Raw genomic sequence first — 62,181 nt, 5'->3', positions numbered from 1 at the left:
ACAAGTATGTGGAGCAACTACACTTGGAATACTTTGTACAGTTCAATTGCAGCATCACAAAAAGGCTGCTGGAAAACGTCCAAGTAACTTTCCATGAGAATGGAGCAACTCCCCTTACAAGGAAAGGGTTAAGGTCTTTGGGACCTTTTAGTTCAGAAAAAGGGCAAGTAATCAGCAACACAACAGAGATTTACACAATTATTTATGCTGTGAGGAAAGTTGATCATAGTAAAGTTCACTCTCCCTCCTTCCCACCATCTCACAATATTAGAACCCAGGGTCACGGAATGAAGCAGAAGGATTAGAGATCTGGGACATACAAAAGTACTATTTCACACAGCACATTTTTAACCTATGGAATTTGCTACCGCAAAATGTGGTCAAGGCCATCAACTTGGGTATCCTTAGAAGGAGATCAGACAAATTAAAGCAGCTATCAATGGTTACTACTTATGATGGCTATACATGACCTCCAGGACCAGAAGAAGTATGTTTCTGATGTATCAGTTGCTGAGGAACAGCAGCAGGAGAGGGCAATTGCCTTTATCTTCTACTTGTGGGCTTCCCAGAGGCACCTGTTTGGCCACTGTGTGAAACGCAATGCTGGACTCAATAGGCCAGGGGTGAGGAGCATTAACTTAAGACTATCAAGTGTTGCATTCCCTTAGGAAAAATCTGCCAGGGGCTGAATGCTGGTAGTGGCCAGTGCTGAAGCCTATGGTGGATGGAGCCAGAGTCAAAGGTAAATTAGATTAGACCATTCCTTCCTCCCACCTCTTACTGCAATTCTTTCTTTCTCTTTTCCCCCTCCCCCTTCTTTGCTGGACAGATTGCTTTTGCTAGAGCTCTCAACTGATCAGCTGTTGATGACTTTTGAATGTTAAGTTTGCTTCCATCTGAAATCAGGTTGACAGCAGCAGAGCACCCATCCCAGATATAGCCTCTGGTTGCCTACATCTGAGGTAGCTTTATATTCTTTATGTTCTTAAGGCTTCTACTCATTTATATTTAACAAGTCTTGCTTTAAATTCAGTAGCAGCTAGCAGAAAGGAGATTCATCACTTACCTGACCTCCTGTTCCCAGCAACATTGCACTTATCAGAGGTGGTGTGGCAGTCATCCCTGTGCAAATGCTTCAATGGAGCCAACCCAACACTCTTGTTGGTGCATTTGCACTGCACTGACTGGCCCACTGCCTTGCCCCTCTTCCTCTCCCTTCTGGTCAGTCCAGCAACACTGGTGATAGGAGGTTAGGTAAGAATCACCTCTGCCACCTCTGCTCAAATATATAATAGTGAGGAGACTCATTCGGTGTTCCTTGGTGTGGGAATACAGATGTTTTATAGGTTAACAAAAGTGCCTCTATTTGCATCTTTGAAATGTTGGAGGGGCTGAGGTCCAAGCTGGAAAGCTTATGCCAAAAGGCATTTCCCTGATAAGATTAGTTGAGATTCCCAATGGCAGTAGACTCAAATAAGTAAAGCCACTCTTCTTACTTAGTTGTATCCACCTCAAGAGTAGACCTCTTGAAACTGGTGTGCTGACTAACTTGAATGCACTGATTTCAGTGGACCTACACTAAAATATGGCTTAGTTGGATACAGACCCTCTGTCTTCTTCCAGGCTTGTTTCAATTAAAAGGCCATACCCTGATGCATATTATCATTCAAATTGTACCTGAGACTTAATTATACTCTCTTGTTTTTATTAATTCCATATCTGTGAGATGTACACCTACACAAATATTATGCTGTGCTATTAGTTGGTGAGCAAAACAACATAATTAAGATGTATAAAAACATCCTCCATTGCAAGTAAATATTTTCTTTTTAATTATATTATTACCTGGTTTTATGCGACTAATTACTGGAATTTGTTATATAATTGACTCAGTAAGGGGAAAAATTATCCAAGCAGCACCGCTTCAAAACAGCATGAACATGGTAATAGATTCCAGTAATTTTAATCTAACAACCTATGGGTCTGTGTAGAATTTAGTATGCTCACAAGTTTAGTTTATCATATTCAAATTAAATATTAATCGATGCCTAGTTCCTTTGGGAGACGGTTACTGCAAAAGATAAAGCAATTCTGTTGTAATGATAGACTCTACATTCATATAAGAAAGGTCGTAGCTCAGGGGTAGAGCACATGGTTTGCATGCAAAAGGTTCTAGGTTCAGTCCTGGGGTCTCTAGATAAGGCTGGACAAAATCCTTGGAATGTCGCTTCCAGTCAGTGTCAACTATACTGACTTGGTGTAAGTCAGATTCTGAGGTTTCTTCACTATGCTACGACTGCAACAACAGATGCATTGTTGTCAGACTGTTGTCAGACTTGGGCAGGTGTCTAGAGTCTGGGATCATCTAGACTTGCATTTTCCCTGTGCCTGAAAAGCATGGGTCCAATTGGTTTTTATGCTTGTCCTGTGCTTTCTAGACACGGGTCTCAGTAGTTTTGCCTTTGCCTTGTCACTTTCCCCAAGAAAAAAAAAACACTTTGGTGCTAATATTGGTGCAAATGTCAATCTGGGGGAAACCCAATTGATCTTTGTTCCTATTCAGTGGTAAAGATTGGGTTTTCCCAGAGGAAAGTGGTGAGGCAAGCACAAGTCTGGATGAGCCCCACTAGGTTTTTCCCTATCAGCAAGAAAAATCCAGATGCTAAGAAAATATAGTACTTTTACCCAAGAACTGGGAGGGCCAGATTTGGCCTCTGGGTTTCTGTTTCTCTTGGTCAGCATGAGATTGCGTTTGAGTGGGAATATACCAGAGGGCTATATTGGCCAAGAAGTGAAGCTATTACCATTACTTACATTGCTGCCTTATGATAAAGAAACCCAATGATTTGTCCCTGATCCAGACAGAAAGTTAGTAGGGTCCTGTTGCACAGAAGACAACAGTAGCTTCCACAGCTAGGGGCAAAAGACACAGAGTTCCTCCACATAACACAGCCAGAATAACTGCAGCAGTGGGAGTCATGTCCTACCCCTTCACTGGCCTACCTAGGAGAGAATGGCATGCACACAGGTGGAGTGTCCAGCTATGCACAAGAGGAAGTGGAATTATTTTCCATTTTTCCAAGTATTTACATTGCTGCCCTGAATGCCACAGATACCAGAACTCACATAACTTCTCCATCTAAAGACACCAGTGCCAAGGTCCCCATGAGCCCACAGAGGTGACTAAACCAACTTCAGTGTAACTTGCTTGTCTTCATAAACCTCTTAGGTGGTAAGCAGAACTTACTATGTATCTGGTGCAAAAATGATTGCCAGAATTTGTGGTCAAATACATTGCCCAGCTGAACTCTGTGGAAAAATTGCAAAGCTTGCAGAATCTTGCACACTGCCAATTGCTTATTTGGACTCCAAGCTCCCCTGTTCCCCACTCCAGTATATAAATCTAGAGTTTATACATAGTAGGGACACAAAAGAGCTCACATCATTTGTTCAGCCTATGTACTTCAAGAGTTTCCTGTGTTACTCAGGTTTTGATTTCAATTAAGCCAAGGAATCAACTACTCATTTGTATCCAAGAGAAAAGGAGATAGGGTTATGCTGAACACCGTAAGTTGTCTTGCCAACATATAGATTAGCCACTGCCATCACTTCATCAATGTTTTACACTAATGAAAATATAAGAATATCACCTTGCTGCAAGTAATAAGCTGACTATTAGGACCATGAACTATTGATTAATGAAAACCTAAGTTGATTCTGGGATCAAATGGTCCTCAGTTCTTTTATAGTTCAGAATTTGTGCAGGGTTTTGAAAAGAGGAAGACCACCACCCTTGACAGGGAGCCTGATAAGAGATAAAATGAAAATACAGATTGAAGACCAAGACAGGATACACTACATAGTGAAGAAGAAGAGTTTCCCATGTTTCTGCAGTTTGTTTCTCCCCAAAGCACTTTGTAACCATGGTGTGGGGCAGTGTGAGACAGAACCTTGCAACCTCCATGTAGCGAAGCATTTTAGCCACTTAGTCTCTCTACAATCTCCAGATTAAGACCTACCAGGATTTAAAAAAGGGAGAAGTTACATTTCAAGTTTCAATATGAAATTGGGGTCGGGGGGGGGCTTAGATATGACGTGGAAGCAGCATGGTCAATGTGTGAAACATAATTCATTTTTCAAGCTGTCATATTTCATATTATCCTTGCTTGATTACACTTAAGCTCCCTAGCTAATTCACTCTGGAGAGAAACGCTCTACAAGTGAAAGGCATATTGGTTTGATGGTAGTTAGCTAAGATGTATGCTCCTGCAGTGGAGTTCACAACTAGAAAACAAGGACCTGTCCATACACCAGTTTTGCTAGCACAGGCAGTCTTGACTCGCCAGGTATTTGCATGTTCACATGGACAAAATGGATGTGTGACGAGGGTAGTCACAAATATAGTCAGAGACAAGTCCCATGATCACAGGGCTCCTGTGATGTGGAAAATTGTTAGACTATATCCACAATTTCCTGTTTGGCACAATCTATCCCCTGCTGCCTACATACAGAACTTTATCTTTATGCAGCTCCGCATGCACAGAAGATATCAGCATTGGCGTTATACTGAGTTCCCCCCCTACTGACCTTCTGCCCCTGCACAGTGCCAGAAGCAGTCTAATGTGCCCAGCCATCAGCAGTAACATGACCGCCTCTAGCATGTCACATGCAGTCATCAAGCACAGTCTCTCCTCAGGCCTACAGTGTACTTGAGTTGGGAAAGAGTGACTACTGAATAACATGTGTACTTTATTGGAGGGTCTCAAGTTACTGGCAATATCTGGGTATGTTGTAGTGTACCTGATACATCCAGCTGATGGAATAGATCAGTATGGAGATCACTGGTAGGGAGGGGTGGCAAGGTGGACCTGGCCCAATGGCAGCACCAATGGCATGTACTGGGATGGTGAGGGAACAGGGCACCTACAAGTTCAGGGCACTTTGGGCATAGCAGTGGAGCCAATATGGCATTGCAACAGTGGAACCAAAGTGCTCCAACTTCACTGTCATCCTGCCCCACCGCTCACCATCCTCATACACAACAGTCCTGCTGCTGGGATAGCAGATCCATGGAGCCACCCTTTCCCTGCTGCACAAATTGAAGTATTTTCCATGCAGCCATTTTATGCCTGCAGAACTGTGCACACAGAGAATCTATCATGTGCAGAAAGGTATGGCTCTTGACAGTTATGTTCATCTATGTGAATGCATAAAAAATGTGCACACTAATAAGGGAATGATGCTCTCTTGTCAATTGCTTATAAAAGCACAAGCTGAAGACACACACACACACACACACACACACACACACAAGGCTGAGTTCATAACTAAGCATTTCTGTTCAGTTACTATGCAAAATGAAAGAACAGCAGATTTAGCAAAACCAGCTACTAAGCGACAATGTAACAGCAAATTCACTTAGATATATTCCAGTATATACTATTAACATCACCAAGAGTGATAATGCTCTTGAGCTCAAAGACAGAAATGAAAGCTGTTAAGAAGTCAGTGCCTCACCCGTAAAAGTTTAAGAACCTGAACACTTTAAAGCATCAAAAGCTTAATAAGTTGTATATTATACAGCATATGTATACTCTTGTATCCAAGAAACAGCTGGCCCAACAGCATAAACAAATGAAGTCATTCCTGAGGCCTGCCTAACTCAGAAACCACCCTGATCAAGTTTTCTTGGTTTATGATGCCAGGTGAGCTTTTCCAATGAAATTAAGTCTTGTTATTTGCACAGGAGCCATCTCTTGTCCTCCAAGTATAATGTAATGTTTTCAGAAATGTCTATTTATCAATGGCAGAGGTGTCTTTCACAGAAGTCATTCACATATGCACAGTTAATTGCAAACTATAAATATGAGAAATGACTTTTACCATATAACAACAATGCTGTCTATTGTGACTGATACATGCTTAGGATCATGTTATATTTTGAAATAATGTTTGCACTGTATTATAATTTTGGATGCTGCAAAACTCAGCTAAAGATATGCTTTGGTTCCATTACAAATCAACAGTCAAATCAACTCTTCTCTTCCCTTATAGAGATATAAGATAGTTTATTAGTGTCTTTGGAAATAAGCATATAATTCAGAGAATGGTGGCAGCATCACCCTGGGGTCAGTGTTAACTTTCATCACTGAAGAGACAGCTACCATGCAAAAGAATGAGTTGTGTTTAATATAGGAAAGTTGGAGTAAATGTGTAACTAAATGTGTGTGCCCTGAGTCAAACAAAGTAAGTTGACTGTCCTGAATCCCTGGCCTACCTGGCGGCAAGTCCTGCTGGTGCATACAGTACGTTAAGTCCAAAGTTCAACAGTCAGGAAACAGCCCAGAGTCAAACCCAAAGCATAGTCCCATAGAGGTCCTGGAGTCTGGACCATTCAAGATGAGGTCCATCAAGAGGGGCAGTCGAGTAGACATAGCAACTCAGCTCTGCTTCCCTTTCATACCTTGCATGTGGATTGCAGCATCTGGGCTTGACGAAGCATGTGACCCTCACCTGTTCTGAGCCTAATCCATCTGAGGAATCACACACCTTCCCCCCCCCAGCTAACAAACCACACCTGGGCTTTGGGCCCTTTCCTGCCTTAGCCTCCCTAGAGTGTACCTCCCACTGCTCCCTATGCCTCAGAGCCTGCCTTGTTTGTACAGGCAGGGGCTTCTCTGGCTCTGATGAGGGGTCCTGCTCTTCTGGTCCCAGAACACTGACCCCCCCCCACGCTCTCACTGTTCTCTGTCATCCCATGTATACTTGCTCCGGTTGGTCCCAGTCACAGCTGCATCCCTCGCCAGAATCCTCTTCCTCCTGCCCATTGTCCTGCCAGTTCATGCTATTGAGTTGTGTTGAGTTAATATTTATATCCTGCTTTTCTACCAACAATTGTTGAGCTCAAAGTGACTCACAATAATTACAGTAGCATTAAAACAAAAACATTGTCATTGCTATAATATCAAACACAATCTCATATAAAGCCACAGATGTGCGATGTGCCTGGTCACCCTGCCAGAAACAAAAACAGCTTGAGATCAGGTTACCTAAGGGACTACTTTCATTCTGATAATTCTGCCCAAGAACTGAGACCTTCCACAGATCTCATTTCAGCTAGTCATAGAGTGACAATGCACAAGGAGTGTTTACTGTGGTAGCCCTCCACTGGAGATCGTTATGACTCCTTCACATCTTATGTTAAGGAGGGCAGTTAAAACTTTTTATCTTTAATAAGTTTTTTTACTGTACACTGCTCCAATCTCCTTAGGGAGGAAGAGTGGGAGGTAATTAAATTTAATTGATATTTTTAATTGATAATTAAAAATAAATTTTAAATAAATAACTTGTGATTGCTTGATCATCACTCTCTCTTACACACACACACACACACACACACACACACACACACACACACACACCAGAATTACCATGAACACCAGCCCAAAGCTGACATAGTATTGAAAAAGTTAAGGCTACGTTGTTGCAGTATTTCCCCCCCCCCCCCACTTTTTCTAAAACGGTCAGACAGAAAGCAATCATAAACAAAAGAAGAGCAATGCTCACCTGAAAGTTTGTATTAAATATCAAATTGCAAACACAAAAGCTTTGCAATTCTCCTGTCATTTCTTTATAAGAAACTTACCGCTGTGCTGCCAGGGTAAAGTCACTGGATTTGCAAGAACACCGTGTGCCTTTCCTTTTAAATTCTGAATTATCTCCAAAAAGATATGAAGGAGGACATGCTTTGAAGAGCAAAGATTGCTGAGTTCCAGACTGCCAACCTTGTCACCCAAGGCCCCCCAGAATGTAGAATTCCCAAGAAGTATGCCCATTTTAATATACATTTTCTCATCTCAGACCAAAGTTAGACTGCTGGAAGCATCATTAAGCTTTAACTGTCAAACAATTAATTCATATGCAGACTTAAAAGGTAAAGGGACCCCTGACCATTAGGTCCAGTCGCAGATGAATTTGGGGTTGTGGCGCTCATCTCGCTTTACTGGCTGAGGGAGCTGGTGTGCAGCTTCTGGGTCATGTGGCCAGCATGACTAAGCAACTTCTGGCGAAACCAGAGCAGCTCACGGAAACACTGTTTACCTTCCTGCCAGAGTGGTACCTATTTATCTACTTGCACTTCGTGCTTTTGAACTGCTAGGCTAGCAGGAGCAGGGACCAAGCAACGGGTGCTCACCCCGTTGTGGGGATTCGAACCGCCGACCTTCTGATCAGAAAGCCCTAGGCTCTGTAGTTTAACCCACAGCACCACCCGACTTAGCCTCTTTCAAATACATATCCATCGAGGTAATTCTCAATGGAAGGCTGACACATTTGAGTCTATTCATGTGTTCATGTCAATGAGTGTGGGCTTTAAAGTGAGGAGGGGCTTGCAGTGTGCATACAAGACACATACCTCCTCTTGTGCCAGCTAATTTGAATGCGAAGATCTGAAGGGAGATTAAAAGCATGTTCAGCTGAATGTGCTTAGATGCCTTCTTGTTGTCAGAGCTCCTGATTGCAGGGAGGGTTCTACGAGACTTCAGTCAAATGTGTGTCAAATCTCCCCTCTTAGACCTTTGCTGTCAATGCACAAAGGCCAAAACTGTAGCCAGTACGTGGGGGCAGAGGGGAAAGGAGTTGTTTGTGCGCACTCTGTCCCCCACTCCCCAATGTTTCATTAGTTTCATTAGTGGTTGAACAATGGAGCTTGCTTTCCCTCTTCTCTCCAGAGCTCCCCCACACCTCCTAAATGTGTTCTAGGGGTCCCCTCAACACTCTGGAGAAGATTGTGAGAGGTACAAGGAGAGGACAGGGAGGGGAACATCTGCTGCACAAACAATCCTTGCACTAGTAGAACTACTTCATTGGATACTGCCACAAGTGTTGCTTTTAACTAAGAGCAGGAACACCATTCTCTATCACAGCCATTTTGGGAAACAACCAATATTTAAATCAGTCGTTCACCTTCAATTTAAAGTGCTGGTTGAGGGGTTGTTTTTTCCCCATTTTATTAAACTGTCTAATCACAGTACAAAGAAAGGCTTTTTTAAAAAAGTCATCACTACAGGTCACAAAAAAGGTTCTTTTAAAAAATCAGTGAATGTTTAAACTTCTGCTATTCTACAACAGTGATTATTTTAGCTCATAATCTATTTCTCAGCCACTTCTTCACAAACAAGATGGTACAATCAGATTTATAATAAGGCTTTTTAATGAATACAAGCCTCGGCAATAATGATACCAAATTAATTGGATATCACTGAAGATAAAAGGGCATTTCTGTGCTTTACCAGCTTTGATTCAAAACTATAGTAATGGAAAGATCTGTTATCTGTTTGTTCAATGTGGTTTAATATCTTGTATTTCAGACTTTAGCAGACCTGCAAACAAACCAACTGGTAGCTATGATAGATAGATAGATGATAGATAGATAGATGATAGATAGATAGATAGATAGATAGATAGATGATAGATAGATAGATAGATAGATAGATAGATAGATAGATAGATAGATAGATAGATGATAGATAGATAGATGATAGATAGATAGATATAGTTTTCTTTGGGAGGGTGGCAAGTCTTCTGAGATTTATTTACTTATTTACTTATTTAAAAGGAAACAAGTTGCATTGTTAAGCAGTACTAGTAAGTGCAGCTTGAAATCTGTAAGCATTAAACACAAGCAACTGCTGTCCTTTTTTTTTTTCCAGGCTGGTTCAAAGGGAACTGGAACTTTCATATCCCAGTTTTTATTCCATGTGTGAAAAACTTACCTAGCCCTGAGCTCTGTGACAGCTTTCACCAACCTGGTGCCCTCCAGGTGTTTTGTGCTATAACTCCCATCAGCACCAGCCAGCAAGCCCACAAAATCTTACAGCAATTTTGGCTGGGGCTGATGGAACCTGTAGTCCAAAGTTTCTGTAGGGCACCAGGCTGGCAAAGGCTGTGCTATGTTGTAGCATTCGTCTTTGTTGTGAGGTGATCCTCTGTAGGCACTGTGAAGCCGCACTGTAGATTGAGACAGACCCTGTCAGCGAGGAACTGTAATCTGTTGAGAAGCACACAGGCAAAGGCTTTCTGCACAGTAACAAGATTCCATGGCCGTTGTTACAATCATGGTAGTCACATTTGGTCTCCTAGAGAGCAGCAATGTTGTGGTTGTCTGTGCCTTGTGGCATGGATCCTTTTTCTCAACACTGCAAGAGGCCACAGAGGTGTGTCATGAAGGAGGAATTGTGACCAGCTTTCAGTACTTCTGTTGGGATTCCGTCTTCTCCCAGCAATAAAGGTAAAGGGACCCCTGACCATTAGTCCCAGTCGTGACCGACTCTGGGGTTGCGGCGCTCATCTCGCTTTATTGGCCGAGGGAGCCGGCGTACAGCTTCCGGGTCATGTGGCCAGCATGACTAAGCCGCTTCTGGCGAACCAGAGCAGCACACGGAAACGCCATTTACCTTCCCGCCGGAGCGGTACCTATTTATCTACTTGCACTTTGATGTGCTTTTGAACTGCTAGGTGGGCAGGAGCAGGGACTGAGCAACGGGAGCTCACCCCGTCGCGGGGATTCGAACCACCAACCTTCTGATCGGCAAGTCCTAGGCTTTGTGGTTTAACCCACAGCGCCACCCGCGTCCCTTTCTCCCAGCAATAACTAACTGGCCCTTAATGCTGGCCTCAAACCAGTCAGGGATCCATTGCTCTCTTTTGCCAAAGAAGGGCATAGCTGTGTTGTGTGTGAATAGGTATGTCAATTGAGAAAAAATAATGGTGATGATGATGGCAATGCTCTAAAATATTATTAATCTCTGCAGCCTTATGCACTATAGTAAGTGCTCGTCTAGTTTGTTAAGTGAGGGCTCATAAAAAGTTCCTAGTAGTTTTCATAAAAGTTCCTAGTAGTTCTCATAAATAAGTCTGTGATAGGAGTCATTCTTGCCATTGTTTTGTAACTCAGTATCACTTTCTGTTCCAGAGAGAGACTCAGCAGCAATTTACAAGACAAAGCAAAATCTGAATGCTAAATCAAGCAAAATGATCTGCCAAAGACCACACTAAAGAAAATAATGGGTTATATATGTTATAGTAAAATGCCCATAGAAAATTACCTCTGAGTATATGACAAAAGATATCAAGAGATTCAGCATTTAATGGAACCAAACTTAATTTTTCTGGGAATATGGGGCAATCATAAAAAGTCTATGTCACAACCTCAGTGCATTCTATACAATGTTAAATTTCAATTGTTGGGCAGTGCAGACTTATGACATAAGTACAAAATTACAACAATAAGAGTTGTAATAGGAAATGGTGATTATTTATCAAATGAGGAATTGTCAACTACAATGGAAGCTAACAAGCCCCATGGTATCAGTATTTTCAGCTAAGGAGCTTTCCAATGATAATTTTAGAAAAACTTAGAGAAAGGAGAATTGGTACAATTGACATCATTTGAAGAAATAATTACACAAGGGGGGGGGGACTTTTATCCAAAATATAATATTTTTATAATTCTTGAAGGTAATAAAGGAAATGAACATTGACAATAAAAAGATTAAAATAAATGTCTCAGATGAAATGTGGAAATAAATATTTTCTTCCCAGTTCTCCCTATCCTTGTTTTAATCATGCCTCTGACATTGTTTTAAACTATCACCTTTCTCCCTCTCAGGGTCTCTCCCTTCTCCCATGCCATGACCACTGCTGTTGTGCAGATTGCCTTCACTTTTGCTCCTACACCATCCATGAAAATCCACGACTGTGATGCAGTTGTCCAGAGAGGACTATGAAATGACATTCTTACATTTTTATTATAGAAAGAAATGCATTTTAGGAAATACTTACATTACTTTAAAGTTATGGTTTTAATGTAGGATTGATTTTCTATCCCACTCTTCCTCCCAAAGGAGCCGATGGCAGCATACAGAAGTAAGTTATAAATTTGGTGAATATTAGGTAATATGTAATATATCACATGTGCTCTTTGTTCACTTGTGTATTTAAAATTTTTAAAAAGAAAAAAACCAGGCAGGCTCACATTTGAAAGGTTTATTACCCATTAAAGCTTGGACGCGGGTGGCGCTGTGGGTAAAACCTCATTGCCTAGGACTTGCCGATCGTATCGTCGGCGGTTTGAATCCCCGCAGCAGGGTGAGCTCCCGTCGTTCGGTCCCAGCTCCTGCCCACCTAGCAGTTCGAAAGCACTCTTAAGTGCAAGTAGATAAATAGGGACCGCTTTATAGCGGGAAGGTAAATGGCGTTTCCGTGTGCTGCGCTGGTGCTGGCTGCAGCTTCGTCACGCTGGCCACGTGACCCGGAAGTGTCTTAGGACGGCGCTGGCTCACGGCCTCTAGAGCGAGATGAGCACGCAACCCTAGAGTCGGACACGACTGGCCCATAAGGGCAGGGGTACCTTTACCTTTACCTTTAAAGCTTGGAGACCCAGGACATAGTGATGTTAAAATCAGGGGCATCTTGCCCATAGAGGCAAGTGGCGCGGGGCGCCAAGTTCTGGAGGGTGCCAGGGAAGAGACGGAGGCTGGACTCGGCACCTCCCGGCATGAGCTCGCTGCCCTCGCCCACCTCCGCCATGCCACACCAAAGCAGCACCGCGCTCAGAGCCTCTGCCTGCCATGGCCACCACGGCATGGGTGCCAGGGAAGAGGCGGAGGCTGGGCGCAGCACCTCCCGGCATCAACTCACCGCCCTCACCCGCCTCACTGAAGCAGCGCCGCACCCGGAGCCTCCGCCTCTTCCCCGCCAGAGGAGCCACCCTCCAGCCGCTGCCCGCCTCCTCCAGTCCTGCAAAGTTGCCAGCAGCGCCGTAAAAAGGTTGGCAACTCTGGGAAATTATCAGCTGCTTTATTTCTCTGCAAGGATGTTTTCGCTTTGAACTTTATTGCATTATTTAAACTGGATGTTGTAAGCTGCCCTGAAAAAAATTATTTTCAGGATATAAAATAAAGACAATATGTACACAACAAATAACGTTGAAATAGTAGGCATAGCACTCTTGGAAAGTATCCTGCACAAGTTTCACTATATCATATGAGAGCCATAGCAAATGTGCAAGTGATTGTGCCATTTTCTTTTTAAAAAAGGAAAAAGGGTTACTCAATGATAAATGAGTGCTGAATTGAGATAGCAAGGATTGCTACCAAGACAGTGGATGTATAGTGTTAAAGGTACAAAAGTTAAGGTTCCCAGAGCAACACTAATTTTGCCGTATGGAGCAGCATGTCTAACAGATGTTTCACTTTGGATTACTCTCTCTGGTTGTGATAATAAACACGTTTATTAGCAGATCCCAGTAGTCTCAGTGGAATGTATTCATGAGTAATTGTGTTTAGGACAGCAGCTTCAGTTAGAACATACTCATGCTGGTTCAGAGAGGAGAGAGAGAGGGGTAGAGAGGATTTGCATGATACAATGTAGAAGAGTTTTTAGTTATCAAAGTACCAAAATACCAGCTCATCCCCTCTGCAAGGAAAACCAAGGGGAACCAGTGGCTCTCCAGATTTTGTTGGACTTTAGCATGGGCAATGTCCAGGGATGATGGGAATTGCAGTCTAACAACATCTGGAGGGCTACAGGGATTGGGACATCAGAGACAGATTTAGGGGAGCACAACTGGTTCGACCACACTGAGTGCTGCAGGAGGTGCCGCAACAATGACAAACAACAGAAGGCAAGAGGTGGGGAGATGTTGAATTTCGGCAGCACACAGGGTGCTGCTGAAATTTTAAAGCCCCAAGTACACCAATGGGGACACAAACAGATACTGTGCTAAAACTGTTTTTGCTAGTTTTCTATTTGAGACAGTTCTACTGATCCAGATACATGGACAGATATATCAACTTCCACACTCTTAGGGTTTTTCCAGACTCTCACTATTTTTGGATGGGCTTCAATCATATACTGGCACTAGGATAGTTGACTGGGAAATATTGTGCCACAAATTCTATTTCCCCCAAAGGCTGGAATTTTTGTGATGGGAAAAGTGGTGAGCTGAAGTGTGGAATAACACTTGCTTTGATACAAAATAAACAAGCAAATCAGGATGAATGGTGAATAAACAAGTCATCTAGAAGTAGCCCTTGACAATGTGAAGGCTAGTCTAGAATCCTTATTCTCTATGAAAGATTATTTTTTTCTACCTACAGGGAGTTTTAATAGTGGGGGGACACACATTCTGCTGTTCAAAAAACAGTTTCAACATGTGATCTGTTGGTTTTGGATGGGGGTGAAGAATCAAGTGCAAAGGGGAGAGACAAATCTAAAGGCCTTTGAACCCAGCCCTTTGATTACCCAAGAGTGGCTATGTTGAAAAGTAGCGCGTTCCTGCTTTGGAGGAGTCCATGTGAACTGGAGAAGAAGTTGTCCAAAGCAGTTTTCTCAAATAGTCATAAATTTCCCTTAAAACACATGGAAACCAGTTCTATTTGTGTAAATGTCCTTTTGTTGTTGTTGTTCCAGGACTTACAGTCATTTATTATCCGCTTTACTGTGTGTGAGGAGTCCATGTCCCCATTTTGTCTCTGTCCCCATTTTGTCACAGCCCTGACAAGTAATCTGTGGGAGGATCTGTGACATACATCAAACTCTGACAATGACATTGTCCTTGCTAGCCGAGCATGCATTTAACAAATTATTATTAGTGTAATTGTTTATTCATAACTGAGTGCTTCACATAGATAGGCAAGATGCACAGTCTCCAAAGATTTTGTATCTAAATAACTCAAGAGATAAATAAATATAAGATGAGACACAAAGGGCTGCTGCTGCAGCAGAGGGAAATTGAAAGGATTATGACCGGTGAAATGCAAAGGGAAAGAATTTGTTTAGAGAGACAGGTTTAATTAAGGACAATGAAGAAGGTGACTGGTAAGCAATATCCTGATTCAGGTGGCACAAAAACAGAATGGTTAAGAATTAGTCACTGCTTGGAGCATACTCTGATGGAAGTCCAAGGTCCAAGCATGGATCTTGTTCCACTGAAGAGCTAGGCAGTCAGAAGCTACCCAGTTCTGAGAGCTAGTGCATAGATGTTGCTCCATCACTCTGAGTCAAGAACTGAAGGCTTTTAAGCCTGAGCCTTCATAGCACAGCTGCTGGCCATCAGTGTGAACGATGGAATTTGTGTACTCATGAGGAGTGGCTTCTTTACAAATACCCTTTTACTCATGCAGTCACTTTTCTGCTTCTGGTGGCTGCTCAGTCTCCACCTCTAGGTCAGAGCAGGGCCTATCTGCATCCTGAGGCGAAGCATTGGTTGCCATTTCCCCTGGGGGTCCCAGATCCACTTGATATGCCTCAACAGAGTCCTTCAACATGGGCTGTTCCTTTGTGATATTTGGCTTGGAGTGCTCCATGTCATCTGAGTAAGAGGATTCCTTGAGCAGGAACAAACTACTCCCAGCAGGAACATGCTAAGCATAAGGAATAGTGAAAAAGAAGCTTCAGAATAAAACACAGAAAATAGGAATAATAGAAGCAGAAACAGGAATACACTTGAAAGACCCTTAAAAGAAGGGTAATAAAAGTGATAGTCAATGCAAGGTGATGGGGAAAGGAGGAGACAGAAAGTTAAGCCCGTGGTCGGAAATGAGGCTGCAAATGTTAGTCTGCTTAATTGGCCACTTCATCAATAGTTCACTAATTGGTGCAGGCCAATTTTAATAGATGAAGGTACATATTCATTGATTGGACGAATAAAACAGCCCCAGCAACCCAGAAAAACAGCAGACCTAAAAGTTTTAGAGGCCACTGAAAAGTTAAAAAATAATTTCTTAAGAGCTTTAAGGAAAATGCATTTTTAAAACATCTGCATCCACATAGTGTATATTGAACTAATTATGATAAAACAAACATTGGAAAGGCAAGAAAATGTTACACTTCTCCAAGAGGCATATAGGTGACATTTCTTGTAGTTTGAATTTTATGTTTTCTCATACACATCAATATTTTCATTTAGGTTCCTAGAGAGGAACAGAAATATTTGCTTGCATATTGTTACAGTTACTCTAAATAACTGTATCTGAAGAAGTGTGCATGCACACGAAAGCTCATACCAAGAACTAACTTAGTTGGTCTTTAAGGTGCTACTGGAAGGAAAAAAAATTTTTGTTTTGACTATGGCAGACCAACACGACTACCTATCTGTATCTAAATAATTATTCATCCTTATCCTGAAATGACCTACACTAGGGTTGCCATAGATCAAGAACACAAGCAGCTATTATTCCATTTCTGCAAATCCCCAGGCATCCCTTAAAGTAAAAGCGAAAGTCACCTTTTGCTACTCATAAGTAGGGATGGGGGAGAAATTCAAGAGCGTTCGCATTTACAGGCAAACTTGACTAATTTGCACTTTCTGAAACACAGCCATCCTTTTAAAGTCACACTTCTCCATATTTTGCAGCACAATTCTCCAGACGAGTAATGTCTACAAAAATGCATAGTTCATTAAAACGTGTTTATTGGTAAAAAGAAATTCCATGAAGAAGGAAAGGGCGATGAAGAATTTCCTTGCATTTGATCTGAGGGTAGTGTAAAGATGTACCATTGACAGAAGCATAGTCATGGTTTCAGTGAGTACAGGATAAGATATAGGTGTCCTTCTTTCCTATGACACACCCATCCCATCCAGGAATCCACTCTATTTTAGCCATTTTCTTGGTGCATTTTCACTAGCACAGCAACTGTACTAGCAGAGTTTTCTACAGGCATCTCCAAACCGTTCTGCTGAGATGTGTGTCATAGTGGCAGTGTATCTTGTGTTCTGCCAGCACAGTGTGGCTTCCACCATTTCACATATCCAGAAGTAGTGAACATGGTGCCTTCCAGATGTTGCTAGGCAAGAACTCCCATTGTCTATGGCCACTGACCATGTTTTCTGGGCCTGATGGGAGTTGGCTTCCAACAACACCCAGACGGCACCATGTTGCCTAGCCCTGCAGCCAGCTTAACTTGAGTAAAAAATTGTACCCTAAATGGATCTATTTACAGGCAACTCCTCATTTGCACAGGGGTTGCATTCCGGGTCATTGTCCATGTCATAAACCCGTTCCACCCCCGCCACACACCCATTTCACCCCTTCTGGAGCTGAAAACACATGCATTGGTGGTCGCATGTCAATTGGATGCATGCTAAATGGTTGCCACCTGTACTTAGGTACTTGTGTTCATCATATTTGCTACAGTTGTAATGAAGTATAAGAAAGGAAATTATCACAACAAATGCTCTTAAAATAATTGGGGGGGGGCTTTCCAACTAAACCTTGAATATACTCCAAAACCAGTCTTTAGACCCAGATAAATCTTCCTCACAAATTCATATGCCACTGAAATAGCCAATAATAACTGTGATCTTGGGTGGAGCCATATACTGCACCAATTATGATTCAGGATGTTATCAGAACAGGCATAGAGAGTTCAGCTGGACCATTTGCCACCTAGCAGTTTTAGCATTTCAGCCCAGGTTTCCAACAAAAGTTTCTCACATTTAAATAATAATAATAATATTCTAATCATCTGGCTGAAGATACCTCCCAAGTTTTTAAAACGAAAAGATATATTGTCGCAAATGAGTTATCTTGTAATAAAATGTATAAATACTGTTTACAATGTAAAAACAAAAGTACTGACAAGACACAATACTTTTTTAAAAAAACTTGCCCACTTGGTGATTAATTTTTTTAACTCTTTTATTTTGAAGATTTCTGGAAGTTGGTTTCAGAAATGAATTAATTTAGTAATGTAAAGGGGAAGATTCCATAGAACAGTAGTGCCACAGTACCACCTTGTGGGAAGAAATATATTTGATACTGAATAGGAAGTAAGTTTTAGAAAAGGCAAAGTAGCAGGTATTTCATTTTCTGTGTGCTTTATTTTAATTATATGCTGGTTTTACAGTTGAAGTATCTGAAAAGTGTTCAATCAAATTAAAATTTAAAAGAGAAAGAAAATAAATATTATGAATGCATCTTCAGGTAAACATACGGTGCTATAATATTGCTGTCAATATTATTACCAATATCTGTTTGAGGGATCAATAGTTTTATCCATTTTTTGTTAAACCTGGACAAGTTTGTTACTTACAGACCTGTATGATTTGCTACATGAATTCAGAAAATCAGAACATGTTTTTGTAATACCTAAGGCTGCAAACCCAACTCCACTTAAGTCTCAATTCAGTAGAGAAGGTATGGTTAAGACTGCATAGCATTCAATCAAGAAGAATACTTCTGAGAAGACATGGTTTGTGATTGCTCTATAATGTAGAGTGCAATCCTATACTGAAGATCCACCAACAGCAGGAAAGAACTATGCTGACAGAACTCCAGATATGCAAACAACCAAGACACAAATAATCCTTAACAACAAACTATGTAACCAAAATATATGGTGTGTGTGCAAAAATAAAAATAAAAAATCTGAATTCTACTACAGTACAATAAAATAGTTGAAATACGTACAAACATTCCAGTAGCAAACTGGCAACCAGTGCAACTCTTTCAACAAGAGTAAAAGATTCCTGCATTGCAGGGGGTTGAACTAGCTGACCCAACTCCATATGATTCTATGTTGCCAGTAGCCTGTTCCTTTGTACAGTCTGGCTTCTCAATTCTGCACTGCTTGCAGCTTCTGACCAGATGCAAAAACACTCCACTTAGAGTGTGTCACAGTTATAAAGTCTTGAGGTTACCAGGGCATGGACCACTATCATCAGGTTATACCAGCTCAGGAATGGTCATAGCTGGGGTACCAGCTAAAACTGTTAAAAGCACTGCTAGCCACAGAGGCCTCTTGAGATCCCAAATTCCACATGGTTCAGAAGCATCACAGTTTCAAGTCAGTCTCCCCCTGGCAACCGATCTCCACCCAGCATCCCCGCAGGCCTATCCTTCCTCCACCATCTTGTCCTGTATCACTGAGACCTGGATGGGTGAGAGGGAGGAATTGGTCTCATCCAGTTGTGCCCATCTGGATACTTGGTGCAGCATCAGGCCAGATTCGAGGGTTGGGGAGGGGAAGTTACTGTGGTCTACAGAAATTCTCTTCCCACCCCTCCAGGTTCACTCTCTCCAGGTTCTTTACCCAGTTGTGGGGATCTAGTGTGTGTGTTCCTGGCACTGGGCAATTAGGACAGGTTAGGGATTTCACTGATTTACTGCCTGCCTCACTGCCCAGCAGTCTCCCTGCCTGAGCTGACAGAGCTGACCGCAAGAGGTGGTGTTTAGGCAGGGTTTCTGCCCCAGGTGAAGCCTCCAGAGGGGCACCATTGAGGCTCCCAGCCTCCCAGGGCTTAAGCTGGAGAAAAAGATGAAAAGGTGAAGGGAGCCACTAGCACCTTCCTTCCTCTAGGAAGCTGAAAAAGGCTCATTTACAACATGATGCAGGGAGAGGGAGAGTTGGAAAATCTGGAGAGGTTGCATGGCTCTCCCCCATGAAGCAAAAGACCCCCTGTGGATTTGCTACTGCATTGAGAGTGTAATGAAAGGGCACTTTCTACTTTAAACTCGTAAAAAGCATTTTTTCACCTTACATGGAGCCTATAATTGCTATAAAATTATCATTTCCTAAAGTGAGTAATCAAACAAAAACAAAATTGAAAGGAATCTTGTTGAAGCTTAAAGGTAAAGGGACCCCTGACCCTTAGGTCCAGTCATGGCCGACTCTGGGGTTGCGGCGCTCATCTCGCTTTATTGGCCGAGGGAGCCGGCGTACAGCTTCTGGGTCATGTGGCCAGCATGACCAAGCTGCTTCTGGCGAACCAGAGCAGCGCACGGAAATGCTGTTTACCTTCCCACTGGAGCGATACCTATTTATCTACTTGCACTTTGACATGCTTTCGAACTGCTAGGTTGGCAGGAGCTTACTCAGGAGTAAATTTACACATCAAAAGTCACTGAAAAGGTTCTCTCAGAACCAAGAAGAGGGGTGGGTTGCAAAAAGCCTCAAAGAGAAAAAGGGAAAAAAGGAAACCAGAGGCCCTTGGCTGATCTTATAGAAATGCTGTCTTTTAATGATCTTGTGACCAAATAAATCCAATTCAAAACCTGACCTCAGATAAACAATTGATGCACATGGAAGTTGTACTCTTGACAAACAATTTGCTTTTACTGGAAGGGATTGCTCATTTTCCCTTTGGTCATACAGTCATAATACTTCTTAGGATTCCTTTGTATTAAAATGATAATATTGACTACTTTTTATGCTCTTTACAGATAAATGTGTTGAGGGGTGGGTGTGTTTGTTTGCATGCATATATGTGTAGGTACGCAAACATGTATGGGGGGGAGGTGTGAGGTGCCAAACTGGATCTTTGACCCGATTGACAGAAAGCCTAATTTCGGTCCTGGTTTCGGACTCCCATATTATCAGGACTTCATTGCTGCCATGACGACCATGGGGCTGCCCCAACATGTCATTGGCCCAGTGCATGTGGCAGGCCACACTCTGGACCTTAACTGGGCAGGAAGAGGGTGATCATCGGTCCCTTTTCATGGTCAGATGCTCAGTGAAGTGTGCCCATTTGTGCCCACTGACTTTTTCCAATATAAGTGCAGTACAATGCTCTTTGGCAACGCTCTTACCTAGTGCGTTGGTGCATTGGTAGCGGAAAAACAAGAGAGCAGTACAGTGGTACCTCGGGTTACATACGCTTCAGGTTACAGACTCTGCAAACCCAGAAATATTAACTCGGGTTAAGAACTTTGCTTCAGGTTGGGAACAGAAATCGTGCAGTGGCGGCAGCAGGAGGCCCCATTAGCTAAAGTGGTGCTTCAGGTTAAGAAAAGACCTCCAGAACGAATTAAGTTCTTAACCCGAGGTACCACTGTACTTCTCCTAAGGGAGACACGCGCTTCCAAGTTTCGCTTTCGTACTCCCCGCTCTCTCTCGCACCAGGCCACTGAAAGCCGAGGCGGGCCACTCCTTGTGAGCCCCACACCCGGTGGCCAGCTCCCGGAGGGAGAAAAGCCCTTGCCCGCGCGCGGCTACGGGGAAAGCTATGCGAGATGACGACCGCGGGTTCCTCCGGCGGCCTCTGGGAGGCGGCAAAGCAAGCAGGAAGGCGGAGCAGCTCCGGGAAGAGTGAGGCGGCGAACGAGCGAAAGGAAAGAGGAGGAGCAGCTAGTGGTGCCGCCGCCGCCGCTTCTCCTGCCAGGCCGTGGCCCTGGCCGGGCCTCCTCAGTAGCCGGAAAGGGAGAGGCGGCGCGCCGTGTGGGGAAAGTCCCTTCCGCGAAGCGGCCCAGATGTCGGCCGAGGCGGGTGCTGGGCTCTGAGCGGCGGCTGCGGCGGCTCCTCGTCCTCCTCATTCAACCTCCTCCTCCTCTGCGAGGGAGGGGGGCGCAGCCGCCGACGCGACTCCCAGGCTCCGACCGAGGAGAGGCCGCGGCCTGCAAGAGCGGAGCAAGGAGGGAAGCCGGGGGTGGTGGTGGAGGCGGAGGTTGCGTGCGTGCGAGGGCGCAGGATGCCGAGCCGGGCCCCCTCGGCCTGGGCTTCCCGGTGGCCCCAATAAAGCCCCGGCGGAAGAGCCTCGTATGAGGCCTCTCCGCGGCCCAGGAGGCGCCTCCGTCGGGCCCTCCGTCCCCCGCTGAGTGCTGTGAGGTGGGCTGGGGGTCCCAGGGAAACGGTCCCGCGAGAGGAGCCCTTCTGCGCCCCGGTCCCCGCCTCGCCTGGGCGGCCTGCGCTCTCCTCCTCTCCCTCCAGACGCGCAGCCCCACACACCCCATATACACTCACACACCCGCTGGAAGTGGAGGGATGTCTTCTGCCAACTCCGCGGACATGATTGAAACCCCCCCGGTGCTCAACTTCGAAGAAATTGACTACAAAGAGATCGAGGTGGAAGAGGTGAGTCCCCACAGGTGGAGAGGGCGCCGGGAGGGACACTTGGTAACTCAACTCGGCAGTAAGCCCCACATAACTCCAAAGACACTTCCCCACCACCTCCTTGGAGATCTATAGATGCATATATAGGATGGCAGGCTCTTCTGCACGAAGTCAACATTGCCCCTATGCGCACACTTGAGGCTGTAATCCTGTGCCTAAGAATTACTTGAGAGTAAGCCCCATGGAGTACAGTGCACACAGTAGGATTGCAAATTTATATGAGGGGTCTGGGCTCCAGGCTTTCCTGAAACTGCGCCTTCTCTCTTCTGCCCCCCCCCAAAAAACAGACTAGTTGTTTACAGGCTAATTGTACACATGACCCATTGGTGAGATAAAAACAATATATGACAGTCAGGGTTATGTGTAGTATTTAAAGGGCTGCCCTTAGACCAGTAGCTTGGGGTTCAAATCTCTACATGACTGAAGCTCAGTGAATGATCATGAGCTTATCCCCATCTCTGAGCATAACTCACAGGCGTGTTGTGAGGTTGGAATAGAGAGCGACCTTGAATTCCTTAGAAGCTTTGAAAATATAATAATACTAATATTCCAGTGGTACTTTATCAAGCATGAAAGCTGAGCTATGGCTTGAGTAACTAGTTCTGAGGCAATCATCTCAAGATTTGAGTCGCAATAAGATTTAAAGGCCGCCAACCCCAACACACACACTTGTTTAGGGAACCTCAACACACATAATTTTAAAATAAAAGATAAGACTGAGGGACTTTTAATGAGTGGTTCCCTAGACTGGATGGATAGGAGGTTGCCTGCTCTTGATGGGGGTACATGCCCTCTGAAGGACCAGGTACGCAGCTTGTGGGTATTTCTGGATCCTTTGCTGTTGCTTGAGGCTCAGATGGCCTCAGTGGCACAAGGTACCTTCCCTAAGCTTCAACTTGTGGCCCAGCTGCATCCCTATCTGGACAGGGATAGCCTAAATTCTGTAGTCTATGCTCTGGTAACCTCTAGATTAGATTACTGCAATGTGTTATACGTGGAGCTGCCTCTGAATTTAACATATAAAACAGCCAGTAGAAAATAAGGCTGTATCACTAAACACAGCATTAAAGCAGTAAATCAACAGTATCACCAATGAAACCACGTAACAGTATCACCAATGAAACCACGTAAAAGCCACTTGGAACAGATTGGTTTTCAAAGCCTTTTTAGATCAACAAGACCCATCGGTGGGATCACTTTAAAGCTGTTAGCTACTGAATATAGGTTTGGTATCTTAAGTTGGAAGAGTCATTATAAAGTCAAAATCCTTTTTGCAAGTTTACTTGCAAGTAGTCCCTGTTGATTTTTGTGGGACTAACCTTTTCCATCTGGGCTATCACATCTGGACGAATTACAAACTTTCATATGCATTCAGTTTCATAAACACTATGTAGCCAGAAGTGACATATTTTCTCAGCTCAGGGAGATATTGCATTAAAATAAAAAATTGATGTGTCAGTGATGGGAAGTGTGTAAAGGAAGCATAAGATCCCCAAGGTTCATTTCTGTAAAATAAACCTGCACACTCCTGGAGACTCAGGATAATCAGTCAATGCCTGGATAGAAAGGTTTTTGGGGTAGAAAGACATTGGGGCATATACAGAGATGGAAATTATTTTGGACAGATCTGCACAGCAGTATCTAAAAAGCTGAACATGAACCACCATGCAGGTATGGTGGTTTGCAGGAGCTTGTTTAAACCTCTTGGTTTTGTTGCCTGCCTGAGACTGCAAAAACAGGAAGTTGCCAAGCATCTGGCAGACTGCGATTAATGTATTTTGGGTTTGAGGTATCTTGGCAAGCCATGAGTTGTACAGGTCTTTTGCACAACATAAATGTTTTACCATGTCATTCTATAGTAGAAAGAAAGAAAATAATATGAGCTATGCAGATGGTTTGTTTGAAATATGTAACTGAAAGTTTCCAATTGCCTTTTTATATAGGTTGTTGGAAGAGGAGCCTTTGGAGTAGTTTGCAAAGCAAAATGGCGAGCAAAAGATGTGGCCATTAAACAAATAGAAAGTGAATCGGAACGAAAAGCTTTCATAGTAGAGGTATATTTTTTCTTTTAAAATTCTTTTAACATCTGATTAACAGGTAGCCTATTGTTTTCAAAACAATTTTATTTAAGCTTTGTTGGAAGAGAAATCAACCCACCCCCAAAATAGGACTTTGTGAGAACTGTACTGTTTCAGTCAGTAAAACAGCAACTCTATTTGTACTTTACAATATTGTGAATTTGTATGGGTGCTCATAATTTTATTGCTGTGCCGTAAAATGTTCCTTTAAGATTTATTGTGAGTTGTGTTTTGAAAACTTTCTACACCCCTGGGGGTGTATTCAGGACTCCGTTGGGATGAGGGACAAACTAGAAAGTTGACTCCAAGAACCTTCTGAATTGTAGTCCCACCACCTGTATTTGGGAATATTGCAAACTCAATTAGCTGGTTAAAGACTGAATTCTTCCTTGTCTGTAGGGATATTATGTCAACTACATTTGCTTAGAATAAAACAACTCTGCAAACTACTAAAGCTGAGTTATTGGTGTCCTGCTTCTCCAGTCACGCCGGCCCATTTAAAATACTACTTTACCTCTATGTTCTCCCTACAAGCAGTGGTGAGGAAAATGGACTGTGCGTTCCTACTCTGCCTGCTGGTAACTCTTGTCACACTAGATGTGGGTGTCACATTTTGTAGGGTGTGTCAGAAGGTGTGTTTTCTACCACACATAGAAAAGAGATCAGAAAGTGAGTGTAATTCAAACCAGATCACTCAAAGTGACAAACTACTTGAATATGTACACTTATTTATCAGATGATCAACACTTAATATTTCAGGGGGTTGGGGGGTGAGAGAGAGAGAGAGATATGGCACTTCTGTTGGTGGTACACTCTAGTACAATGGTCCATTGCTAGTACACTATTTAAACGTGCAGAAATACATTATTAAGCATAGTGTGCCCACAATAGGCCTGACTCACACAAATAGGCAAATAACTGGCTGTAATTTTTATTAGGCATGCTTGTAGTTGGTTTTGCATATGAGGGCAGAAACATCGACCTTAACTTGTCCTGTCCAGCTGCTGAAAGGGAGCTTCTACTCCATCCCAGTCCAACTGATTGGATAAACCTGAGAGACAGAACCATGGTGGTCAAAGGCCTGGTACAAATTGCCATGCCTTTTCTCTGGAGTGGGATGAAACTACATTTCTCTTTCTGGACTGAATTGGAGTGCTCAGGTGATGCCCCACAGGGTCCTGTGGAGTGTCCAAGCCTTGCTTCTGTTGTGTAAAGTGTTGATTAGGATTGCCAGTTACTACTACCATTATCTGCCATGTAACATCTCTGTACATTTTCTACCTATAGCTAAAGACTATTGTTCTTCTCAAAGGATGCATATTGATGTAAAATTAGTCCAGGGACTCAGCTGCAAATAAAACATTTTGAATGTGTTGTAAAGTGCAGTATACAATTGTGACACTAGATGGTGACTGTGAGCTATAGCAAATTCAATGCTTTTTTCAAAACAATTAAAAAAACACATTTTACAATGTTTTTAACACGTGTGTAAATTAGGCAGCCATTATTTGTGGTCTCCACCTATCCCTCCCCTATTGTATGTGCTGTGGACTTCGGACAGGGGTGGGGTCACCCTTTCACTTTTCATTCTTAATGGCAATCAGAAGCCATGAGTTCCCCCTCCAGATTTTTCTGTGGTGAGAGGACTTGGGGGATAGGGGTCTCACATCATGCTATGATTGGGACAGTGATCACCCAGAACTGAATGCTTGCAAAGGCTAACCTGCTAAATGTGTTTCTAGAACCTGATTTTATGCTCAACCTGATTTTATGTTCAGATGCTGTTCTATACATGCAATACTACAATACTACTCTGTCACTGGTAGAGTAGTGGCAACCAAGGGCCACCACAGATAACACAAACTTTATCCAAGGGATAGTCATAGCAGTCCTTCTCACTGAAAAGTTGCACAGGGGGAGGGTAACTGGTAGTAATTTAAAAAAAAAATTTCAGTGTTAGGTGAGGTATCTGCTTTGCGCTAACTAAACCACAGTTCATTCTCCAGGTCTGTGCAAAATATCATACAGCATCAAACCAGTTTTAGCATTCAGCTGTGAATCCTACATGAGCAAAGATTAGAAAAGATCACTTTTTAAAATTAAGGACGTCGCCTTTAAATGCATTATTTCTCTTAAATTCCAGCTTCGACAGTTGTCACGTGTGAACCATCCTAATATTGTCAAGTTATATGGAGCTTGTTTGAACCCAGTAAGTTGCACTTTTTCTGTTTTTGAGGTCACAATACAATATTTTTGTAGGGCTAAATATTTTATGATGATTAAAAGTTTTGCTTGCATTAAGTAAGAATACGAGAACAAATAGTTCCTTAGTTGGCTTACTTGCACATACTGCACTGACTTTTCCCATTTTTATTATGAAAATGTGTGTATTAATTGGATATGCTTTTGCTATTTGTTTAGCAATAAACCTGGAATAATCAGGTTTCCCAGGTTATGCTTCATGGGTTCACTTGGCCCAACATTTTCTTTTGCCCCCCTTCCAATTCACATGAATAATTTCTAAAATTCTAAAATTTTAGAACTGTGCACCAGTTAATTTATTTTCATTTGTTCTTTCCCCCCTTCATTACCAATGTTCACAAGTGATAATTAACTGAAATACAACATAGAAGGGCATCAGTAAAGTAGGGCTGGGTGGATATCATGTAAGAACAGAAGGAAATCAAAGTTGCAGCAAACTATGTGTATGAAGCTATCTGCAAAGATCAGAAATCGAAAAAAGATAATGAAATTATCCTAAGTCACTTTTGCCACTGCACAAACAAGATCAGGCAATTTGGAACCCAAAAATCCACACAGGAGTTTAGATGCAGAACTTTTCAAAAACATTCCTATTTTAAAGATTTTCTTCTACATAAAAATCAAAAGTGTCTTCTAACTTAACACTTTGATTTTTCCACAAAGGTTTGTCTTGTTATGGAATATGCTGAAGGAGGTTCTCTGTATAATGGTGAGTCTCTCTCTTGAGTTGCATTATCCAAAACACTTAACTAAAATGCAAGGTTGCATTTAGAAATTTGTACTATAAATCCAAAGCTGTAGAAGTGACAATTTCTTTCTAGTGTTGTTTGATTTTTATAATGTGAATTCATGTGTTCTTGTTTTGTCTACTTAAAAAAAAAAATAACTCACTATTAAGTATTCTACTCAACTACCATTAATCAACTCCATTGGTATTGGGCCTAAAGTTGTGAAGATATTTCATATAACCAAATTGGATAAGCAAGAAGGTGGGTTCATCAGCAAGGTATGCTGTGGTGGTGCAATTGCTTTACTATGAGTATACAGTTACTGAACCCACATCTTTTAAGTCACCACAAAGCCACTGAAAGCATATTCACTTGTGGTATTATAAACATAGAGATTGAATTGTATTCTTAGTGAAGCATCCCTTATATTGCATTACCTAGAGCTGCCATATTTCAAAAAGTGAAAATCCAGACACAATAGTTGTTGAGCTACCCTCACGTTACCACAAATGACTTTGAGCAAACAGTCTGCCAATTTGGCCCTGTGTTTCGTTCTAGAAATAGAGTTACTGCAATACCCAAGATGTTTGTAACTTATTCTTCACATAAGTGGTGCAGTTCACAAATTAAATTGGCTACCTTTTTGTGTCCAATGCTGCTAGAAACAGTGACTCAGACCTGTGATTTTGTATTCTTGTTTTGTATCAACTGTAATGTGCAATTAAGTTCTTTTTAGTTTGTAACTTTGTTTTTCAGTCCTACATGGTGCTGAACCTCTGCCTTACTACACTGCTGCGCATGCAATGAGTTGGTGTTTACAGTGTTCCCAGGGAGTGGCATACCTTCATAGCATGAAACCGAAGGCTCTAATTCACAGGGACCTAAAACCACCAAAGTAGGTCTTTGGGCACTGTTTAAGCTTCTTAACATTCAAAATAAATCTTGTAGTCTTCTTCCCACCCCCACCCATCTTAGAGGATAAATGGCTTACCGCACATCTGAAAGCAGATACTATGCTCATATTATGGTGCTTTTTATTAGCAGGGAATAGGGTATTCAGCACAAGTGCTCATTGTGCAACATGCAAAGCATGTGTTTGTATAACATCAGATAGCCAGTTCTATGAAACTGTTCTTTAAAATTAACATTAAAAACAATGTTTAAAAAATCTATTGAAAGTTATGGAAGAACTCCCATTATAGTGCTCCATTCCTTATTCTGATCTGTGATTAATAATAGTTTGGAACAACATGATAATCCTCTAATAAAACTCTCCTTCTGGCAAGTTTGCATTGTTCTCCCCAATGGAGCATGGAATTTCAGGGTGCAATCTTGAAATGTCTGGCTTACAGGGAAATACAAATCCAGCACCCACCTGGGCTTGCCTTAGGGCAGTAGTAAGCACAGACGAATGCTCTATTCCCAGCCTGTATTTTTTTTAAAAAAAAACAACCACAACCCTATATTTTTCATTTTTCTCTCCCACTGAAAACAATGGAAAGAAAGAAGTGTGTCAATCTCCATCCAGTTTGGGGCTCTGGAGGGAGGAGTTAGAGGACCAAAAGACTTTGGATTTTTCAGATCTTAGCTACTTTTCAGCAACCTTTTGCTTTTTTGGCCCTGCTGATGTCAGAGCTCCATCACTGGTTGAGCTAGGACATCAGAGGGGTCAGCATCACCTACGAGGGGGCAGTGGGCAACATAAGAGTTCCCTCTTCATTGTAGCAGATCTTATCCTATGGCTCCTGTAACACCTTCCCAGCCGCCATAGAATCTCACCCTTAGTGTAGTAACATTATTTTTTAAGTTTATATTCTGCCCTTCTTCCCAAAAGAGCTCAGGGCAGCAACTACTCTTATTTAATCACAAGATTCCTAAACTATTCTGTTTGTTTGACAGCTTGCTCTTGGTGGCAGGGGGGACAGTTTTAAAAATCTGTGATTTTGGTACAGCCTGTGATATTCAGACACACATGACCAACAATAAGGGAAGTGCTGCTTGGATGGCACCAGAAGTTTTTGAAGGTAAGAAAGTAATTTGATGCTAATATGCATTTTTGTGTGTTCTACAAGCTTTATTGTTCGTTGGTTTTTATACTGATTTTTATTTATCAAGGGCATATGGAATTTTTCTCTCTCTGTATTCCTGTTGAATATTGTAATAGCTAATGCTTTGGGGGGGTTAAAAACAATATATTTAACAAAAGTTAGATATTTCATACCTTGGGTTTATTTTAACAATAAGCAATAAACTTCCAAATCGTTAAAATATTAGTAGCTGTATATGTAGACCCACCATAAATTATATATCTTGAAGGAAATTACCTGTTGACAAAGTAATTTGTGCTGTTATGAGTCACTTTGTGCATATTTACATTGAAAAGTGGCCTATAAACTTAAATATTAACTAAATAAATAAACTTGCTTCCATATTAATATATACCTGCATTTAATCTTGGAGGAATTCAATTCAAATATTGCCATTTATAAAATCTGCTCAGTGCTATCACTTGATGGCACTGAAATAGATATGTATATGAGATTATGCATGCAGGATAGGGGCATTGGTATAGCCTTGTCACATGCAATAGCATCCTGGTGTGGACACAACATAGCAGAAGTTCGCACACACTCAGAAGCCACCTAAGTGTTTCCTTGCTCCTGTTCTCAATCTGAATGTGTAATAAGCCATTCAAGGATGCACTCTCTTGGTTCCATTGAACTGTCACTCAAGGGATGCTTTATAACATGCTTAGAATGGTTTCTTTTTAAATTTCTAACAAAACTACTTGCAAAGAAGTTTTCTTTTCTTTTTTGAAAACTCATCAACTGTTGTACTAAGAGAATTTAAGGTACTCCTAGTTAAATATTTCCCCCCAGATATTTGGCATTGATCAAATTAATTAGAGGGGTGGGTGGGAGAACCTTTCCTGTGCTTTGTATGTCAAATTTGACAGTTGGGTAGTCCTGCGTGTCAATAACTTGCCCCTCACCCAAACCCGGAACCCTGTCTTTGGTGATTCAAAATATTCAGGGTATAAAACCAACCCTGCAAGGTATTACACTACCTTTACTCCTTAAGTGCAACCAGCCTGGGCCAAGAGACTCCCAGACCTTAATGGAAACTTCCCTAAGATTCCAAAGAAGCAACAGCTGAAACAGGACTGTCTGTTCCCTGAGCCTCAGATTAACCACCTTATTCAGTAATTGGTAACCAAGAGATTAGCAACTAGAATTAGTACCAAGGCATTACCCAAAATAGACAGATAGCAACATAAGCAAGGTAGATTTATTAAAAAGCAAAGACTGGAAGTAGAATAAAAATAGCAGCATATGACAGAACCAAAAAAGCCATAAAAGTTACAGATCAAAAACCCAATTGACAAACACCACTGGGAATTACAAATCAGACTAAATAAGAAAGCTAACTTCCTAACTCTTATCAGTTCCATAAAGCACTGACCCCCATTCTCAACTAGCAGGCCTCACTGCGGATCTTGAAGCACAGTAGCATAAGATAGCATAGTGCTTCAACCTGATGAGCTCACGCCATTACTGAAAAGTAACTTCTTCGCACAGACCAGAGGCCTAAGCAAAATAATTTTCTTGACATCTTCCACCGAACATCACAATGATGTCAAGTGATAATTGTCACTACTTCAAAACACCATGCCCTACAGGGTGCTTTGAAGCAACCACCCATCAGCCAAATGAATTCCTACTTTCTGCAGAGATTAGCTGTTTGCTGGCACACCCCACGATTAACTTGATCCACAGACTTGAACACAGCTGATAGTAACTTCAAGCCTGCTTTTTGCATTGGTTGGTCATGGGGAACTTCTTCTTTACCTGTGTTGTAGCATCTCATACAGAGTATGAGATGGAATACCTCGAGTTTTGTCACTAACATTCAGAAAATATATTGCTTGAGAAGGGACACATTTTGTTTTTAAAAGGATATAAATTATATGAATAACCTTTTTTCAGGTAGCAATTACAGTGAAAAATGTGATGTATTCAGTTGGGGTATTATTCTTTGGGAAGTGATTACCCGTAGAAAACCTTTTGATGAGATTGGTGGTCCTGCATTTCGAATCATGTGGGCAGTTCACAATGGTAAGTTCAAACTTAATGGGTAACTGACAAGTAGCATTTCTGAATTTGTGTGTGTGTGTGTGTGTGTGTGTGTGTGTGTGTGTATTTGCCACAAGTTTTCAGTAAAGTGCATTACTCCGGTGCCTAATTCACTGGCGCAAGATTGGGGCAAAAGTACACCAGCCAGGGGCAAATCCACTTGTTTAAACTCTTATCTGCTCTAGTCGCATAGAAGGCAGGGGATTATTTTAAATAGTAAAATGGTCATTAAGTGATTGATTGATTGATTGATTGATCAGTCAATCATTTTATTTGTATGCCTCCTCTCCAACCAAAGTTAAAACCATGCACAGGGAATTTTACAACTTTAAAAAAAGTGCATAACTACAAACATCAAAAAGTACAGAGCCAAATTTAGCATTTTCCACTTAATTCATTGTATCGTAATTTTGGATGCTGTGATTTAACAAGAACAACAGCAATAAGCCCTCCGCCACAAAACCCCCTAAACAACACCCCAGCCCAAGATTCTGTTAAGCAACCTCAGCTTTTGTAACTGGAGTCAGTCAGGGCCCTGCCCTCCCAGGCCAGGTGGGAAAAGGTCTTCCAACACTCAGTTTAGGTCCCAATTTACCTTCTTGCAACAAATTGCTGCCTTCTGTGCTGTCTTGGCAGAAGCCAGGTTGGGAGTAAAAAAGGCTTTGGGGACTGAATGGGAAGCCTCTGACAGCTGCATTTGGCATACTGGCCAGAAGATCCCCATCCTCAGTTGAGAGTATATACAGCATTTGCTTCAAGTAAAATGCTTTTCTCATTCAGGACCCAAGTACCACTTCATAAATTGGCATACCTTTTCGGTAAGCAATTTAGTGAAGTGGTAAAATAATCCCTATATCCACTCGTGAAATCTTTCAAGTTGCAATGTTGCAAGGATAGCAGATGGAAAGCCGCAAGATTATTTTGTTGAAAAAGCAACAGTATTGTTAATTTTCTGAAATCGTCAAGGATGGTTAGTTTTGTGTAGAATTCTTACAACTTCATTGTACAATTTTATAATGTGTGGGTTTTTTTAATGGTCTCCCTGTAGGTACTAGGCCACCACTGATAAAAAATTTACCCAAGCCTATTGAGAGCTTAATGACTCGCTGTTGGTCAAAAGATCCCTCACAACGACCTTCAATGGAAGAAATTGTCAAAATAATGACACATTTGATGCAGGTACATTTTTCTTACATATGGCATAATGTACTAAAAGGACTGGCTTATATAAGGCATGGAAAGTAGATGGTTTGGAAGCAGTGGGGGAAAGAGAAGTATGGAAAAGTCACTACCATTGTAGAAGAGAATGATAATGGAAGACCACCAGAAGTTATATGCTCACTTTGTTGCAACAGAACCAGTCCTTAAAAATTTGCTGGCTTGGGATAATGTTCTGCATATTTTAAAACTTTATTTTTTATATATATATTTTGTTTATTTTGTTTAAATAAGTAGCACAGAAAAAGCTAACAACAGCAAAAAAGAAAAAGAAAATTAGATTGAATACAATCCAAAAATATTGAAAGCAAATATTACATACTTGCCATATAATACTCCCCCCCCCCAGCTTCCCACCGCCACAATTCGACTTCTTTGTATCTCTGTTTCCACCTTTATCTTTGCATTCTCCACATGTATCATTTTTTGTATTTCTTCCATCTCTTCTCTTTTCCAAATCATAGATATACTTTACATTTTTATTCTAGGCATATTAGCATATATTTCTTAGAACAATATTTTAACATACAATCTTCGAAACATTTCCATTCCTTCTTTAATTTTTGATTTGACTGATATCTTATGATTGAGGTTAGCTTAATTTTGTTAGTAGAATGTTGGGTGGTTTTTTCGGAGGAATAATTCTCTTCTGCTTTGAACATCCTGAAGCAAAGGTTAACAGCAGACTATATTTTTTACTCTATTTGAGACTTTTTCTTACTGCTTCCCTACCCACAGAAATACATTGAAAAATATTCCATTCAGGCCCAGTTTGCACTTCATGCTAAATTACTGTTTAGCACTTTCAGAACAAGTCTCAATATCAGGTACTCCTCCTCACCTTTCCACTCTGTCATAGCTGCAAGGAGGAGATCAGAAGCATCAAATTTTAAACACACACCCCCTTCATTGTTATGCCCAAACTATAGTTTATTAAAATTATGGTTTGTTAGCAAGCCATAGTGAATGATGATTTGAGCCTTACTTTTGAATATAAATCATGTTTAAACTAACCACAGTTCCTGCAAGTTTGGTCATAGCAAGGAACTCTGGTTTGTTTAAAAGCAGATACTGAAGATCCTCATGCCAGTTGAAAAGAGAAAAGTGGGGAGCTTTGAAGTCTGAGATTTGCCAGGACAGATTCCCATAGCATTTCACCTAGGAATCCTCTTTCAACTACCTGTGACAGTTTCAGCCTTACAACAATCTTGTTATAACTGCTTTGACCTTTATAGCCATTGGAAATATATATGCTGAAATCTAGAGATAGCTATCTAATTTCTTGAAGTAACGAAAGAGGGAGTAACATGCCACTTGGGACCCATGTTTACAAATTACTGCATTTGCATAATATGTAAGATTACAGTGGAAATGTGTAATAGAAATTATGCTGGCATGCAAGCCTAGAATGGAAATGTTCACATCTTTGTTGCCAGGATTACTGGCAAACATATGTAGCCACACCATATAGCTCTTGTGCTAGTAAACTATTTATGAGACTTTTCTACAGTCACATTTGGAGTCAACTTTGCAAAATGAATACTGCCTTTCATTACTGAACATCAGGCTTGTCTAGTGAGTAATGTTTCAGTATATTTTGACTGATGCTATTAAACAAATGTTGCCATTTATTTAATATCACAGTAGAAAGATTGCATACATCTTTTAAAAATAATAACGTTAGCTGAGTGTTGTCTTTTGCCTGATAGCAGCATACATATGAATCATGCTACATCTCTCCTTGTACTTATGACTGTTTGACATTTTTATGTTGTCATGACTTTTTAGTTAAAGAATAAACTGGCTTTATACCAAACATCCAACCACACATTTTGAGAATCAAGTTGAAGATCTTAGGGAGTTTACTAAAATAATATAGACAGTATTGATTTTTCCTGTTTCATGTTCTGTCCAGTGAGCCAGGAGACAAAATGAATTTGTCGATCATTGAGCTTTTCCTCCTTTACCTCTTTGCAGTACTTTCCAGGAGCAGAGGAACCTCTACAATACCCTTGTCAGTATTCTGATGAAGGCCAAAGCAACTCTGCCACTAGTACAGGTAAGTAGATTATATGCATAAGTAGTTGATTATTAATTAAGACTATGTAGAATTAAAAACATGCACAATGTCCTACTGTTCATTGTGTCAGCAGATGAATGGTATAGGCATAGCCCAGAACCACTGCACTAGTATGAGTTCCCAATTTACAGTGTCTATTCTAATGCTAACACAGCAAAAGATGTCATATTGGCGCAGCAGTATTTGGTATAACTAGAAACAAGCCACCTTTTTTCTTTTGTAGCATTGTACTAAGCTGTCATGGTAAGACTCACCTACATACTGTTTCAGATTTTTTTAAGGCACCATGGAACAACCATTGTGTTTAATATTTTCTTAATATGGGCTGTAACCCACAGACAGCATAGGAACAGGAAGCTCTCTTATACTGAGTCAGTTCTTTGCTCAGTGTTTTCTTGATTGTCAGAAAGCAGAATTCCAGACAGTATTCGTTCCCAACCCTGCCTGGAAAGACCACAGAGCCTCTGCTCTGCCACTGAGATACAACCCTTCCCCACAGAGAGTTAGTTCTGCTTCTTATGCCTTAAATATTTGAAGCATAAATGTTTCTGCCTCAAATGCCTTACATACAGTAAGTCTGTAGATAAACAGTACTGCAGAGTGTAAGATATTCTTTCTTGTAGTTGATTGACAGTACGATGATTTCAGCAGACTAAGGAATCCTTTTCACATAAAGTTACTGTGAAATGCCTTAACTCATATGTGGAGAAATTACCTGGAAGCTAGCTTTATGTTCAGATTTATTCCTCATAAAGTTTAGTGCTATCCATCTCATATGCTCACAGAAAGAAATAAACAAGATAACAACTTTGCAGTCCATATTTAAAAGATATGCAGGATCATGCTATTCTGAAACCGGGGTTTAGCTGAAACACCTAAGCCTTCTAAAGAAGGATTTATGTCAGCAGAACTGGTATCCATTAGCAGCACTGCCTGTCATGTTTCCAAACAAAATACCTTTAGTACTAGTGATTTGTTGTGTTGAGAGGATGAATTTGATTTTCACATACTGGGATAAATCTGTAACTCTAACAAATATGTTAAGGCTGTAGTTATGCAGTCTAGCTGGGGTTTTAAAAAAAATAATCTAAAAATAAGAAATCAAATACAACCAATATTTAAAACTGTAGTTTTGTAGTCATGAGTGACTTCTCAAGTAAAGTAACATACTTCTAAAATGTATAGGTTCCTTCATGGATATGACTTCCACAAATACTAGTAACAAGAGTGATGCCAACATGGAACCAAATGACTTTCCAGGAACTGCTACCAATGACACTATTAAACGCTTGGAGTCAAAACTGGCCCAGCAGATGAAAAATTCAGCAAAGCAGTCGGTAAGAACATAGAAATAATAGTCATTAAGGAAACTTTAAAATCAAAATAATGAGATCTCCCTAACCATTACTGCTTGAAAAATACATATTAAATTATTTTAAAACTCTGACAATAAGTACCTATTCAGAGTTTGTGACAAAAAAAATACACAAGATTTAAAGACAGTTATCAAATCTAACTACTACTAGTATTGTTATGGAGATCCAGGTTTGCAGAGAGCACAAAAAATAAGTTCCATGCCTTAAACATATGTTTATACCTTAACAGAAGCATAAACCTTCTGCCTACTCTTCTTCTGAGAGAGGTTATTATGGGCTTGCATATCATCTTAAGAACTAAATGAAAATGGCAGCTGCAGATGTATTATTCATGCAAACTTTATTTGTTCACCCATTTCTGCAATTAGTTTTTGAATCATTGTAAAGTGTTTCGTTTTCTGCAGGGAGAGCCTGGTCGTTTGAGCTTACCTCCATCTCGCGGTAGCAGTGTCGAGAGCTTGTCAGAAGTTCGTGGGCGACCGCAGTCAACCCTTGTTTCGGGAGAAAGCAAACGAATGAGTGCTGATATGTCTGAAATTGAAGCAAGAATTGCTGCTACCACAGGTAAAAGAATCTTACTAAACAGCTAGGCAAATGGGACTGAGATCAATAAGTTCTACCAGGGGCTATAGGACCAAAATGAACAGAGAGAGCTGCTTTGTAGGAGGAGAAAATCATCCACAATCAGGTGGATGAACCTTGCACCAGTGGAGCTTGCTGGCACAAGATGTATCTGCCTGAGGACTGCAGGAGAGAAGGATCATTTTGTCAGCAGTGCATATTTGTGATGCTGTTTAGTTCTATATGCCCACCCCTATCCTTCGCCATTGAAACGGGTTATGCTGGGTGCAGTCTGACTCTCAGTTAAGTGCACTTGGGTTGCAAGAAGATGAGTGAGGTATATATGCAATTATTTTTGCCTTCTCTGGGTATGTCCATGACTATTAAAGTTGGTCACTTTATTTTTCTAAATCTATGCAGTTCCCTTTAGGACTGAATGTTTTCATTTGCCTGGAATTCAAATATTTTCTGCATTTTAAGAACAGCTGGTTTAATTGAAAAACTGGAATTCTCCACATGTAAGAGGAAACTGGTGCATACGTGAGGTAGTTATTATTAAATTAAAATACGGTGATCTTTTGTAGAAAATTCTAGTTACTCTTTACTATATCGTAACTAAAAAGTGTTGTGTATGGCCTTTTGTAACGAACTCTGAATACAAGTCTGTGATTTAAAGGATGCCTCAATGGCCAGAATGCACAGAATTCATAAACAGAACAGAAAATTGCATGCCTACTCATAATCCTGAAATGGTTGGAAGGCAGAAGCTGCTGTCTCAGAGCATGGGAACAAAGGCAAAGTGTGTGTCCAGACTTTGTTTCAGGGCTTTTCTCCCAGCTGCTCCCAATAGATCAGAGTTGCCAGGGGCTTCCAAGTGAACCTTCTCAAGGAGCCCCTCAAATATTTGGTATGATCAAAGCTGAGGCAGAGAGCATGTCTGGAGTATTTGACAGCGTTAATCTTGTGTTGTGCAGAGGGAGGTGCCTAAATGGGACCAGAGCACCCACTTTTTTCTACCCTGGCTTGAGGTCAGAAAGGATCTAAATAAGGCTTCCATTTCCATTTTTTAGTAAATTAGTGGAGTACCTAAAATGTACTATGTCGCTAATTATAATATCGTAATTTATTCTAAAAGGCAACACAGCTTATTTGGGACTGACATAACTAAAGTGATGTTGTTTAATCTATTTGTATATTAAAGATGGGTTTTTTGTACTATGGAAAATTATTGGTATTCTGAACCTGTTAATGTGTCCTTACTAAACAGACATTTTTATTTTATCAATCAACCTTTCTGTTGCTTACTTCTGGTGAGATATTGGCCGAACAACGATAAAGCAAAGTTTTCAACAGGCAAATGGGATGACTAAATCCCAGTCTTTGAGATCGTAGGTTCTCTTCTGTCAGTAATAGTTCAACATTTAATATGTCCTTGTAATGGCTACAGTTGCATTCCTGTACGAAATTAACGAAAAGAAAGTCCCATTGAACATTCATAAACATGAATTCAATGAGTAGACATGCGTAGGATTGTGTTTTTAAATTACATTTTGACTACACACTCACTTCATTAGGAGACATAAAACAAATAAACGCACTGGAACTGATACTGGTTTGGCATTAGTTTTTATACTAGATCAGTTTCCTGACTTCAATGGAGCAATAGAGAAAACTGAGAGGCAATTCTTTGTTCTTAGATTTTGATCTGGGTATCCTTTTGATTTAAAGAAGGCTAATTTGAAAATGTCAGGTACCCAAATCAATAACATATAATTCCAGGAGAAACTTCAAAATGGAGATCATCTAATTATGTTTATGTAAATGTGGTGGAGCAGAATGCTCCAATTCTATGACTGTCTAAATCAAAAGTTATGGTGCCTAGAATAAAATAAATGTTTTAAAGATCAATGTGTGGCCTCTATTAGAAAACCAATGAGAGCAGCAACTCCTGCTTATATGCTCTTAATGCAAGCAATTGGCTAAAGCAATAGAATTTAAATCTTTAACTACAAGGAATGTTGCCCATGGTCAGATCTACTATGTTCATCCTATTATTAGTAGTAGTAGTGGTGGTGGTAGTAGTATATAACCGCCCTATACTAGTCTACATTCTACATTCTAGTCCAGAAGTAATCTATATTTGAAGCTGGCAATATTACTGTTTTTATTTATGTTTGTGGCCCACTCTTTTCCATAAGATCCCAGGGCATGTTACATCTTAGAAATAGAATAGAACACAATACTGTAAAACAAACAAACTTACCCCAACCTAAAAGTACCATACAATACATACATATCAATGAACCCTATGGTATACAGGGATTGGTGAAGGCACTAAATATTGCTAGATTCTCATCCACTGTATTCATAAGATTTTTATAGAACAGCATTCCCAGACCTGTTATTTGTTCTTAATAAGGAGCTTTTAACTTAACTCGTTGGGCCATTATACCACCACTGTCACCACCCTTCATTATGTTACTGGCAGCATTAACAGCTGTATTTAATTCCAAAGCTTTCCATTACACATTTCACTTCCAGAAAATACTTATATTCCATCATTTTAATCTTTCATTTGTGTTTAATATTATGGAGGTTGCTGATTCTGACTCTCCTTCAAAATGGCAGTTCCGGTCAGTTTCCAGCTGAAAAGTGGGTGGCAGGGAATAATCTGGCAATGTTAGTGCACGTAAATAAAAAAAGCTTTCTTGAAAACGTATAGGCGTTTTCACTAAAATCTTTTGAGAGGAACACTTTTTAGAAAATATTTGGACTGCCACATGTGGCAGACATCTTATTAGTATATTAGTGAAGTGGAGCCGGTGGACAGTTTAGTTTATTTTGTGACCAGACTTTGGTTTTCCCTCTCTCCTTTACCATTCTGCTTTGTTTGTTTGGATTTTGTCTTTCTAACTATAACTAATAAAGTGCTGTGTTACGTTGTTGACCGTACTTATGTTTGTTGCCCTTAACAAATGCTTTACGGTTTTGAGCATGAATGGAAAGCTGTGCAGACCATTCTGCATGACCTTTTTTGCATGGTCTCCAGTTTAACCAAGTTGAGTAAAAGGTGCAGTTTTAGTCTGAATGATTTGTGTTAAAATTGTAGTCGTTTGCATGTGTATTGTATGTGTGTATGTGTTTTTTCAGCCTTTTCCAAACCTAAACGAGGCCATCGTAAAACTGCTTCATTTGGCAACATTCTGGATGTCCCAGAGATCATCAAACCAGGTATCACATACTGGCAAAGTGGGCCATTTTCATGGATGCTGGAATAATGATCAGTTCTTTAAATACTTCTTGCTCCTGTTAATGAATTAACAAGCTGGCACTACATGCTAAAGATGCATGAGAAAAAGAACGCTTTTGCTCCCATTGCAAATTAACACAGTTCTTTGAACTAGTAAAAAATAATAATAATAATAACAGGTGAATTTGTTCAAATTCTCAGTGTAGAAAGAACTTGATTTTTAAAAAATGAATTATTAATATGACTCTCAGGATAAATTTTCCTGAATTATGTCAACATACCAGTGTTGTCTTTCAAATCCAAATGGTTCTCTTCATAAAAAACCTCTTACTTAGAAAGGTTAATATGTGAAACAAGTCTGCATATTGAATGATTAAATAACAACTACATTATCAAAATTATATCAGACCAGTTTTGGCTATAGTAATAATTAAATGGTTATTTAAACCCATGTATATGGTTTATGCTAGTGCAACAGATATGGTTAAAATAACAGATTTTAAGAAAGTATGCAATATCTATTAAGACTGACTAAATGTAGCCTGAGATATAAATGCATTTGTTACAACTATATTTTGTTAGTTTTAATTTTTACTAATTACTATTAATACATAAAGGGAATATATGGAAGGCCATGCGGTAAATAAATGACTTAAAATAAATATTTATGAATAAAAATGTAGGGCAAGATCCAGTGTTGTGCAAAGAGACTTCTCCTTCCTCTCCTCATCCCGCCTCTTCTCTCTCTCATCCACACCAAATCTGCTCTGGATGGTCCACTGGTCGATGGATACAATCAGATTTCAGAAAGAGACACACTTGTTATTGAAAAACACTGGTACACATGTACATTAATATATTTTCTTCTCCAAAAAGTTGCTATTCTGTCACAGATGTCTTGTTACTGTGACTTCCTTCTCTCCATTTAACATTTTCACTTAGGATATAGTGTTTTCAGCAGTTCAACTTAAAAACACCCTTTTTTCAACTTTGGAACAGTCTCATCCTTAGTTATAATTAAGTTTGCAACAATAATTAAGTTTCCAGTCATAAGTAATTTACAACAATGTATTGGATCATAATAAGTGCTCAGAGAAAGGGATTGGCAAAAGAGCACTTTCCTGTATTCCCCCAGACATCTGAAAGTTTGGTGGGCTCTTCTGAATGGGGTGAGCTATGAAGCAAGAAGCAGTTCAAAACTGGATGCATGCCTCACCCACAGAAGTTACCTGCGCTCATTTTATTTTATATATATATATATATATATATATATATATATATATATATATATATATATATATTGCAGTTCCTTCTCCCACCCCACTGCCCTGCATCTCACCTTAGCCTTGGGAGAGACTTTTAGCGGGCTTCTGGGAAGGATGGAAATGTCTCCTTCTGCAACCTTGGGATCCAAGCCATTTCTTTCTTTCTTTCTTTCTTTCTTTCTTTCTGCAAATTCAAGCAGCATAATTTTTGGTTGTAAGGACAGATTGTCATAAATCTCATGACAGCTGTTTTTACTTGATAGCCAAAGCTTTTTATCTCAGAAAATGCTACCACATGTATGAGTTAGCTCCTGTGGTAGAGTGACATTTTCCAACAAGTATCTGTGTTGGTTTTATAGATCTTATTCAAATCACGTGACAGTACAGGGAAGTGTTAGCAATAAGAATCTTATACAGAGTGCAGTGCTGGAAAGGAGGGGACAGGAAGCATTCTCTCTGAACTTCTTGATTTATTTTAGGGTCCAAGTCTATTTTTGTCAACTTTATAATTAAATAGGAATGACGCCTGTTGAGTAATGAATGCTCTATGTAAGATTGACAAATATACAGAAACAAAGTGACAATCAAAACATTCTTAACAAATGACCTTCATATAGTAGTCATTCCTAGCCAAATAGCTTAGCGAATTTCATGTACCAAATACTTTATAAAAGTTCTATTACACCCTGAGTTAAAAAATGAATACAATGTTATGCGATGTCTTAGGACATAGCAAAGAAAGTTTTGAAAGGAATTCTAAATAGTCAAGATATGATGCATAGCCTAGAACTTGGCCTGGAAACAAAGGCCAACACCTCTGCTCTTGCCCAAGTGATAAGGAATCTGGTGACAAGTGGTTAGGAACTTCTTCATTACATTCTCAGCAATCCAAGTGTTTCTGGAACAACAGTAACAAATGAATTCAATCATAAACTTCTGTAGGCATGGAGATCACCTTTTGAGATGAATGAAATACAGTATTTTCAAACAGGTTCAGTCATTGAACCTGTTTTTCATATATGTTTATGAGGAAAATTGGCATGCCAAACATTCATTCATAAATGTTTTGCACAGGATGGTATTTGCATTATTATTTTTTACATATTTCCTGTGTTTTTTACTTTGGGATTCATTGTTGGCTCAGATCAATCTATTTCTGGTTGTGCCAGTTTCACAATATTATTTCATGTATCTCATTTCCAGAACAGTCCAAGTTTATTTTAAACAGCACAAAAATATGCATTATTTTAAACATTTCTTCACAAGGTGCACATTATTTGTATGCATTTTGGTATTTATTTTGTGTCAAGATTTGTGAAAAGCAAAGGGTTAATGCATTCCATTCCATAAATCCAGGAAGCACAAATCCAATTCACTTAAAATGCAGAGCTAACAAAATATGCAAGTATACTAGTTCATTAGCAAGTTACAGTTGTGAGGTTGTAGTATAATTAAAAGCAGGGATTGTCAATCTTTTGGGGCACATTCGTTATTTGGAGGCAGTGTCATGAGTGCCAGTCATAAAATGGCTGCCAGGGGGCATAGCACAAAATGGCTGCCATATCTAAAAGAGCAGAAAGTGACAGGACCACAAAATGGTGCAGACCCCTCTCCCTCAAATAATAAGCCATTGCCATATTTGCACCTTTTCTCTGCTCACAACAAAAGGGTGAGCATGAAGTGTGGTCATGTTTCAGGGGACATGTAGGAGAGGCCAAAATAGGGCAAACAGCGACAGGACAAAAAGGACATTTATTCTCATTCTATCCAGATTTTTGATGGGACATTTACTGAGACCTGTTGCAGGCACCATAGGAGGTACTGGCAGGCACACTGGTGCCCACAAGTGCCTGATTTAAGCCCTTTGAATTTACTCATGCTTCTGTATACTGTGCAATGTATCCTTTGCCACAATCCCTCAACTAAAACAGCTAGAGTGACAGATTCTACAGTATCTATAACACTTCACTAAACTTCTCAGGGGAAGGATTTGAACCAGAATTTAAAGTAAAGAAATGTTACTAAACACATGTATTGATTGGTGGTCAGTACACATGTTAAGTATCTCCCCACCCAAAATTTGTTTACCTATCCTTAAAATTTAGGGTTATGGTTCTTTTCAAAGGCTCTCTTTACCTTTTACCCCCAAATTACATAATCACTTGAATGGCACTCCTTGCAGTAGGATATTCTCTTGTGTTTTAACAGCATTGTTTTCAGTTCGTAAAGAGTAAGATGGTTATTTCTAAAAAATAGTAGTAGTAGTAATATTTATTAAATTTACTGCCTGCTCTTCACCAACAGTGTGGTTTACAACAATTTAAAATTCAGTATTAAAAACATTTAAAACAAATTGCAGTCACAGGTGTCCTGAAACACGCATCTCAGGTGTTAAAGGCCAATGTAAAGAGATGCCTTTTCAGCATTCACTAAAAGCTGTATAGTGAAGGTGGCAGACATACTTTGGGTGCCACAGAAAATGCTCTCCTGGGGGCACCACCAGGACTTCTGACTGTGGCAGAAATACCAAGACCTGCTTATTTTAATACCCAAGAGGGTCTATAGGAAAGGAGGCGGTCTGTCAAATATTTGGGGCCTAATCATTTGAGGGGTTTTAAACAGTAATGTGAGCGTCATGAATTGGGCCTGGAAATGAACTGGCAACCAATGTAGCTGTTTTAGAATGGGTTATATGCATTCTAAAGGCATATAATCTGGCTGCTGCATTTTGGACCAGTTGAAGTTTCTGTGTTCAAGGGCAGTGTTTATAACTGGAGCTAACTGATTTCCATACTGGAAGCTTGTGTTTTTATGGCTGGACCCCTAAGCTGATATTGATCCAGGAGCAACAAGTATTTATCGATTTCCTGTTTGTTTGGCTGTGCTTGAGCTGCTTGCCCTATGCCAGTACTAGTTAACTGCAATGAAAATGCCTTAGCCTAACAGCTTGCTTTAAATCTCATGCTGCTAATCTGGAGGTTTCTCATTTAAAGCAGTTTGGTGTCGTCAGTGCTACAGAGCACAACCTTCTTGAATATAAATATATAAAGGCATTTTTAATTCTACCCCACCCTGATTATTTTAACTTTTTGGTGGCCATGATATACTGTTTCAGCAGCACATGTGCTGGGTTCTTTAGATTCACAAATGTTGCTAATCTGAAAGGAGAATGGGAATTCCAGATATTTTTTACAAGTTTATTTCAGTTAAGCTAATTTTAGAACGGAGCTGTTGAATGAAATGTGGACATAATTGTTACATCAGTCATGAGTGGATCATCTTGAGGTCCATGCTAAGTTGCTAGAGCCTGTGAGCAACTGCATAAATCTGTTAATGAGCAACTGCTTTTTTAAAAAAACATCACAAGTTGTGCTTCCCAATGTAAACTCCTAATGATCATTTTCTTAATGACAGGCTGCTGCATGCTTTTTAAGGAGCAGATCACGGACCACTTAGGCAGTTCTTGGGAAGTTTGTGTAGTTGACCTGGAAGTCAAGCACTTGTGTGTGTCAGTACTCTGTAATTGATATTTTCAGAAGTGGCACAGAAATTCTGAACCGCTTTGCTGCTCACAATATCAATTTGCTCTAAAGTTCTAAAAACTTTTAAAGTATCTGATTCCCTTTCTGTATTTTTTTAAATAACTTGTTAAATCAAAATCCTTTGGGAGAAATGGGTAACAAGCCGTCCAAATATATACTCCTTTTGGTGGTGTGTAACCCAAGATGTTAAGCAAGACATTATTCAGAAAACTGGGTTGTTCTCTTCCTTTTTATCCCGTTTATATTCAAACTGGAAATAAGTTCCTAGGTCACTTTAATCAACATTGAGGCCTCGTATAAAGCCAAACTGCATGTTGTAAAACAGAATGATCAATTGAAGGACGCTGAATGCATGTGCTTCTCATTGTTGGAGTGGTTGCTTGCGTTACCGCTGGTCTGTGTTTTTCTAAAACAAAAATGTTATGTAATGTAACCTTCAAAGACTGAAGAATCCCAAGTATTGTGTCAGCTGTTAATTTAAATGTGTTGGTGTTTCCTTTGGACAACTGATCTCTCATCCCAGAAGCAGCATAAACAATGATCATTAGAATAGCAAAATGCTAGCGGAAATGCTGCATACCCAAAAATTGTGATCTTTTGTTATTTTATTGGCTTGCAGATTTTAACAATGTATATATATATATATATCGCATGTAGCCATTAATTTTTTAATTAAAAAAAACTGGAGGCATTCAGGTCTGTAATAGGTGCAAAATGATATATATAGAAGCAGGCTACATTTTCAAGAATGGGACAAATAAGTATAATATGATTCTCGGCAACTAAACAGGAGCATTATAACTGGAATAGAAATTGGGTTGGCCTTTCCTGTGAGAGAGAGCAAAATTATGATTTGCAGGTCAGTACTGCTGATTACTCATTTTGCTTACTAATCCAAAGAAGTGAGAAAACTGGCAGCATCTTATCGTAGTAGCCGTGCTCTAGAAATCCCCATAACGTAACCTCCTTGAAATAGATGTCGTCATCAGTGCCAGCCCCCCAAGCACTAAGCCTGTTAAAGCACATGTGACAGAAGATGGTGAAGGAAAGTGCAGAAGCTATTCATGGGATAGGAGTGGTTATTGTATTAGGATATGCTTTCTGTTGACACGCCAGTGTGCAGGGTGTGTTTTTTTTTCTTCTTCTTAAAACTTTGCAGCTGTCTTTCTGCTCTCCCCCACTCCTCCCCATATACAAACACACTCTTTCTCTCCCTCTCGCTGGATCTGTACAAATTCCAAGCTCTTTCTGCAACAGTCACACCCTTATTTTGTTTGAGTGCATTTCAGCTCCTTTTTTTTTTCTTTCTCTCATCAGCAGGCAACGGACAACAGAGGCGCAGATCTATTCAAGACCTTAGTGTTGCTGGAACAGATTCCAACCAGGTAAAAAACGTTTTTTTCCTTGAAGATCATAGTTGGTTCATTAAATGATTGTCTAATATTATTTTATTTTACTTTTTTAAAAAAAATGTTTTTGTGGGTGAGCAACTCTTTTCAAATTGAAACCACCAAATTAAAATTATAAAATACCTGAAGAGCACTAGAACTGTGAAAGTGCAATGTACAGCTTTGAAGAACCTCTACCATAGCTCTGTACTGCGTTAAAGATGCTTAAACTGGCAAGAAAAGTTTCACAATATTGTCTCTCCTTTGCTATAGTCTAAAGTATATTTGCTTGCCTTTTGGTAAGACTTAGTAATGGTATAGCAAGCCTATATCCCTGTGTATTATTCTAGGTGAGAAAATGGCATTGTACTTAGTAGGAATTGGTTCCAAGCGAAAAACGCCCAACATGCCTAAAAAGATTGCAAGTTCTGTTAACGCTACCCATTGAAAATGTTTATTGTTGACTATGCATATGATGCTGTTAATTATTATTTTTTAACTATACTACTTGATATTTGGCTAAATTTGAGAGCAATTTCTTGCCTGCACAAACCTTTATTTATAAAACTTAGAATTCTTCAGCTTCATTGCTTTACTGTAAAACTTTTCAAAACCGATGTGAATTTGAAAGCTCTCAAACTTGCGTTTAGGGAAAATACAACTACAGTACTGACTTATCCATAGTTTCACCTTGTCATTTGAGGTGACATTTCTGAGTACATATGCACATACCAAAGACATATCATCTCATCACTTTGTCCTTAGTGGCTTAGAGTGAAATCATTGGAAGGGGGGAAATGAAATGTTTTACGTTTTGTGTTTTTAATTTTTATACCTGAGCTAATGGAATGTCAGGCAACAGTCTTTAAACGTCAGTAGCATGAGTAACATTGATTCATTTGTTTTGAATATAGTTAGTGTCAAACTAGTAATGGCAGCATGCGTGCTGCCTAGGTGCTTTTCATTTTATTTTTTTGTGAAATGTGTGATCATGGCCTTCATAATTAATACTTGTGCTCCACCTGTATGTATTTGTATCAGCATAGAACAGGGATTAAATCTTTCCACCCCATTGAGATGGGAGCCCACCACAAGCCAACCAGAATCTTGGTGCAAAGTGTTTAATAACATTAGTCCTTCAATAAATTCTCTGTATATTCTTTAACAACCATCCATCTGGGCATTAATGCCCACACATTACCTATGCATGTATTATAAGGAGAAGAGCCCCACTGGATTAGACCAAAGGTCTATCGAGTCTTGCATCTTGTTTCCATTAGTGACCACCCAGATGTCTCTGGCAACCCTGCAAACAGGACATGAGCACTCTAGCCGTCTTCTGCTGTGGTTTCTCAGTAACCAGTATTCAGAGTCATGCCGGTTCTGATCCTAGAAGTGTAGCGGAGGTGTAATGTAGCCATTGATAACCTTAGCACTTTTCCTACTTTGGGCTCTAAGAAGCCCATCCATAAATGTACAGAGAAGTTTTGATTGGACTGGAGCAGGGCAGAGGTAAGAGGTGTACACATTCCAAAGGATGGGCAACACTCCTCGTTTTCCATGACAATAATTTGTCCTTGCTAACTTTGTTCCCCTTTACGGCCAGTTCTTGTAATTTTGCATTTTTCAGCAGGGTTATTGTGTCTGATGCAATCTTGTCCCAAGAATCCTTTCACTTAACCCAGCCTACCATTCCATGTTTATTTGGTTGATGAATAGTGCTGTTTATTTTCCCAATAGATCCTGATTTTTATTTACATGATGTTATACTGTTGTTGTTGTTGTTGTTGTTGTTGTTAATTGAATTTATATACTGCCCTATACCCGGCGGTCTCAGGGCGGTTCACAGAACAAAATCAGAATATAAAACACAAATATATAATCAAAATAAAAACAACAGCCCAATAACCCCCCTCCCCCCTCAAAACCCCACCATGTTTTAAAAGGGTAGAACCCAACTTCTGAGGGCCATAGCCCTTGTATGCAATTATTTTTTCCTTTGTTCTTGACGTTAAATAGTCAGCAGGGGCTGCAAACCACATCAGTATCATGGCATGGGGAAAGGGGGACTTTAAGTCTTTGCTGCATTATGGTGTCAGTCTAAACTGAGGATGGGAGGCCACACCGGCTATTTTCAGTGGGAGGAAGAATATGTCCTTTGGCACCAAGTGGGTGGGTTGGAGAAGAGGCATTGCTGCTTTTTTAGCTCTACTCTTTTCTGACAGCAGTATATTCCCCTGTCCCCTTCACTAGAAAGTCCCTGAGCTCTGATGAAACATGTAGAAAAACATCATGGAAGAATGACTCCCGAAACTTGTGGACTGCTTCACATGTTTTTTATATTATTGTTTTCTTTATTTCAAGGGGAAGCAAACCTCTCAAATGTTCATGAAAATTAACTGATCTGGCAATCAAGAAATTTCAGATTTTCAACAGTGTTGTTCTGAAATTGCAATGTGCTTAAGATAATAATTTGGGGTTTTTTTAAAAAAAATGTCTTTGTACAGGAAAGCAGGAACAACAGTAGATCATCTAGTCCTAGTGTGAGAATGATCACTACCTCGGGACCAACCTCTGAAAAGCCAGCTCGCAGTCTTCCATGGACACCTGATGACGCTACAGGTAAAGTTGGGTTTGCGTTTGGCTTTGGAAGTATCAACGCTTGCTCTTGAGAAGTACTGTGTTTGCGTAGTGATTTACACACAAGGCTTGTGTGTATTAAACTTTATCAACTTCAGGTTCAAAATCAATGTGAGTCCCTGCTAGGCATCTACCATAGGGCAAGTGAGTGTGTTGCTACAGCTGTGACTGCGGCTCCTTATTTGGCCTCTTGTGTCCGCACCATAATCAGAAGCTTTATTGCACTAGCCAAAGGCCACAGCATCATCTAAAATACTCAACTACATCACAGAGGGAGAGAAAGCTGCTGCTGTCAACTGATCACTTGCTTGCTCTCCATCAGTAGTGCTGAACCATGGGAGGGTGATCATTTGTATTTTACAGGAACCCGCTAAATTTTTATGCAAAAACCTGGAGCCAGGACTGTCGGACATTGTGCTGTGTGTCAAATTTTTGTTACAAAATGTATTCTTCCAATGCTGTGTGTAAGTTACTTTTTAGCATAAAACATATAATAAAAACAAATTGTACATCATTTATGTGCATGCCTTCATTTAAGACAGGCTTAATTGATTGTGAATGTTACCCTACATCAGACTCTCCCCAAGTTTATTCCCAGTGCTTCTAGTGTTAATAACTACATTGACTTCGGCAAAGTAAATTACCATCTGTGTTGTTGTTTAGTCATTTAGTCGTGTCCAACTCTTAGTGACCCCATGGACCAGAGCACGCCAGGCACTCCTGTCTTCCACCTGTACTTCTAGCATTATTACATCCAACTGCAAAATAATGTAGAAATGGACATTTTGTATAGAGTGTACTGTAATCAAACTGTTGTTTCTTATTAGATAGTAAATGTCCAATTCTTGATAATGAATACTCAATTTTAGGAAAGAAATGATTTGTAAACATGACTGTTCCATAATGGGTTTTTTTCAAGCTAACCTGAAGAAACAACTTTTACCAGTGGTTCACATACTGCTGCAAAAGTGCCTTGGGGTTTTTTTTGGAGGGGGTTGGTTTTTTACAATCAAGCAACATACAAATTTTATGAAATAAATAAATAAATACCTCCAAAATGTGTATATACACATGGTCCAAAAGCACCAACTTTTTATTGGGGGAATTTACATCCTGTCCCTGGGAGTCCCCAGGACAGCTTCCAACATGGCATAAAACAACTATAAAAAGCACACTAAACAAAATACAAAACAATAAAATTAAAATCCTGAAGAAAGCATAGCAGATTGGCAATCCAACGGTTCATATTATAAAAATGTAGCCTGGTCCCCAGTCCCCACCACCCTCACACATTCACACCCCTTCTAGAACGAAAAATCCTTTACCATTTCTAAAATGAAAACAAAGATGCCCAGCTTCTTTGGGAAGAAGAGATCATAATGGGATTGTTGAAAAGACTCTGTTCATCTCTGCAGATATAACTACAAAAAGGTCTCTGTTCTGGACTCTTTCCCTTTAGGAGGATGCTGGAGTAGGGATCGCTTCTGGGAGCTGTATTCAGCTACCCTGCTGCACACATAGGACTGCAATGTTTGTGCACGCCACACGCACAGCTTTGCACCTGAAAGGATTGCATCTTTTATGAGTAACAGAATACCTTGTTTTCACAACAGAGAATCCTCATTGCCTATGCAAAGTATGCCTTGACTTAAGAGAACAAGGAAACTTATGTACATGAGCAGTTCTGTATGTGCATGAAAAAAGATGCTATTGCCAGCATCTTGTAGATTCCTGAGGGCCATTGTAAGCGAATGCTATTACAAATTCCTACATATACAATACATGTGGAGATGGCAGTACTGAAACTGTAGTATTGTTTGTACAGAGATTTGTGTAAGGAGTTAATCACCCCAATATTGCTATTTCAGCTGGAGTGCTAACTGGCTATTGTGTTATTTTTCTCCTTGCGGATCAATACTAGCTGATGACAGCAATGGCTGCAAAAGTCTTAGTAACCGTCCTTAAAATAAGGACTACACTTTTACCCTGAATTTTCAATTGTATAATTTTAAAATTCTAATTAACTTTGGTAATTTTAACTGCTTAGAGGTGTTTATACATGTTTGCCTTTTAAAATCAAGTTGCAAAAGTCAGTAGCTGGTGCAAAGAAATATCTAGCTGCCTTTTGCAAAAAGATTTGGATTGATTTTGGGGTAGATTTGGATTGCTATTTTGCTGACACCCCCCCCCCCCGCCGCCCAAACCACTCAGTAGACCAAGTACAACATAATGGCCATTTTCATTATTGTATGATGAGAGGAAAAGTGACCTTTATATGTGGTTTTGAAATTGAACAGGCCTAGTTGGAGGAAGACTCTAGAAACCTGTTGTATGTAGATGTAAGCTCCTTGAAAAAAAGAATAAGAGGATTTAACAGCAACAAAAACAGTATTTTTATAAATATATCTCCACTGCATCCATTATTATTAGACTACTTGAAAGCACCTAGATACTAAAGGTACAGGATAGATATCTGACATTAATACACTCCAACAGCTTTACAGTTCTGTGTGGTTGTAGTTGCTCATTAAATACTTCACTGCATGATCAGTTAGTATAGTCAGCAAGCCATAAATGCAGCCATCATGCAGAGATAGATAACAAGTGCTATGTGGCACTTAGTCATGTGAAAGTACCCTGTATCATTTCCTCATGAAACCTATGTCTATGTAGGACTTTGAGAACTTCCAACATGTATTGATGTCACTTTGCACACTTGAAACTCAAAATACCTGTCTTTTTTCCAACAGATACCAATGGGTCTGATAACTCCATCCCAATGGCATATCTTACATTAGATCACCAATTGCAGGTAAAATCATTCTGTGATTTCCGTTTTTGCTTAATATGTTTAGGCCACCTTTAATGGCAAAAGCTCTTTTCCAGGCTTCTTACAAAGAGAAGCATACAATACACAACCTATTAATAAATAAAAAAATAGATGATACAATTCTCTATCTTCAATATTTTGTCCATTTTGGGGGGTAAAAAGGTAAAGGGACCCCTGACCATTAGGTCCAGTTGCGGACGACTCTGGGGTTGCGGCGCTCATCTCACTTTACTGGCCGAGGGAGCTGGCATACAGCTTCCGGGTCATGTGGCCAGCATGACCAAGCCACTTCTGGCGAACCAGAGCAGCACACGGAAACGCCATTTACATTCCCACCAGAGCGGTACCTATTTATCTACTTGAACTGGCGCGCTTTCAAACTGCAAGGTTGTCAGGAGATTGGGGGGGGGGTAATTATACTGGTGTGCATGCAGGAGTCGAGCCAAATTTAGCATGTGCATGTTTAAAATAGTTTTGTTTTTGTTTGTTTTTTAAAAGGGGTACTGTTACAATTGGTTTGATTAGCCAAAAAGCTAGCTATGCAAAATGTAGTCTCTGGTCTTTATGTCTGAATAAATTGACCTGATGCAACGAACTGCTGCCCTGACAACCCAGCTCAGAAAGTTAGAGTTACATCTTGCCAACACTAGCCTCTTATCCCACACTCGGTGCTGAAGAAGTACCAAGTAGCAGCGCATTGGTAACTGCATGGTCACCCATCCCAGGGATGACGTAGACATCCAGAGCAGGGTGGGCTGCCACTTGAAACGCTTCATCAGTCATGATGATCACTAAATAGTTGCCCACATATATTTCTTTTACAGATTATAAAATAATACTCTGGTATACTTCATGTTTGCCTAGGTCTGCGAAGATGTTTTCTGGATATAGTTTAGTTCCCTTGAATTTAAAAAGAGAAGGTTTGACATGCTGTGTGTTGAGATAACAGTTGGTTCATTTTTAACATGTTTGATTTTATTTTCAGCCTTTACAGCCATGTCCAAACTCAGAATCTATGGCTGTGTTTGAACAGCACTGTAAAATGGCACAAGAATATATGAAAGTTCAAACAGAAATTGCATTGCTGTTGCAAAGAAAGTAAGTGGTAAAATATGTTCCTTTTTTGTTCTTGTGTGATAATTTTACTGAAACAAAAGTGTAGACTAACACAATATTGCATTTTTTAAAAATTAAAAAAAAACCTACATATTGCTTTTAAAATGGCAGCATTTTCTTACTTTCAAGCATGATTCTGGCTTTGATAAACTTATAATACTAGGAGTCTCTGTAGATGAATTTGTGATCTGCTTATAGAAACAAGAACATGTAAAGGTATGGTGCCCTGTTTTGTATCATGTCCCAAGGTTGAACTATCTTCTTCACTTGCTTAGAATGGCAGATTGGGCTGATAGTTATAAATATTTCACATGCAACAAGCCATGGAGTAATGTTTCTGTACTTCCTAGTGAGATACAGAGTCCCATTTCTCAGAACAGGATGAGTCTGGGAAGGCCTTGGAAATTCCCATGACTCCCAAACTATTTATTTATTCATTCATTCATTCCTGTTTATATATTCTTCTTCACACAAGATCACAATGCAGTTCACAGCTAAAATACAAAATAAACAACTGCAAAAACAAATAAACTAAAACACTACATAAAAATAATCAAAACTTTTTCATAACACACTGGTGCCATGATTTGTGTCTTTCCCAACTTAGAGCTGTAAGAGTGACGACTGGCTCATTCCTATCATGGGAGCATCCTCCAAGACGGTTGCTGCAATTCCAGAGTCAACCCCCATTTCTCCTCTTCTTTTCCCAATTGCTTCCCCAATACCCTGGCCTGTGACCATAGCTCAGAATTCCACCTGCCAGGCAGAAGTTCCTACTTTTGACTGCAGAACCATTTTTTGTGACAGAGCAAACAGCATGCTCTTCAGTTCCCAAGGCAGTCAGCCGTTCCAACCCTTGCTGCCATGAGCCGTGTCACAACATCACTCTTTTCTCTGAGTGTTAAATGCCACTCACTCTCCAGTCTTAAGGGAAGCAGCTGATGCCCATCTTGTGACAAATGTGCTTCCCAGCTTTCATCATGGAGAGTGCATCATTTGGAGCAGTTGCAAGGCAGTACAGTGGACCCTCCGGATATGAACTTAATTCGTCCCTGGGGTCTGTACTTACCCCGAAAAGTCAGTATCTGGAGGCGCCGCTTCTGCGCACATGCACAGAGCGTTTCTGCGCATGCGTGAAGCGTGCAGAGTGCTTCTGCACATGCGCACATGGCGAAACCCAGAAGTATACACTTCCGGGTTTGCCGCGTTCGTAACTTGAAATTACGTTACCCAAAGTTAACGTAACCCAAGGTACCACTGTATTCCCATTTCCGCTTCACAGGTACATCTGGGGCAGCTGGACTCTCTAAACGAAGTAGATTCTTTAAGACCCAGAAGAAAACTCAGAGAACTAGTTCACTGCAACTCTGCCTAGAATATTTTCTCATCTAAAATTAGAGGCCGAAAGTGTTTTGAATGCTTATCTCATCAATTAAATGAAATGACAGTTGTGAAAAAATAGTCTACGTGACTCTTGCCTCTGCTATTTTAACAAGAGTTCATCTCAATATAGAACGTGACCTATTTTGAGAATGGTGTAAAAAGGACAAAACCTAAATAATCTTTGAGACTATGAGCCCAAATAATCTTCTGGAATATTAGTACTATTAGTTTGTTTTTTATTCTACCCTTCCTCCCAAGGGAGCCTAGGGTGACCGGACACATGATTAAACATTTGAAAACACACAAATGAAAACAGTGGTCTCAGGGTTTCCAGGAACAGTATCTCAGTCATCAAATAGCTAGGTGGATATAAATGTTTTTATTGTCTCCTTAAAGTCAATAACAAGGGAGACAGATGCAGCAAACCAAGTCGGAGATTCCACAAATGGGGAACTGCCACAGAAAAGGCCCTGTCAGAGGTCACTGCCAATCAGACAGCCCCTAGTGGCACTTGTGTCATATAGGGCTTCATATGCCAGTACTAACACCTTGAATTTAACTTGGTAGCTTACTGACGCACAGTGTTTTGAGGACCACCGGTGACACATTGTCCCATCAGGCTACCTCACTTACCAGCTTAGTGACTGCGTTCCACACTAACTCCAGTTGTCAAGTGTAACCCCACATACAGCACATTGCAGTAGTCCAGATGAGAGGTTAGAGAATCGACAACTGATGCAAGGCTATTCCAATCTAGGAAAGACCATACATAGCAAATTGGCCTAAACTGGGCAGAAGAACTCCTAGCCACAGAAGCCACTTGAGACTCCAGTGACAAGTTGGGATTCAGGAATACTCCCCACCTTGGGCAGATACAGACACTGACTTCTGAATGAACCTGTGGCCAGATCATTGCCTGTTAATTTGACATTGGCTATTAATTGTGATCCTACATATAGGAGTCAGAACTTGAAGTTCTCCTTAAAATCAAACTGATAGTTGCTTTGTGAATATCTGCTTCATGCAGTGCATTTGTCTAGAACCGCTGCATACCTGAACTGAGCCAGTGACAAGTACAGCTTCACTAAAACCACACGTGAAATTCATACATAATTTTGTGACACACAATTTTGGCATCCAAAAAACTTGTTAAATAATAGACTTAAGTTATACTACTAACATACTAACAAAATATTGGTGGCAGTGATCTTCTGTACTTCAGCAGGCATCTGCTACTGAACCAAATATTGTTTTTTTCTCAATATTAATGAACTTGGGGTTGGTTTACACTGCTCCCTTCCCTAATTTTCAAAAGTCATGTGCTGTTGTATGGTACATGGATAGTTGTGGACATTGACACACATGCCACCGCACATGCATACTTAAATGGGGTGTGAAGGAGACCTTGCTACTGTACCCTGTGGAGATTACTTTATCAAACCTCTGTGAAGTATATCAGATAATATTTGAGACTATTTTTTTTTAGTAAACAGCAATATTGGTAGATAAATGTGAGTATCAATTAATTTCTGTTGAGATTCTAATGTTAACTTTTCAAAATTTAATTTAGGCAAGAACTAATAGCAGAACTGGACCAGGATGAAAAAGACCAGCAAAATACATCACGTCTGGTACAAGAGCATAAAAAGCTTTTAGACGAAAATAAAAGTCTTTCCACGTACTACCAGCAATGCAAAAAACAGTTGGAAGTTATCCGAAATCAGCAACAAAAACGTCAAGGGACATCATGATTCAGTGGGACTTCAAATTGACAATGTTGCACAGAAAAACTTCTTTTTAAAAAATTATCCCTTAATATGACATCTTCTGAGTGTTCCCTTATTGGTGTGTGCTGAATGTGTAGACATACCTGCTGCTCTTCCAGCATCAGTCCAGTATCCTTTTTATTTGTTTGAACATTGTTTGAGAAAGGTATGAGCAGCTACAGGAATTATCAGCAGCACTAAACATAAAGCAAAATGCAATGAACTCTGGCTGTTTGCATGCCCCTCGTGTGATGGCTAGCCTACCAAAAGTGGTTTAAGTGGCTGCTAAATTATAAGATCTTTTGGTGTTAACGCAATAGGAACAGTATAGATTCCCCCCCCCCCCATTTTTAGAATGTTTTTGTTATTCCCCCATCTCGGACTGTTAGCAAGAATCAGTCAGGACTCCACCAAGCTCGAGAGCTGATGCTGGCTAAACACTGCATTCTTTTGAATATGGGAAGTCTAAGCTGAGGCCACCATCACTGGTTGAGCACTTGATCACCCTGCATTTTGACTAAAATTTCTTGTAATCATGCTATCATACAATCCTGTATTTTCTTTACATTTGAGAGTTAAAGAATGGAAAGATATGGTGAAGAAGTTTATCAAGCCCGTATGTTCAAATTGAGGATAAAGATTCAATAAGCCAAATGGATCCAGTTACATTATGTATCGTTAAGTATGGACATGTATAAAATTGGTTCATCTCTTGAGAGTTACCACATTGTAACCTGGACACTGGGCATATTCCTTTAAATCAGGGGTGTGACGCCTGAGGCCTTCCAGCTATTTTGACCTACAATTCCAATCATCCTTGTCAGCTGGTCATGCTTGCTGGGCTCGATGTGGGTTCAGCAACAACTGGAGCCCCCAGGTCTCAGCTTTAAATGTCCTGATGTAGCAAGAGAGAAGGTAGTTGCAATCCCCCCTGAATCCTGTTCTCTACACCACTCTTTGCCTTGTCAGATATGAGCAGGAGGATTACAGGTACACTGCTACACAATGGGCAACGTGGATGATGGGATTCAGCGAGCGAGCGAACAAGTAAACAGCAGCTACCTTCTCTTGTGTTGCAAGAGATTTTAAGGAATGTGATCGGACCGAAGGTCACAACTATGCTGCATCTTAGAATAATCAAAACATTGCCACCTATATCGCAGTCAAATTTGAATGCTGAGTTGGGGAGGGGAGAGAAAAAACGCCATGAATGTCCCTAAGCTCTCTCACTAACTACCACCTTGTTTTAAGAAAACAAACTCCCACAATCCATAAAGGGATTTTTGAAAAATACTTTTAACCCCATTAGAATAGCTGCCCCCCACTCCGAACACAATCTGCTGTTGAACTGCCCCAAGTTTCAAAAGTGTTGCGTGGGCACTTCGTGGTTGGGAATTGGAGAACAAGGTGTTGAAATGGTGGGTCTGAGTGAAAAACCATGTCAAGTGACTTTTAGTACATAAAATGCCTATTGTCTTCCGAGTCTGAAGCAGAAAGGCTGCATTTTGACAATATTTTGTCATGTCAGTACTTTGAACCACAAAGATTAGACATGAATTATTTTGTGTATATATGTAAATATGGCCCAGTGTGATAAGAGGGAGGAGTTATTGATTCCAACTATAGATTTTGTAAGTCAGAAAATCATTAAAGATATGACTCACAACCTGTGGTTAGAATTGTCCAAAAGGAAGACATACAGCCTTACACGTTTCAATGTCCATCGTTCTGTGGGTTGACACTGAGAATCTGGATAACTTTCAGTCCTAGTTGAAATATGCAGCCTGATTCTATGCAAGTTTCCTTAGCGCTATGTCCAACTGTATTCTCTGAGGCTTATTCCCAGGAAAGCATGTGCAGTGTTGCAGCCTTAATATGGCAATACATTTCTGAAACAGCTATGGTTTTTAATAACTTGAAACTTATAAAACAAAAAATGGTAATTGCTTCAGTGAAATATCCAAGAAGCCTCTGAAAGATTAACTGAAAAATGTTGAGCTTTGATTCAAGCTCGCTTTTCACAAAACAGCTACCTATGAAAGGTTTTTAAAATAACTCCACACATTTGCCACTGTATACCATACCCGTGCACATTACTGTTTACAGAGGCATGGAGGAAAATATACAGTAGCTTCTACAATATCTGGTGAGCCATTGCACTCAGATGCTGCTTTCATGTGAAACAGACCTTGGAAAAACCAATCTGGTCAGGAGCCATTCCAAAATACTCAGAACTCCCCCCAGTTATAGTGCAATACTATGCTTACTTGCCAAGAAGTGTGTGCAGTGGGGCTTACACCATAGTAAGTGTGTGCAGGATCCTACCTACTTGCCTAGTAGTAAGTCTCATTGAACTCCTAATGACTTCTGAGTAGACAGGTATAAGGTTTCACTGTATGTGTCCTAACTTTATCCTTGCCCTCCTGTGTTTCTTTAAACTATGAAGTATTGCTGACTTGTTCACAAAGATTACCAAACCTAAAGGTCTGTGTTCTGAAAACAGCCCCTTCAACTTTAAAATAAATCTATTCTTGGCAAGTTCTCAGAGTTAAAACCCATCTCATTTTGTCTAAATAAAGGGGAGGGTTATAATTCCTGAAACCTTAGCATATAATTTGATTAGTTAGCTGAAACTGATATTGGGATCAACTTAAGGGCACACCTATTTTTAGCAAAATGTAATTGGCAGGGAAAATAACTATAGTATTAGGAATAGCTCAAAGTTATCCAAAGCATTGCTATCTGCACACATCTGTCAGGTTAGCCAAATGGATGCGGTTGTGGTGCATCCACTTTTCTCAGTAAATTTGAGTAGGACTAAGCACATCTGTATAAAAAGCATTGAAATTTGACTTTTTCTACACATTACAGGTTACAACCTCAAGTTGTCTCTGGAACAATCCTGTTCTACTGTGTTGTGAAATAGCTTTTGAAGTGTAGTCAGCGTAGATAATTGCAGGTGCTTAACTCTCAAGTTAATGGAATATCTACTGAAAACTATGGTTTTAACTACTTTTGTTTTAATACAAAATAGGCCTAGTGGTGCTGAAGAAGTTACTCATAGGGATTAATGTTACTGAGCAACTCTCCTTTGCCATATAATGTGCTTTGAGGGCTATGGAAAAGCTTCATCAAGGATGATTGCTGCCATTGTGCAAGATCCAGTTGATTATTGCAGTAGATTTATATGATAAAGCTGCACCTCAGATTTGTAGGAGCAGTTCTGAAGGGCTGAAATGCCAAGCAAAACTGCACTTTTAGACCAAATGTAGCGTTGCTACATCTTAGGTTAGCTCAGTTGGTAGAGCATGAGACCCTTAATCTCAGGGCCAGTGGTTCAAGCCCCAAGTTGTGCAAAATATTCCTGCACTGCAGGAGGTTGGACTAGATGACCCATGTGGCCCCTTACAACTCTACAATTCTATGATTTTAGAGGAAGGAGATGCTAAAATTAACAAGTAGGTGACCCAGAAACTGCAATTAATCCAGAATGCGGCAGCTAGACTGGTGACTGGGAGTGGCCGCCGGGACCTCATAACACCGGTCCTGAGAGATCTGCATTGGCTCCCAGTACGTTTCTGAGCACAATTCAAAGTGTTGGTGCTGCCCTTTAAAGCCCTAAACGGCCTCGGTCCTGTATACCTGAAGGAGCGTCTCCACCCCCATTGTTTAGCCCGGACACTGAGATCCAGCACCGAGGGCCTTCTAGCGGTTCCCTCATTGCGAGAAGTGAGGTTACAGGGAACCAGACAGAGGGCCTTCTCGGTAGTGGTGCCTGCCCTGTGGAACACCCTCCCTTCAGATGTGAAGGAAATAAGCAGCTATCTTCTTTTTAAAAGACATCTGAAGGCAGCCCTGTTTAGGGAAGTTTTTAATATTTAATGCTGTACTGTTTTTAACACTTGATTGGAAGTCGCCCAGAGTGGCTGGGGAAACTCAGCCAGATGGGCGGGGTATAAATAATAAATTAGTAGTAGTAGTAGTAGTAGTAGTAGTAGTAGTAGTAGTAGTAGTAGAAGGGCTGCTTCTGTGGGAGATGCTGAAACTTCCCCAGATATCTTGGCCTTGTAGTTGCCTCTCGGCTAGGATTTGATAGTAGAACAAACCCTCAGGCAGGCAGAGGGGAGTTTTTAATGCAGGGATTGCAGAGGGAAGGAAAGTATACACATCTTTTTTGGTATTCTAAATCATGTTTCACATAAATGTGCTTTAAATGAACAATACATTCTGCTTTGGATCAGCTTAAATATGTCTCGGGAACAAAGAGTGATCCTTGCCCGACAACGTGTTTTGTATCGATACGGAGATGGAAACTTGCTGGCCTCAATATCAGTAGTATGCATATGCATATTTGGGGGGGGGGTGAAATACAGCTGTGTTTCTGGTTCTGTTTTTAACAGGTTATCTTGTAGGAGAAGCAGCACTGTAATATATATAAGACATCTACAAGAAATCATTTGAATACTCCCATCAATCCATCCCACTACATATAAAAACTTGCCCTTTGCCTGCTTCTTTCTTATACATCTTTTTAACTTTCTGGAATGGAGAATTTCAAAAATAGGAAGAAATACTGGGAGTGGGAGTGAGAAATAAGCTTAAACAATACCTAACAGCAGCAGGAGGTGCTAAGCATAACCTAGATCAGGGTTTCCCAATCTTGGGTCTCCAGTTTTTTTTTACTACAACTGCCATCATCCCTAACCAGCAGGGACCTGTGGTCAGTGATGATGGGAATTGTCCAAAAATAGCTGAGGACCCAAGTTTGGGGAACCCTGATCTAGACAAAAAGTAGTTGTGACAGGCCCTGTTGGAATTAATGGGGTTATATAGTCATGTGCTTCTACAAATCTTGTGATAATTAGAGGGGTTTTCCCCTGAAGTTATTTATTTCTTTATTTTTAGTATCTGTAAACTTTTGATGTTACCCTGAGTCTACTGATGTCTTTCTTGGCAGTATGGTTTTGGTTCCTGTCAGGGAACTGCCATCTGAGACTAAGGAGGTGAAAGGGCTCATGGAGGGTGAGAGAGACCATTCAGCGGAGGAGGGGACCAGCAGGGGGAGAAGTGGAGTTCCAAGGGAAAGTGAGTCGGAGGGAGGGCTCAGAGACACTTCAAGCAGGAGCAGCGGGGAGATTTCAGGACCTCCTGTAGGGACACCCACTCCTCGGCGGAAACTGTCACGCCGAGAGTCCAGAAGACGCGTTTCCGTTAAGGAGCTTTTATGCTGGAAGAAGTTCCGTAAACGCCCACTGTCCGATTCAACGAGCGATTGATGGAGTCATGTTTAAGGAGCTCCATCACAGACAGAGGTTTGGGGACTTAGCCAAACTCTGAGGGATTAGGATTTTACGCACAAGCAGCTCATCATCCCATCACAGCAATCGGACAGTCCCTGAAAGCAGCTTGTGCAGAGAGGCATCATGAGTAACCCAGCCGGAGCCGGAGGAGCAGCAGGAGCTGGAGAGGGTCCAAGCCTGGAAGAAAGGTACAGAGTGTTGGAACTCCAGCTAGCAATGCAAACGGCGAGGCTAGAAGAAAGGAGGGCGCAGGATGCAGAAAAGGCAAAAGGCGCTACACTAGCAAGAAAGATGCCAGGAATGGTGCAGAAGTTTGGGGGGGACCCCAGGAACTACCAAGCCTTTAGGACAGAGATGCAGTATGCTCTTGAACTGCAGTTTAATGACTTTCCCGACGAGGCATCGAGAGTGGCGTTTGTGATTGGCCATCTCGAAGGAGGGGCGAGAGATTGGGTCAGACCCCTGATGGCAGGGAATAGTGACATGCTGAAGGACGCGAGGAAGTTTTTTCGCGCCATGGATTTGATGTTTTCCAGCGAGATTGAACAGGGGCTGGTGCGCAGACAATTGATGGCGTGCAAACAGGGGAGCCGATCGGTTCGTGAGTACTGGACTGAGTTTACAATGTTGATACATAGATTGGGGTGGGACCTTTCGGCGGAACCCATTCAAATGCTCTTTGAAGAGGGGCTTTCTTCGGCGGTGAAAGATGAACTTTCCCGGGCGCCCAGGGCGGAGTCTATGGACCAGCTGACCAAATCAGCGCTGACCATTGGAGCACGCCAGGAGGCAAGAGCCTTGGAGAAGCGGGAGGGGAAAGGAGAGTGTTGGAGGGATTTCCGCATTCCAGAGATTCCAGAACCAAGTTTCCCGCCAGGAGAGCCGATGGAAGTTGGAACAGCGCGCGCGCGCGCAGTTTCAAATCCCAGTGAAGGGAGGAAGAAGGAGGGAAAGAGCGCCAAGAAATGTTATCTCTGCCAGCAGCCAGGTCACTTTGCCAGAGTCTGCCCGCAAAGAAAGGAATGGCAAGGGATGGCTGGAGCTGTTGGGGGGAAGGAGGAGGAAGTCCAGGAGCCAGTAAAAGCCAACGCCTGTCTGCCTCTGTCAGGGCACTGCAGACAGGCCAAGGAGCAGTAAAAGTGCCCACTCCGGAACCTCCAAGACCAGCCCTAGTAATAGAGGTGTTACTAGAGCTGGCAAACGGATACCCACTAAAGACTAAGGCGCTGCTGGACTCAGGCAGCTCCTGTAATTTTATGAGCAAGGAGTTTGCAGCTGAACACCAGATACAGACACTCCCTTTAAGCAACCCCCTGCAGGTCACCACGATCGATGGGAGGGAGCTGCTGGGAGGAGAAGTCTGCCTACAAA

General features: G+C 40.7%; 1 protein-coding gene across 3 annotated transcripts; it reads left to right on the top strand.

Annotated features, from left to right (window-relative positions):
* The first annotated feature begins 21,028 nt into the window (after positions 1-21,028).
* Positions 21,029-56,232, top strand: MAP3K7 (mitogen-activated protein kinase kinase kinase 7). 3 transcript variants are annotated; one of them, XM_053381469.1, is made up of 17 exons: positions 21,029-21,855; positions 23,838-23,948; positions 26,116-26,181; positions 26,898-26,943; positions 27,719-27,857; positions 28,862-28,986; positions 30,949-31,077; positions 32,144-32,274; positions 34,291-34,372; positions 35,579-35,730; positions 36,174-36,333; positions 39,481-39,561; positions 45,705-45,772; positions 48,283-48,397; positions 51,166-51,227; positions 52,231-52,343; positions 55,315-56,232. In XM_053381469.1, exons 1-17 carry the CDS (start codon positions 21,766-21,768, stop codon positions 55,493-55,495), a joined length of 1,851 nt encoding a protein of 616 aa, XP_053237444.1. In that variant the 5' UTR covers positions 21,029-21,765; the 3' UTR covers positions 55,496-56,232. The 3 variants fall into 3 exon arrangements, with proteins under 3 accessions (XP_053237444.1, XP_053237446.1, XP_053237445.1); XM_053381471.1 differs by lacking the exon at positions 39,481-39,561 and having other exon boundaries at positions 21,036-21,855; positions 45,708-45,772; XM_053381470.1 differs by lacking the exon at positions 39,481-39,561 and having other exon boundaries at positions 21,040-21,855.
* Positions 56,233-62,181: the final 5,949 nt, after the last annotated feature.

This window comes from Podarcis raffonei, chromosome 3, assembly GCF_027172205.1.
Source record: "Podarcis raffonei isolate rPodRaf1 chromosome 3, rPodRaf1.pri, whole genome shotgun sequence".
Lineage (NCBI taxonomy): Eukaryota > Metazoa > Chordata > Lepidosauria > Squamata > Lacertidae > Podarcis > Podarcis raffonei.
This window is presented reverse-complemented; position numbering and strand designations above follow the sequence as displayed.

Coding starts and splice junctions, on each gene's coding strand:
- MAP3K7 (XM_053381469.1), top strand. CDS start 21,766: ATGTCTTCTGCCAACTCCGCGGACATGATTGAAACCCCCCCGGTGCTC. Junction 26,182..26,897: donor ATGGAGCTTGTTTGAACCCA/GTAAGTTGCACT, acceptor TTTTCCACAAAG/GTTTGTCTTGTTATGGAATA. Junction 52,344..55,314: donor GCATTGCTGTTGCAAAGAAA/GTAAGTGGTAAA, acceptor AATTTAATTTAG/GCAAGAACTAATAGCAGAAC.